Here is a 71,650-nt window from a genome sequence, read left to right as displayed (position 1 = left end):
GCCGAGGCACAGATAGAAATGGGGAAGGAGACATGACTAATCAGTCACACGTCTATCCTTGGTTTTACCATTTAAATAAAAACATTTTTAAAGTGTAGATACAATCAATAATTTCACCTTGGGGATGAATAGAATTTATAGCATTAAATTCACCCATAGACTCCCTGCAAAATTGAAAATATAAAAGATGTTGAGCTTTGGTAGAATTCTGAACCTTAAGATAAATTATAAAGAAAGAAAACCGGTGCAGAAAGAAAACGGAACGGACAAACGGTGCACCTCAAGACCTTACAGGACTATATAGCCACATTTCTTCTCTTTTCCATGTATTGTGTGATACGAGAGCACCACCTGGTGGAGACAGTGCAGACATACAATAAACTGAGGTTCACCCTTGTAAAAAGATAACTGACCTCCTTATCAAGTCAAACCATTACAAAATTGCTAAAAATGAGTTTATGAATTATAAAAACGTCACATTCACAATAAAATATGCTACTACACCTTTCAACATCCCAAAAAATTAAAAGTGTAAAGTCTTGCCGATTCTGATGGTCACGCCACCGTAGGAGTTGACAAGACAGCACAAACAGATCTGGGACTAGGCTACTGCAACATAGCAGTGCAGAGAACACAATCTCAGTCTCACAAAAGGTAGTTGGACATCATACAGCAAAGATCATTTTTAATGGTCCCAAATATTTCTGAACAATGGAAAACAAAACTAAAAAAGAAAGTGAAGATATGATAAAATTGATCACATCTAATTCCACTCAATCTTTAATCAAGACAGGATTACAAATTATTTTGTCCAAAAAATCTGCAGTTTCAAAGGGCAAAAAAAGGGTAAAACTAGCTCAACCTACTGCGGTCTTTAAAAACCTGTTCAAATGAGACAGAAGTTCCTGAACATGTAAAAGGCAGGTCTCTTTGTTGTCATTTACAAAAACAGAGTGATTTAAAAGAAGAAAAAAAATTAACAGCTGGCTTTTCTCTATTGAGAGGAAGAACTTCCGCTGAGCAACGACGACAGCACTAATGACATCATCAAAATGAAAACCAACGACAGCGATTTCGCCGTTGGTCTGCAGTCCCCCGTCTGGTCCTAGAAACTAACATCTTTAAAAAAAATGAGAAGGGGGGAGTAGTGGAGGGAGAAGAGAGAAATTAACAGAAGTGGGTGGAGAAGTCAGCGTAGGGGGTGAGTGGTTCTGCATCTTGATTGGTCGGCCCCATTGGGGGAGGGGAGGGGGTGGGGTCGCTGTGATGTCCTTCCCTGAGTGGGGGGGGGGGTCGGGGGTCATGGTCCGAGCACACAAGCTCTTTGGGGTTTAAGTCTGTGTGTGGATGAGTGTGTGTGTTTATGTGGTCATTTCCTGCTGTATTTCAGCTTTGTTGGATTACAAATCGTCAGCCTGCCCCTCTTATCTGACGCCGTTATCGGTAATAGTCTTCCATCTCCGCTCGTTCGTTCCTAGCTCTGCGGCCTCCCGATTGGCACTTGTATATTGGGATTAGTTGGAGGAGACGCGTTTCCATCCATAGTCCGCTCCTTAACAGAAGCTCCCATTGAAAACCAAGGGGGGGTTGTGTATTTGTTTTAACAGTTTGAGCAGAGTTTGTTCCATCCTGTGTTGGGTCTATCGTGGGATCGGTGGAAAGCAGTCATGAACAATGTATTTTTATTAGGAGCTAAGCTTGGACTTCTTGGACAAGGGCGGAGTCTCTTCTTTACTCTCGCCACCCACCTCCTCTTCGTCTTCTTCGTCGTCATCGGGGTAGTCCACCAGCCCCACCTGAGAAAGAACAAGAGAAAGTGGTGGCGGGGTCATTCATGTATTCAGATCTGATCTTGATTATATTTCTTACAGAAAATAACTACTTAACTCTTTACCATAACAGAGGTCTAAAACTTAAGGCCTGGAAGCTACTATATTGGAGCCCCCAAACTGATGTCTGATTCCCATCAGAATCAGCCCCTTAAGAGGACTTCAAGGACTTTTCAGCATTTGAAATCCTTGAGTGAAAACCTATACACACACGTTCAGAAGTTTGGGTTCACTTAGAAATGTCCTTGTTTGTTAAAGTAAAGCTATTTTTTTGTCCATTAAAATAATGTCAAATTGATCAGAATAGTAATTTATAACATTAACAATGTCTACACTGTATTTATGATCAATGTTGTTTTTATGGACATTTTTTTGTGCTTTTCTTTCAAAAACAAGGACATTTCTAAGTGACCCGAAACTTTGTACGGTAGTGTGTGTGTAAACACACACCCACCCACCTACATACATATAACTCAGCAAAAGAAGAAATGTCCTCTCACTGTCAACTGCATTTATTTTCAGCAAACTTACCATGTGTAAATATTTGTATGAACATAACATGATTCAAAAACAGACAAACTGAATACGTTCCACAGACATGTGACTAACAGAAATGGAATAATGTGTCCCTGAACAAAGGGGGGTGGGTCAGCATCTGGTGTGGCCACCAGCTGCAATAAGTACTGCAGTGCATCTCCTCCTCATGGACTGCATAAGATATGCCAGTTCTTGCTGTGAGATGTTACCACACTCTTCCACCAAGGCACCTGCAAGTTCCCGGACATTTCTGGGGGGGGGGGGTGGCCCTAGCTCTCACCCTCCGATCCAACAGGTTCCAGACGTGCTCAATGGGATTGAGATCCGGGCTCTTCGCTGGCCATGGCAGAACACTGACATTCCATTGCAGAATTGTTTTTTTGAAAAGAAGGTCGACGACATCCGATCCTCGTTTGCTAAGTCAAACGACACCGCTGGTTCTGCTCACACTGCCCTACCCTGTGCTCTGACCTCTTTCTCCCCTCTCTCTCCAGATGAAATCTCGCGTCTTGTGACGGCCGGCCGCCCAACAACCTGCTCGCTTGACCCTATCCCCTCCTCTCTTCTCCAGACCATTTCCGGAGACCTTCTCCCTTACCTCACCTCGCTCATCAACTCATCCCTGACCGCTGGCTACGTCCCTTCCGTCTTCAAGAGAGCGAGAGTTGCACCCCTTCTGAAAAAACCTACACTCGATCCCTCCGATGTCAACAACTACAGACCAGTATCCCTTCTTTCTTTTCTCTCCAAAACTCTTGAACGTGCCGTCCTTGGCCAGCTCTCCCGCTATCTCTCTCAGAATGACCTTCTTGATCCAAATCAGTCAGGTTTCAAGACTAGTCATTCAACTGAGACTGCTCTTCTCTGTATGACGGAGGCGCTCCGCACCGCTAAAGCCAACTCTCTCTCCTCTGCTCTCATCCTTCTAGACCTATCGGCTGCCTTCGATACTGTGAACCATCAGATCCTCCTCTCCACCCTCTCCGAGTTGGGCATCTCCGGCGCGGCCCACGCTTGGATTGCGTCCTACCCGACAGGTCGCTCCTACCAGGTGGCGTGGCGAGAATCTGTCTCCTCACCACGCGCTCTCACCACTGGTGTCCCCCAGGGCTCTGTTCTAGGCCCTCTCCTATTCTCGCTATACACCAAGTCACTTGGCTCTGTCATAACCTCACATGGTCTCTCCTATCATTGCTATGCAGACGACACACAATTAATCTTCTCCTTTCCCCCTTCTGATGACCAGGTGGCGAATCGCATCTCTGCATGTCTGGCAGACATATCAGTGTGGATGACGGATCACCACCTCAAGCTGAACCTCGGCAAGACGGAGCTGCTCTTCCTCCCGGGAAGGACTGCCCGTTCCATGATCTCGCCATCACGGTTGACAACTCCATTGTGTCCTCCTCCCAGAGCGCTAAGAACCTTGGCGTGATCCTGGACAACACCCTGTCGTTCTCAACTAACATCAAGGCGGTGGCCCGTTCCTGTAGGTTCATGCTCTACAACATCCGCAGAGTACGACCCTGCCTCTCACAGGAAGCAGAGCAGGTCCTAATCCAGGCACTTGTCATCTCCCGTCTGGATTACTGCAACTCGCTGTTGGCTGGGCTCCCTGCCTGTGCCATTAAACCCCTACAACTCATCCAGAACGCCGCAGCCCGTCTGGTGTTCAACCTTCCCAAGTTCTCTCATGTCACCCCGCTCCTCCGCTCTCTCCACTGGCTTCCAGTTGAAGCTCGCATCCGCTACAAGACCATGGTGCTTGCCTACGGAGCTGTGAGGGGAACGGCACCTCAGTACCTCCAGGCTCTGATCAGGCCCTACACCCAAACAAGGGCACTGCGTTCATCCACCTCTGGCCTGCTCGCCTCCCTACCACTGAGGAAGTACAGTTCCCGCTCAGCCCAGTCAAAACTGTTCGCTGCTCTGGCCCCCCAATGGTGGAACAAACTCCCTCACGACGCCAGGACAGCGGAGTCAATCACCACCTTCCGGAGACACCTGAAACCCCACCTCTTTAAGGAATACCTAGGATAGGATAAGTAATCCTTCTCACCCCCCCTTTTAAGATTTAGATGCACTATTGTAAAGTGACTGTTCCACTGGATGTCATAAGGTGAATGCACCAATTTGTAAGTCGCTCTGGATAAGAGCGTCTGCTAAATGACTTAAATGTAAATGTAAAATGACGCACAGAACGAGCAGTATGGCTGGTGGCATTGTCGTGCTAGAGGGTCATGTCAGGATGAGCCTACAGGAAGGGTACGACATGAGGGAGGAGGTTTTCTTCCCTGTAACACACAGCGTTGAGATTGCCTGAAATGCCTTACAACAGGCCTACAAGCCCTCAGTCCAGCCTCTCTCAGCCTATTGTGGGCAGTTTGAGCACTGATGGAGGGATTGTGCGTTCCTGGTGTAACTCGGGCAGTTGTTGTTGCCATCCTGTACCTGTCCCGCAGGTGTGATGTTCGGATGTATCGATCCTTTGCAGGTGTTGTTACACGTGGTCTGCCACTGCGAGGGCGATCAGCTGTCCATCCTGTCTCCCTGTAGCACTGTCTTAGGCGTCTCAGTACAGACATTACAATTTATTGCCCTGGCCACATCTGCAGTCCTCATGCCTAAGGCACGTTCACGCAGATTAGCAGGGACCCTGGGCATCTTCTTTTGGTGTTTTTCAGTCAGTAGAAAGGCCTCTTTAGTGTTAATAAATGTGACCTTAATTGCCTACAGTCTGTAAGCATCTTAACAACCGTTCCACAGGTGCATGTTCATTAATTGTTTATCCTTCATTGAACAAGCATGGGAAGCAGTGTTTAAACTCCTTACAATAAAGATCTGTAAAGTTATTAGCAATTTTTTACAAATTATCTTTGATTGACAGGGTCCTGAAAAAGGGACGTTTCTATTTTTGCTGAGTTAAAATATAAACACACACACAGTATATACACACAGAGCCTTCAGAAAGTATTCATACCCAGTTACTTATTCCAAATGTTTTTGTGTTACAGCCTGAATTGAAAATGTTTAAGTCTTAACTCGGCTTGAAAATCTATGCTAAGTCAAAACTGTAACTAGGCCACTAGGAATATTTGATGTCATCTTGGTAAGCAACTCGTGTATATTTGGCCTTGTGTTTTAGGTTATTGTCCTGCTGAAAGGCGAATTTGTCTTCCAGTGTCTGTTGGAAAGCAGACAACCAGGTCTTCTTGAGTACAACGCTACAAGATTGGCACATTTGTATTTGGGGAGTTTCTTCCATTCTTCTCTGCAGATCCTCTCAAGCTCTGTCGGGTTGGATGTTCGATCAGGTTCAAGTCCGGGCCATTCAAGAGCGTTCAGAGACTTGCCCCGAAGCCAGTCCTGAGTTATCTTGGCTGTGTGCTTTGGGTTGTTGTCCTGTTGGAAGGTGAACCTTCGCCCCAGTCGGAGGTCCTGAGTGCTCTGGAGCAGGTTTCCATCAAGGATCTCTATTCTTCACTCTGTATTTTTCTCCGTTCATCTATCCCTCGATCCTAACTACTCTCCCAGTCCCTGCCGCTGAAAAACATCCCCACCGCATGATCCTGCCACCACCATGCTTCACCGTAGAGATGGTGCCAGGTTTCCTCCAGTCGTGACGCTTGGCATTCAGACCAAAGAGTTCAATCTTGGTTTCATCAGACCAGAGAATCTAATTTCTCATTGTCTGAGAGTCTTTAGTTGCCTTTTGGCAAGCTCCAAGCGGGCTGTCATGTGCCTTTTACGGAGTGGCTTCAGTCTGGCCACTCTACCATAAAGGCCTGATTGGTGGAGTGCTGCAGTGCTTTGACATGGACTGTCAACAGGGGGACCTTATATAGACAGGTGTGTGCCTTACCAAATCATGTCCAATCAATTGATCATCTCAAGGATGATCAATGGAAACAGGATTCACCTGAGCTCAATTTTAAGTCTGAATTTTAAGGGTCTGAGTAATTATGTAAATACATTTTTTTTAAAGCAAAACTGTTTTTGCTTCGTCATGATGGGGTAGTGTGTAAATTGATGATACATTTGTTTTAATCCATTTTAGAATAAGGCTGTAACGTAACTAAATGTTTAAAAGTAAAGGGGTCTGAATACTTTCCGAATGCACTGTCCACATACATGTGGACATCCCTTCAAATTAGCCACAACTGTTGCTGGCAGATGTATAAAATCGAGCACACATCCATGCAACTCCATAGACAAACATTGGCAGTAGAATTGTTACATAACACAATGTCACAGATGTCTCAAGTTCAGAGGGAGCGTGCGATTGGGGTAAATTGACTTCTAATGGTTTTTCAATTGCAAATGTTAAGTGAATGGTTGTTAGCAGTGGTTCGGCAAACAAACCCGAAGTGTGGATTGCAGTCTGTCCTTCTCCGGACTGATTTCAAGGTAAGGAAACAAAATGTGTCAATTTTATACTTTGGGTAAACGATCCCTGTGTTTTTGTCAGAACTAAACTCCGACTCCCAAACAATCATTCCATTCTTAGGCACAGAATGAAGAAAACAGACAAACTTGAACTGTCCAATAACTATTTTACATTTGAAATGTTTTCTGTTGTGCCCTAATGAACACAACCCAGGTCCCCGTGGAGATTAGTCTGGTGATTCTACCCACCTTGGTGACTGCGGCTGCTGTCGGGGGTGAGCCCTTGGCCCCTGACCCAGGTGAGCCGGGGCGCAGCGATGCGGGCGGGCTGGACAGGCTGGTCTTGGTGGTGGAGCCGGAGAAGGAGAGTTTGAAGCTGGGGCTCTGGCGGCCTGACAGACTACTGGACTTGCCCAGGACTTCCTTGTCATCGGAGTCTTTCACTGTTCGACAGAAAGACAAAGATCCAGACAGTTGTGGACTGTCAGTTTTACTTTTTTCTAAAGACCCAAGACAACTTATTTTCTTCTCAGTACAGAGTATATCAGCAACCTTCAAATGCACTTTCATTTCATTTCCCCAGAGCACCGAGACAAAAGTACAAATTCCAAACCAAAACAAGTGCATCTAAACTCCCCTTAAAAAACAGCACTTCACATATGCATTTGACTCAGTTCTGTCAGTAATTCATGCATTCTTTCCCTGCGACCTACGTTTCTTCCTTTCCATGAACTTGCTGATGGGGTCCATGAGGTCTTCATTCTCGCCGGCGCCACCGCTCGCTTTGGTGATCTTGTTGTCCGAGGGGGGAACCACCGCCTCGCAGTCCTCAAGCTCTTCCTCGTCCGCGTTGAACCACATCTCCTCATCGTCGTCCAGGGTTCGCGCATCACGCCGGAACCGGTGGTTCCTCAGGATCGACCGCATGCTGTGTAAGGAGAGTTGGCAAACGGTTCAACTTGAGCATGACTGCAGAGTTGAGTTACAGACAAATGAGGGATAGCAAAATTGATAGAAACACGTGGATTCCAAAGGTAAAAAAATGGACAATCATTCATAGTCAATCAGCTTGAGTCGAGCCAAAAGAAGACCGTATCACTAGCCAATTGTAATCGTTTAAAGCCAAAGACAATAACCCACTCATTCTGTAGCTAATGGCAGCCATTTCAAAACTACAGTTAGAACGCCCACTACCAACCCCAAACATCACTAGCAGAATATGTATTTCATCTATCCATCCAGCCATCTCCTGTCCGGGGGTGTCCTCGGATGGGGCCACAGTGTCTCCTGACCCCTCCCGTCACAGCCTCCAGTATTTATGCTGCAGTAGTTTGTGTCGGGGGGCTAGGGTCAGTTTGTTATATCTGGAGTACTTCTCCTGTCTTATCCAGTGTCCTGTGTGAATTTAAGTATGCTCTCTCTAATTCTCTTTCTTTCTCTCTCTCGGAGGACCTGAGCCCTAGGACCATGCCTCAGAACTCCCTGACATGATGACTCCTTGCTGTCCCCAGTCCACCTGGCCTTGCTGCTGCTCCAGTTTCAAGTGTTTTGCCTGTGATTATTATTATTTGACCATGCTGGTCATTTATGAACATTTGAACATCTTGGCCATGTTCTGTTATAATCTCCACCCGGCACAGCCAGAAGAGGACTGGCCAACCCACATAGCCTGGTTCCTCTCTAGGTTTAGTCCTTTCTAGGGAGTTTTTCCTAGGCAAACGTGCTTCTACAACTGCATTGCTTGCTGTTTGGGGTTTTAGGGTGGGATTCTGTACAGCACTTTGAGATATCAGCTGATGTACGAAGGGCTATATAAATAAATGTGATTTGATCCCATCACCCTTCCCCCTCAGCCTTAGAGTGGTCTTTCTTATCCCAGAGGTGCAATTCATTTTGCAGCACATAGTAAAAACAATGGACACATGACAATAAATAAACACAAAAACAATATATGAACCTGTCCAGTTTGGGGTTGTCCTGCCTCTCCTTCTGCTGTTCATAGCGCAGCTTCAGTCCTTTAAAGGTCTGCACGTAGTCCACATCCTCCAGGGACTTCCAGTAGTTCTCCACTATGTGGGCCGTCAGGGACTTCACATCCTCCTGGGGAGAATGGTAGCATATAGAGGAGGAAAGAGAAAAGAGAGAGAAAGACCATACCATTCTTGCTCAGCTTAGGTTTTGTTCTGTCTAAGCAGAGGTGATATTGTCAAACGTAAGGCCGCTAGGAGTAGGTTACCATTTATACTTTCTTTCGTGATATAATTTCTTTTTACAATAAAAGTTAAAACACAAACACAGGAGACATTGGAAGCGAAGAAATGCTCACCACACGGACATATTCAAACATCTCGATGATGGCTGAATTCATGAGATTGTAGCGGGCGCCGTTGTTGAGGAAGGCCTTGACCACCGGCTCAAACAGGAAATTCTTCATGATGTAGCGGTTGTAGAACTCGTCCTTCAGCCCGATGATCCGCCTCATGAAGCGCAGCGCGCCTGGAGGAGTTTGACACACAGTCACCTTTTCACTGTGATCAAGTTGATACAGAAACAATGTTCCAACCAACTCGTAGAGTGTGCAGATGTTACAGTTCTCTCCTGAGTGTCAGCACAGAGAGAGACTCAGCAAGTGTGTGTGAGATATTGGAATAGAAAGAGGAAGGTGTTTTAAAGGTCTAGAGTGTGGTGGTGATGCAGAAAGATACAACACAGGCTTGGTGAGGATATAGTGACGTGTTATTGGCGAGCTGAACGTTATGTGTGTGTGTGTGTGTGTGTGTGTGTGTGTGTGTGTGTGTGTGTGTGTGTGTGTGTATAGAGGACTCACAGAGGGCCAGGAAGGCGTGCTGTGAGGCAGTGAGCACCAGGACCCTACGGAGGATGTCCTTGTTGATGATGTAGTTCTTGATGTGGTAGGTGTGGTGTTCCACGCAGAACGTCAGCAGCTCCAGGATCAGCGCCAGCAGCTGAGACGTCTGGAAGTCATCTGGAGGGGATACAGGGAGGTGGTTAACGGTGTGGGTGTTCATAACAAACATGAAGCACTCACACAGACATACAGTGTGTGTGTGTGTGTGTGTGTGTGTGTGTGTGTGTGTGTGTATACTTGTGTAAGAGGTCATTCATTCACTCAGAGCACTGACATATGGTGGCTCATCTCGGGTGTGCATGCATGCGCGTAAGTGTGACAGAACGCTAAATTGTACCTGCTCGAATCAGATACAGTATATACAACTTTAAGTGAGTGTGCCAGTCATCCTGACAATAACAGGACACTAACACACACATATATCTTATAGTGGGGCGGCAGTGTTGCCTAGTGGTTAGAGCGTTGGACTAGTAACCGGAAGGTTGCAAGTTCAAACCCCCGAGCTGACAAGGTACAAATCTGTCGTTCTGCCCCTGAACAGGCAGTTAACCCACTGTTCCTAGGCCGTCATTGAAAATAAGAATTTGTTCTTAACTGACTTGCCTAGTTAAATAAAGGTAAAATAAAATAAATAGTATTTCTGGTTCATTTGGATGCAGGTAAAACATTGTTTCTTTGCACACACAGGGGACACACCTCTACTGGGTTTGTCATCCGTGGTGTTGGCCAGTAGAGGAGCAGAGAGGACATGCATGCAGTGCTTGTAGAAGAAGCTCAGGAACTCCGTCTTCTCCGTTTTCTGCAGGAGGAGGAGAGTCAAACCATGAGATGCAAACACTCCAAGTGAAAAGGGTTTCACCAAAACACACATGACCTGAAGGAAGTGCCTAGAGAGTAAGTTGGGTTTGGTTTACACTCTACCAAGTGATCTCCTTAGTTTCAAATGATGGAATGCAGCGAAATCTCTGTGCGAAGCCCCAGGTGTGGTGCCAAGTGAAGTCACAAAACGGTAGCGGAGCCTCTAGGAAGTATGCCTGGTGGGATTTAGATCCTGCCCAAGGACTAGGAGCTAAGGGTCGATTCGAATTCAAGCAACTCTCTCGGGGGGAGATGAGAGGGCATTGTAAGACTTACATTGGCCATGACCAGCATGTTATCAGGGTGAAAGGGGTAAGGAAAAAAGGTCAGAAGCGAGCCGATCTACTCACATTGGCGGTGGCCATCATGTTTTCAGGATCGACCAGGGTGCGTAGCAGACCCATCAGCTGTACGGCGCCGCCCAGCTCCGGGTCAGAGTCACAGATCATGTGCTCGATGATCAGGTTGATCAGCAGGATGTCCTGGGAGACACCAAGGGACCATTGGTGGGGGAAATGTAAAACTGGCTGAAGATCAGCGTCTAGAAGCAAATTCGCCACTAGCATTCAAAACACATAGGCAACTCGTAGGAAGACGCCCGGATGCCATGAAATATTGTGGACTACCCTATGTTGCTTGGTAGTTTACCTGGCTGGCTGGTTTGAAGAGCATGCTAGCTTATGTCCAGAATTTCAAACTGAATGAATATGGTACTTTAAACCTCTTAGCAGACTCTAGGTGAAGACTGTTCATGAGGCCTAACATCTGTGTGAGACGTCAAAAGGTAATAATACAAAATTGCAATCAGTTTCATTAAAAACAATGACATCCAACATGAAATCAGATAATTAAATGGAATAATCCCCATAAAACATACATGCGGAACAAACCCCTAGAATGGCATGGCTCCCAAAGTTAATACTTATTTTCAGTAGTACCAATTACCCCACCGAAAACATTCTTTCAAAAAATATACTCTGCCATAAGAGAATTCATAAAACTCAGAATAGGAATGTTTTACATGTCCCTAAATTTAAAGGTGGTTTTAACCTTCCAGATTTGGAATTGTATCTTTTCACCAAGCAAGGCTTTTTTTATTGTTAAATGCACTAAAGAGGAACAATGGGTACATATTGAAGATACGCATGCTCATCCCGAGAATCTTTTCACGTGTCTGGATTCAAAGGATGGAGCTAAGAACATTAACAACTTTACAGTTTAGAAAATTAAATGGATTCTACGAGAACCAATATCACTCCCTAAAAACACCCCCTTTGGAAATATATTTGGATAGCTTTTCAGAATTCACAGACAAATTGGACCACATGGAAAACTAAAGGCATAGAAACCGTAAACGAACCAGTAATAGGCGATACAATTATTTCCATGACAGAATTCAAAAGCAATTTTGGACTGACCAATGTAGACTTTTTCAAATATATGCAACTTAAGTTTTATACTGTTTCACAAAATGTTGATCTGAAAGCTTTTGGACATCAGAGCAATGTCGAGGGAATCCTATTTGAGCCAGTCCAAAAGTGAAGGGCCGAGTTAGAAAGCTGGCTGTCAGTTTTACAATGCAAGTATGCTTTTCATCCATCTGTCTGCATACTTCCAAGGCAAGGCATATGGGGGTGTGGTGAGGTACCCAATGGGTTGGGCAATATTATTTTTATCACTTGTATTGAATAAGTCATTACATAAATACAGGAAGTCAATTGATCCAACTTTAAGAGAATGAAAGAATCAAATGTTTTATCATTTAAATATTTTGTAAAATAAAAATAAAATTGTCTAGACAAACACAACAATTAGATGAATGTATGTAAACATTAAGTCGTTTGTGTTTGTGTTTGTCTATGTGTTCTTTTTGTTAGCAAAAAAAGCTAAATGAAAAATATTTCAAAAACGAAAACAATGACATCTGGTTTCATTGTGGCATGATGAGCTGCCTGCATCATACACAATGGTGGCTTTCATCAGTTTCATCATAGTGCTTGATGGTTTCATCATAGCCAGTTCCATCATAGTGCATGATGGTTTTTGCGAGTGTGCTTGAAATTTTCAGAATTGACTGTCCTTCATGTCTTTTTTTTGAATTTTTACCCCTTTTTCTCCCCAATTTCGTGGTATCCAATTGTTAGTATCTTGTCTCAGCGCTACAACTCCCGTACGGGCTCGGGAGAGACAAATGTTGAAAGTCATGCGTCCTCCGATACACAACCCAACCAAGCCGCACTGCTTCTTGACACAGCGCGCATCCAACCCGGAAGCCAGCCGCACCAATGTGTCAGAAGAAACACCGTGCACCTGGCAAGCTTGGTTAGCGCGCACTCAGATTCCTATCTCTGTTGTCCTACTGCATGAGGGAGGTGTGCAGGTAAAAGAGCTGTACTCACATCGTCGTTCTGCTGGGACTCCTGCATGATAAACTCTCGTACCATAGAGGGGTTGTACTCCACCAGATAGGAGAAGATATCGGTGGCTGCGCCGCGCACCTGCACATCATCCATCCCCTGACGGCACACACAATATTCACAACGGAATCCAATATGAACAATCAGAACAGAGGAGAAGAACATTGGAAAAGACAGCTAAGGAATACAAAGCAGTGAGTTTGAGTACAATATTCCATCCATGTAGACCTTAAATAACTGTGTAGGTAATTGGTATAAGCAATAAGGTCCACCTTGCCCTCAAATAGGCTAGGTGGAATTTACACAGGTTGGGGCTAGGGCTTGTGCTTGTGGGCTAGGGCTTGTGTGTGTGTGTGGGCACTCACCAGTATAACCTCTAGTGCAGGGAGAATTCCCATGTTTGACAGAGTCTTGAAGAAGGTGTCTCTGTTTTGAGGTTGTAACGTTTGTGAGAAGGCGCAGAACTCCTTTAGAAAGTTTACCTGCGGGGAAAACAATGCTTTGTGTTAGTCATTGGCTAACTATCTGGGCTCCAGAGTGGTGCAGCGGTCTATGGCACTGCATCTCAGTGCTAGAGACGTCACTACAGACACCCTGGTTCCAATCCAGGCTGTATCACAACCGGCCGTGATTGAGAGTCCCAAAGGGCGGTGCACAATTGGCCCAGTGTCGTCTGGGTTTGGCCATTGTAAATAAGAATTCCTTAACAGACTTGCCTAGTTAAATAAAATTAAAAATAGGACTATCCTAAGTAAGACTTTTTGGCATCATCCTCAATTATTTAATTTGCATGTCTCATTTGCTATGAGCGTTTCTTTTAATTGTCTAATGCAGCGTCTCCAAGCCCAGTTTTGTTTTCGCCCTAGCACGAACACAGCTGATTGACACCCCTGCTTAAGTTCAAACACATTCCATGGACGTCCGAGTGTCTGCTGGTTTTTGTTATTTCCTTTCAATTCGTGCCCAATTAAGACCTAGACAGCCAGGTGACGGGGAGTTCCTAACAAAGCAATCACCTTAAAATGATTGATCAAGTACAAGGGAAAACCTGCAAACACTCCATGGAATGCGTTTGACACCCCTTCACTAAAGGCTTAATGATGAGCTGATCATTTGAATGAAGTGTGTGCGTGGAAGGGGAAAAAACAAACACGTGCTGCATCTCCTTTGGATTCCCAGGACCAGGAAGCATAAGGATATGCAACTCTCCTTTCATGAACGATTCGATACGCATCTAGATGCAGACGGGGTGTCACACACACGACAAGATTCTTCACTTAGTCGTGGGGATTCTCCACACTGTCTCACAAACACAATGCCATGTGATTAGATTTTTAGCTACGTTAACGAGTGGTGGCTCAAAGCAGCCTCAAAAGTTTGTAGCCAACATTTTGAATTGAATAACACAGCAATTGTCATACTTGGGTAAAGAGTAAAGATACCTTAATAGAAAACGACTGAAATAAAAATCACTTAGTAAAATTCTACTTGATTAAAAGTATTTGGTTTAAAATATACTTAAGTATCAAAAGTAAGTGTAATTGCTAAAATATACTTAAGTATTAAGTATAAATAATAAAAATTCCTTATATTAAGAAAACTAGAAGACACAAGTGTCTTGTTTTTTATTTATTTACAAATAGCCAGGGGCACACTCCAGCATTCAGACAGAATTTACAAACAATGCATGTGTGTTTAGTGAGTCCACCAGATCAGAGGCAGTAGTGATGACCGGGGATGTTCAGTTGATAACTGTGAATTTGACCATTTTCCTGTCCTGCTAAGCATTCAAAATGTAACAAGTACTTTTGGGTGTCAAGGAAAATGTATGTAGCAAAAAGTCAAATACATTTTTTAAAGAATGTAGTGAAGTAAAAGTAGTCCAAAATATAAATAGTAATGTACAGATACCCTAAAAATCTACTTTAAAGTATTTTTTACTTAAGTACTTTACATTACTGACAAAGGCATACTTGGTGTCATGCTTGAGTAAACACATTCTGGGTGAAGCGAAACATCTCCCCACTGGCTTCTTCTCTGGTGAGCTCTAAGTGGCTATTGCTGATCATCATTGCCAAAAATTTGAAGTGCGAGATGCGCAACCCAAGAGTATTGCAGATTGTGCCGATAAAATCAAATCAAATTTATTCATAAAGCCCTTTTTCCATCAGCTGATATCTCAAAGTGCTGTACAGAAACCCAGCCTAAAACCCCAAACAGCAAGCAATGCAGGTGTAGAAGCAAGGTTTGAAAACAAACAGGTTTGAAAACATCGCAACGTCTGGAGCTGCTCAAAGACAGGATTGGTAGCCCTCAGATTGCGTCTCTGACCCGATCACATTAAGTAAGTGTCAGTGACGACCGAGAGTCTCAAGTTGGCAACAACATGGGTAATTTGTCTCCGATCTCAAAAACTTGTCTGGGACAGCTAAATCGGGGACAAAAGTCTATAGTGTACTTTCAGCTTAAGCTGCGTGGACCTCAGTGTCTGTGTGTGTAGGCACCTGAGCGGAGCCATAGGGCAGGCTGAGCATCTACCACCCCTGGGGTGGGGGCAATTTAGGCTTTTGTCCCCCCATAGTTTTTTTTCTGAAATCATCATCACCCACTGATTAACTTATTCTACAGATGAAACACAGAGCTAGTACTGTCCATATTTATCTTCAGAAATGTAACTAATTAATCAAATGCAACTTTGGATTTTACCCTGTCTTTTATCCCACTCTGACCAATGAATGTGACCACGCACAGCTCACAAAAATCACTGATGTCCTTTATGAAATTACCCGGTTCGGGTAAAAAGGACCAAATACACTGTTTAAAGCAAATCAACATCTTATGGCGAACCTGAACAATCTAAATACAATCTTAATTATTGAAAACCCCAATCAGCAGTTGGATGTGAGTTGTATCCACTCCGGTAGGCTACACAACCCTGGTAAAAAAACTATTTTCTACAGCGCATTTGGCAAAGGTAACAATGACTCAGCAAATTACGTTGGTTGTCACTCAAATAATAAAACCCATGATTTGACAATGCAAAAGCCATTTTACAAGTAGCAATTCTGAAGGTGCCCCGCAAATGTACAAATAGCCTAGAACAGGGATAGGCCTCTCGTTGGGGTGAGCAGCTGTCTCGCGCACACTGCTGTTTAATGTTTGAATGGGTTTTCTGACCGATGCATGCTTCACATTTGGATGCGATTGGGCTCCCGCAGACCGATGCATTGGATCTTAAACATTGGAACTGAGGACAGAGGGAATCGTTACATCCCTAGAACCATAGGTCTAATAAACACTTAGGAAACTTTGCAGTATTTTGTATTATTTCTTACCATTGTTAGCCCCGAAAATCAGCCGGGGGAGAAAGACTAGTGTGTAAGGAAGGTGGGGATATTTGTCAGGTGTAAAAAAAAAAAACATTTGTGCCTGTGCTGCTGTCAGTTGGCGTACCAGTTCGTGTCGCTTGTCATCGTCGGTAGCCTCATCTGTGAGCTGTGCAAAGAGGTCTGTCAGGAACTTCTCGTCGTCCTGAGCGAGGGAGGGGAAAGAAAAAAAAAAAAAGAGAACATGAAAGATGTACACTGATATACTGCCAATTCTTTGTTTTGACTTCCAAATGGTTATGGTTTGAAACGGGTAAGCTGTGCCTATGAAGGCAACTTCTAGCTGTCGCTTGCATCACTGCACGATAGTGTTTGATTTCAGACATTTTGGCAGTTGGTCTGCTGTTTAGCTGTCGCACCATGCCCGACTCCCTGGGGTTGTTTCAGTAGGCACAAAACAGGAGAAAACATTTTGAAAAACAGGATGTACCATCTGTCCCTGTCCAATACGAACACATTGTATTTTTTTGTGCCTTCTGAACACAACCCTGACTTGCAGGTGACAGACTGGCCAGGTTAGAGGCATGAGAGGACATTCAAAAAACAGAAGCCTCTAGATAAAGGACCTTTGAGAAGTGTTTATGACAGTTTGACCATTTTTCATTTCAGTCAGACCTTCACATAGTGTGTAGCTGTATCGTGTTAACCAGAGGCTTGTTGTTTAGGGCACACAGACTTGTTTTTGTTTGTTTAATGTTTTGTGACAGCTTTTTTTTATTTATTGGACATGCCCAGCTACGGCCTTCCTGATTCAGTCCGTTTTCTTTCATTTGGTGCCTGATGAGCATGAGCTCCAGACGGATTGGCTGACAACGTCACAAAAATTATGTGAGCACATCCATGGTGTCGGAAGTCGTGCTTTGTTATGAATTTTTATGATAGCCAAAAAGACAATAAGCTGCCATGTGGGGAATCGTAGGTGCCTCATTTCAGCTAGTTTTTAGCTTGTTCTTACTTTGAGTTGTTGACTGATTTTCTGTCAACATTAATATGCCAACAAAAAAAATGCTACCTAGCAGACCAACAACTGAGACAAATACGCATTGTGGAAAATAATACTGAACAAAAATATAAACAATATGCAACAATTTCAACGTTTTTACTTAGTTACAGTTCATATGGAAAATCCGTCAATTTAGATGAATTCATTAGGCTCTAATCTATGGATTTCACATGACTGGGAATACAGATATGCTTCTGTTGGTGACAGATACCCAGCAGTAGATAAAGTACCCACTTGACCTACGTCAGTATTTTTACACCACTGCAGATACCTTCAAAAAACAAAACAAGTCAGTATTTGGTGTGACCACCATTTGCCTCATGCAGCACGATCTCCTTCACATAGAGTTGATCAGGCTGTTGGTTGTGGCCTGTGAAATGTTGTCCCACTCCTCTTCAATTGCTGTGCAAAGTTGCTGACATTGGCAGGAACTGGAATACATGTTGATCCAGAGCATCCCAAACCTGCTCAATACCTGTCTGACTATGCATTCCATGGAAGAACTGGGACAATTTCAGCTTCCAGGAATTGTGTACAGATCCTTGCGACATAGGGCCGTGCATTATCATGCTGAAACATGAAGTGATGGCGGTGTATGAATGGCACAACAACGGGCCTCAGGATCTCGTCACGGTATCTCTGTGCATTCAAATTGCCATTGATAAAATGCAATTGTCCGTAACTTATGCCTGCCCATACAATAACCCCACCACCACCATGGGGCACTCTGTTCACAACGTTGACATCAGCAAACCGCTCACTCACACAACGCCATACATATGGTCTGCGGCTGTGAGGCCGGTTGGACATACTGCCAAATTCTCTGAAACGACATTGGGGGTGGCTTATGGTAGAGAAATTAACATTCAATTCTCTTGCAACAGCTCTGGCTGATATTCCTGCAGTCAGCATGCCAAATGCACGCTCCCTCAGAACTTGAGACATCTGTTGCATTGTGTTACAAATCGGCACATTAAAAGTGGCCTTATTTTCCCAGCACAAGGTGCACCTGTGTAATGATCATGCTGTTTAATCAGCTTGTTGATATGCCACACCTGTCAAGTGGATGTATTATCTAGGCAAAGAAGAAATGCTCACTAACAGGGATGTAAACAAAAGTTGAACAGAAAATGAGAGAAAAGCAATTTGTGCATATGGAACATTTCTGGGATCACTGTTGACATGTAAACCAATCTAAACCAACCCAGTCTGTTTTAACCCATTGTTGCACACACATCAGTTTTGTTGCAAAACATCCAACCTGTCTACATATCCATCAAGCAACGTAACCAAAGATTTTTTTAAATAAGTAACCCAAGATAGACCACGTCTGTTGTTTCCAATGGGAGCAAATTAATCAGTGGGAAGAACAAGCAAGGTGGTGGGCAGAGCCAAGATCCTATTGGTGCATTCTTGCATGTATTTGCATATTTCCGTTAGGGAACATCTACTCTGAAGTGTGCAAGTGCAATAACTCAATTGGCCCTTGCACTCCTACACAATGCAAAACAAATGTAGCTCTAAAAGTCTACAAAAAAAAAAAAAAAAAAAAATAGTCCACGCTGTTAATAACTAACAAATTCTAGGAAGGAACTGGAATTTGGAACTGCATTGAGAAAATTAGCAGAATGTCAAACAAAATAAATCTTCTCCCACTTCCGGCCACTTGGCTTCCTCTCATCACCATATTTGGTGGCGAGTGGAAATGCCAACCTGATGCTTCAGATTTATACATCCGGTGAAACATCTGGCTCCTTGTGCCATCTTACCAAACACTCTTGCGTTTCCACAGAGATGGCTATCTACAAACACTTTTGGAAAGAAATAGCACCCCTTGTGTACACTGACGGTAATCCCGTATATCCCAGTATGGTAACGGAACAGTATGAAAATCTGGATACCTCCCAACCTTACTTGCATGTGTATTCTACTATGCTCCCTACGCCCCGACCTCACCTGCAGCATACCCACAATCTCCACCTTGTTGAAGAAGATGAACGAGTGCAATGTAGAGAGCATGTTCTCCTCGAACACAGATGGCGTGGGCAGCACCATGTCCTGGATGTACTGCACGCGGTACGTCTGGTGGATCTTGGCCCGCAGCTCGGGGTCACCGATAGGGATGACCTCCTTGAAGCGCGCAGTCTTGGTGAGGAAGTCGCGGTGGCGCCGCGGCAACCCATCCAGCGCAGGGTCATGCTCCAGGCAGCCAATCACATCCATGATGCACTCCTCAGAGAACATGACCTCGAAGAGGGCCGTGCGGTTTAGCAGGAAGATGCCCTTGACGATCTCGTATAGGTGGTGGAGGCCATCTGCATTTTCCAGGTCCTCGCACTGGCGGAAGAGCTCCAGGAGCTTGCGGATGTAGCCCTCGTTCTCCACAGCCAGGGCTAGTTTCTCACGGCGTAAGGGGGAGGGGAGGGATGAGGCCACGAGCTCAGCGAGCTCCTCAAGGTGGCCCAGCTCGCAGGGAGGGAGTTCGAGGCCCGGGGAGGACATGTCGTCAAAGCGCTCCTCCTCCGACTCGTCCACCAGCTCTTGTGTGATGTCCACTGACGGGTCCTTGCCCTGGACCTGTTGGAGATCGGAGTTATAACAACACAACATGAGGGACAGAACAGAGAGACGAGTCAAAACACAATGCATGAAGACATTTGTTAAACAAGAACAAGCATGATCCTACTTTTAAGCCATACTTTGATTTTTGAAATCAAAGTATCTGCTGTCACTTTGTCAAGTGAGTGCTAACCCATTTTCCTTCATTATTAGGGGATTTGGGGCATCTGGCCACAAAACAGAGTTGAGCATGCTTACACACAGGAATATAAGGTTACCAACCTGACAGATTTTCTCCCAGATCTCATCGCAGCCGGCCTTCTCCTGGAAGCTGAGGGCCAGGTCATAGTTCTCAGCCTCCGACCACACTATCAATGTGTCCTGAAAGGACAAGAGAAGGGAAAAAAAAAGAGTTAGCAACGTGTTCATTAGGGCATGCGGTGTCTGAAAACACAGATGTTTCTTATGTGACCAGCTCCAGGAATATCCTCCCAGTTTCTTCCATTTGGTGCCTAATGAACACGGACCAGGTCATAGACCACATAATGCTTATATTCAAGTGTCTTCATCAAGCAAGTGACTGACCTGTTGTTTCTGGTAGGCTGTGTTTGGATTGATTTTCGACTCGAGCAGTAGGGAACCTGAGGGATGAGAAAAAACACAGTATGTTATTACACTAACAACGAACGTGCAGTTTCGCAGTTTGCACAAAGACTTCGAAAGGGGAGGCAGGTTACTGCTATAAACAGGACAGTAGAGGTGCTAAATTGGGAGTTGTGTATCTCAAAACCCTCTTTGGGAGGCTGTGAGGACAGTGTGGTTATGTAATGCCACATTCAAAACAACTGGGACCTCGGAAATCTCAGAGTTCTGCGCGTTCAAAACAATTGGGAACTCTGAAAAAATGTAGTTCCCGCTGTGAAAACTTGATTTGAATGGTCATCCAACTTGGAATCCCAACTCGGGAACTCTGGCCTTTTACTAGAGCTCCCACTTTCCGCCCCGAAGATCACTATTTTTTAGACTTCAGTTGTTTCGAACATGGCATATGTCCAAGGCGATGACAGACTTCTTGAACTGAGAAAGTTTACAACAGCGTGATGGCTCAATACAACTGGAGGAAAGAGATGGGGGACCTTCCTACCTTCCACTATGTTTTTTCATCTTTCAGTGCACAATATGGGGATTTAGGGTTAGTGCCTTGTTTATGATGTCAAGGGCTTAATGGACCACCCAATCACTAGATATCAAGGCTCATTTTTTTGACAGTCTAAATAAGAGTACACAAAAACTATAATAGTTCACACAAACGATATAGTTTGTTTACGGCTAACAAGTTAGGTGTTATCAACAACATGATTCATGAAATGATCAGAACAAAGAGTTAAACCAATGGTTGAGGGTATTAAGAGTAGTAACAATACTTATACCTGACTCACCATCGCTCTCCGCTCGCACCAGCAGAGACATGCCTTTCAGCCTCTCCACATAACCGGAGGAGACGTGTCCCGTACCGCGGTCATCCCATTGTCTGTCCTCGTTGAGAGTATACACTTTGACTCGGCGGCGGGTATCCGTCATCTTGGCAGGTGTTCGTGGCCGCTTCCCCCGCCGATGTATTTACCTTGCGCCGCAACTCTACCGACTTCCTTGTATGAGGATAACTAGATCCACTTTCGCTTTCAAACACAGTATCTAGATTACTTGGGTTTGGCTAATTGTAACTTCCTACAGATAACTAACCTTAGTTGGCTTCCGCAAAACATGTCTTTCGCAGACTAGAAATGCACGACGCATGATCAAGTCGCGCAGTTTAACATAACCGACTTGCTAGTGAGGTTCGCATTATCCTCCAGAAACAGCACAGACTAAATAATAAGTATGACGAGTATGTTTGAAAGGTAAACATTCAGGTAAGATCACCTGGCTATATCCTCAGACTTCAGCTACAGTGAGGTGATTTTTGTATGCTAGCTTCTGTAACTACCGTAGTGGGCTAGATCTCTGGCTAGCAAGTTAGCTAGTCAGCCAACTGCCTAACTACAATAAACATCGTATGAAAACAGTAAATTGTTAAATAGCGATAAATACTATGCACCGGTTATATTATTGCCCGTTTACAACCAGTGTTATCCAATGTAGCCCCCGACGTTTCGGAACAGCTAGCTAGGTGTCTCTTGATAATACCGTTAGCTGCTAGCTATTTCTTTCCCAAGTGTTCCGCCATGTTCTGGCTCTGGGCCGCAGAGAGACCAGTCTCTCTCCTTACGAGGTATTCTTGCACTCAAAAATTAGGCAGATCAACCAGCTGTAATCGTATAACTCCATCAATGTTACGTTTCACATACTAACGTTATTAAACATTAATGTCCATCATATTGCACAGATAATTGCCAACTACCCCCCCTGTGTGCGTTCAGCCATCTTGGGTCCCTTCAGAAAGTACGGGGTTTCCAGCTCAGCAACAACAGGGCAGCCTGACACATTTTAAAGCAACAGTACAGTTCTCAAAATATGAGACGAGCCTGAGCATTGTTTTATTTAACTACATTTACATCATTACATTTAAGTCATTTAGCAGACGCTCTTATCCAGAGCGACTTACAAGACAAGTCAGTTAAGAGCAAATTCTTATTTTAACATGACGACCCTGGGCCAATTCTAAGCGGCCCTGCACTTGGTGCAAAAGACAGAATATGAAGAAATATCCAGCTAATGGTACGGACTCATAACTACTACATATACCTTGCAAGTAATAGGGAAATATTAACAATTATTTGTAAGATACTATTTTCAGATTCAGGCTTCCCTGGAGAATGCCATTATTCACCCTCTGGTAGTTTACCAATTCAAATATGTTCCTCCATCTCTTAATTCATTTGTATGTCTTAAATTCACTTCAAATCAAATCTAATTGTGTTTGTCACATGCACCGAACACATCAGGTGTAGACACTTCAGTGAAATCCTTACTTACAAGCCCTTAACCAACCATACAGTTATGAAAATATGTGAGTTGATTGCCCCCATCCATCTTCAGAGTTCGTACTGTTAGGTGACCTAAACTGGGACATGCTTAACACTCAACACTTATGCCCTCAATCTCACACAAATTATCAAGGAACCTACTAGGTACAACCCTAAATCCATAACCATGGGAGCCCTTTTAGATATCATCCTGACCAACTTGCCCTCTAAATACTCCTCTGCTGTCTACACCCAGGATCATTGCATGCGTGCGTAATGGTTCCGTGGTCAAACGACCACCCGTCATCACTGTCAAACACTCCCTAAAACACTTCAGTGAGCAGGCCTTTCTAATTGACCTGGCCCGGGTATCCTGGAAGGATATTGACCTCATCCCTGTCAGTAGAGGATGCCTGGTTGCTCTTTAAAAGTGCTTTCCTCAGTCTTAAATAAGCATGCCCCATTAAAACAAATATAGAACTAAGAACAGATATAGCTCTTGGTTCAACCCAGACTTGACTTCCCTTGACAGCACAAAAACATCCTGTGGCATTGTGCATTAGCATCGAATAACCCCTGTGAAATGCAACTTTTCAGGGAAGTCAGGAACCAATATACTCAGTCAGTCGGAAATCTAAGGCTAGCTTTTTTAAACAGACATTTGCATCCTGTAGCACTAAGTCCAAAAAGTTTGGGATACTAAAGCCCATGGAGAATAAGAGCACCCCAGCTGACCACTGCACTGATAGGAAACACTGTCACCACCGATAAATCTACTATAATCGATAATTTCACTTAGCATTTTTCTACAGCTGGCCATGCTTTCCACCTGGCTACCCCTACTCCGGCCAACATCTTAGCACCTCCTGCAGCAACTTGGCCAAGCCCCCTCGCTTCTCCACCAAAATCCAGACACCTGATGTTCTGAAAGAGCTGCAAAATCTGGAACCCTACAAATCAGCTGGGCTAGGCAATCTGAATCCTCTTTCTAAAATTATCTTCTGAAATTGTTGCAACCCCTATTACTAGCCTATTCCACCTCTCGTATCCCCAAAGATTGGAAGGTTGCCGCGATCATCCCTCTCTTCAAACGGGCAGACACTCGAAACCAAAACTGTTATAGACCTATATCCATCCTGCCCTGCCTTTCTAAAATTTTCGATAGCCAAGTTAACAAACAGATCACCAACCATTTCGAATCCCACCATACCTTCTCCACTATGCAATCTGGTTTCCGAGCTGGTCATGGGTGCACCTCAACCATGCTCAAGGTCCTAAACTATATAACCGCCATCGATAAGACATTACTGTTCAGCCGTCTTCATGGCCAAGGCTTGACTCTGTGAATCACTGCATTCTTATCGGCTTCTCAAATGACTGCCTCGCCTGGTTCACCAACTACTTCTCAGAGTTCAGTGTGTCAAATTGGAGGGCTTGTTGTCTGGACGTCTGGCAGTCTATGGGGGTGCCACAGGATTCAAATCTCGGGCCGACTCTTTTCTATGTATATCAATTATGTCACTCTGGCTGTTGGTGATTCTCTGATCCACCTCCATGCAGTTGACACCATTCTGTACACATCTGGAACTTCTTTCGACACTAACTAACCTCCAAACGAGATTCAATGCCATACAACACTCCTTCCGAGGCCTCCAACTTCTTTTAAATTGGAGTAAAACTAAGTGCATGCTCTTCAATCGATTGCTGCCCGCACCCTCCCGCCCGACTAGCATCACAACTCTGGACGGTTCTGACTTAGAATATGTGGACAACTACAAATACCTAGGTGTCTGGTTAGACAGACACGTGATCACACAGTCATCAGAACAGCTGATGCTCTCACGCATGTTTCAGTGTTACTTGCCTTGAAGCGAGAATAAAAGTTATTTAGCTGGTTTGGTAGGCTCATGTCACTGGACAGCTCTCGGCTGTGCTTCCCTTTGTAGTCTAATAGTTTGCAAGCCCTGCCACAGCCGACGAGCGTCAGAGCCGGTGTAGTAGAACTTGTTCACATTTTCTCAGTAAATAAACAGATGGAGTAGTGTGTTGATATGCTTCCAGTAAAACACACCAAATAAAATCTGAAAAGTTTATTTCCTGTATTCAGAGAAAAAACAATTACCAGAGAAAACGTGAAATTAGATGTCAGAAATTCCAAATATCAAGTTTACAAAAACAGGATTTCACAGGTCTAAAATAAAAATGGTAGTAAGAGGTGCAAATATGGAAAATAAAGCTGACATAATTCACCCTAAATTAATAATCAGCATTTAAGGTAAATCACATTCGTCAATGTTACAAAATGACACCCTTAACGGACACCATCAGTGGCATGTTTCAATTCAACTCTCCCATCATTTTCATTAAAAAACAAAGCAAAGTCACTCTTCATAAATCTCTTCCTTGAACAGAAATGGACATTTAATGAAAGAAACGAAAATAGTTGTCCTGTTTTTAGTTAATGTAACCTTGTCTAGTTTCTTTTGTTCAAAAGACCCATCTTTACCAATACATTTGTCCTTCAATCAACTAGCCACTTCCACAAAGAATAGACCCAAACAAATTTTAGGCTCGTCTCCCGCCCATAGATCGCTGTCGCCATTCAAATACTTTCCTCCCTTCCTTGGCGTAATCAATGATCAGATTCAGTTGAATTGGTGAAAGCAATAGGTTGATAACCTTGTTCTCATCTATCCAATCACTTCTCGATCTGTGATTATCTCAAGGGAGGGTGAATGCACGTTGTGTATTCGAAAAGGGCCACTGTCCCCCTCCCTCTTTACAACCTCTACCAAAAAGCCAAGGATGAAGTTGCCCCTATGTACTGGTCCCAAATCAGTTTGGGCTTTTCATTTCCTAGTTATTTTCATTTCAGGGTGGAGTAAACTGATCCTAGAGCTGTGCAAAGGGGGCAACCTCTCAGCTCCTTCCCTTCCTGTCTTTACTTCCCAGCTTGTTGGGCTTGACGCCGCAGCAGCACGTAGATCTTCTCCTTGATCCAGTCTTTGTTGTATGGCTGGTATGTCTGAGTGTCCGCCCGGTATCTGAATGGAGAGGTGGTGGTTCGAATTCATTAGACAACAAATGCAAGAAAAAAAAAGACATTTGAGAGGAAATACCTGGGGTGTATTCACTAGGAACCAAACATAACAGGGAGGGACCTACCTAAATTTGTCCAATAGAAACTCTCGGTGTCGTTGCAAATTGTAACTGTTTGAAAGGGTTATGACTAATGATTAAACCCATTGAATTGTCCAATAAGAAACACTAGTTTTCTATCACACAACATTTTGAATACGACCCAGGAGAGACATGTCATTAACGTAACTTTGTTCTCATGAGATGAAGCCTTATTGTCAAATAGCCTACTGGACCTCATTATTACTGGGGTGAAAATAGAAGGCAATTCTTAGTCCCAATCTAAAGTTGACCCCTAGTCCCCTAAACCTTGGCCAACTGTTGACAGCTCCTCAAGAGCTGTGAAATGACTGGATACAACAAGGTCGTATTCACTAGGAATGAAATGGGGAGGGATTACCTGATAACGGCTTGTATTCACTTTACTTTGCAAACCGTATTGCTACAGTGTGGACTACCGAGTACAATCCTGCAGTATAGTATTAGCACTCTAGTAAGCAAGGTGAAGTTAAGGCTAAACCATTAGGTGTAGCATGCTAGCTGTTCCTGTAGACTTCGTCATTACACTAATGCTAATTAGCAATGGCCCCAGAAACGACCTTCCTTCAAACTGCAGGCAGACATAAATTGTACTACACTATCCCTTTAACAGTGAGATTGTACAGTACTACTTACACTAAACAGCTGAGGTCCGCCAAATCGTCAATGAAGTCAAACAGCTGGCTGATGTCATAGGTGATGGAGGGACTGTTGGGGTTCATCCTCTTCAGGTGCTCCTCGTACATTTTACACACACCTGGACCAAGAGGGACACAGGGTGAGACATAGAACTACACACGGGAAAATACTTAAGTTACAGACAAAACACCTCGCCAACAAACCATTAAAAGCTTTATTTTTACACTAGGGCCGTGTTCAAAAGGGCACACTGTAGCATAATGGCAACGTTAGCTAGCTAAGCTCATGTGCAGAAACATCATCTGATCTAACGGTTGTGTCGCGCAGGTCGTCAAATCAAAGGCATTCCTTTGCTACAATGTCGTTTTTGATGAAAGTGTCAGTTTGTCATTTTCACGAGGTTGTAGTAATAACATGCTCAGCTACATTAGAAATTGGCTCAAATCTAGGTTGTGCCTTTAGATTTTTTTTTTTTTACAAATAAGGACAAATGTAACTTCTACCATCCACTTCCCAAACCACGGAAGTATTAGCCAGTTGGAACTCTTGATTTAAAAACTGTTGCACTCTGTCTGTAGATTGACTCTCACCCTCCATGCATTCGTTTACTGACTCGTAGTCGGCATATGTCCTCCCCTCTGGTCTCTTTGTTGGCTGGACAAGCAGAATTGTGTGTGACTGCAAAACAGAGAAACAAGAAGAGTTATCACAGACTACGGCTGACCCCAACTGGTCGATAGTTTGGTCGACCGAGATTGTTGACTCGAGCAGTAACACATTTGCGCCCATCTCAGTGAACTAATCCATTGGAGGCCTTGACTAAAAGCCCATTTTAGCTTGATTCGAAAATGTGGTTGGAGGCTTCATATGGAGGATGTGACGCAACTGCAGAGCCTACAGACATGCAGAGGCCAGATCAAGCTCTGTACCACATCGTACAACAATACATTTGTTACAGAATTCACAACACACTTTGTGTATGCCCTCAGGCCCATACTCCACAACCACACATCTACAATGCAAAATCCATGTGTGTGTATGCATGCGTCTGTGCCTATGTTTGTTGCTTCACAGTCCCCGCTGTTCCATAAGGTGTATTTTACCTGCTTTTAAAATTATTCTACTGCTTGCATCAGTTACTTGATATGGAAGAGTTCCATGTAGTCATGGCTCTATGTAGTACCGTGTGCCTCCCATAGTCTGTTCTGGAGTTGGACTGTGAAGAGACTTCTGGTGGCATGTCTTGTGGGGTATGAATGGGTGTCCGCTTGTCAACACCTCTTACAAAAACAAGTAATGAAAAAGTCAATCTCTCTTCCACTTTGAGCCATGCATATCATTAATGTTAGCTCTCCGTGTACTTTTAAGGGCCAGCCGTACGCACCCTGTTCTGAGCCAACTGCAATTTTCCCCAAGTCCCTCTTTGTGGCATCTGACGACACAACTGAACAGTAGTCCAGGTGCGACAAAACCAGGGCCTGTTGGACCTGCCTTGTTGAGTGTTAAGGCAGCGCAGCTCTAAGTGTTTGTAGTTTCAGTCACTGTAGTAGCTGACGTGTATAGTGTTGAGTCATCTGCATACATAGACCAGCTGCCTTTACTCTGGCATGTCGTTAGTAAACATTGACAGTAGCTCTGTCTGACCGCAGCGACCGTGCAAATAGCAGGCCCGGAATGAAGCATGACTTGTAGTGATTTAATGACGCTTTGGACATATTGTGGCCTCTGGGTCACACAGAGACAAGCAGTTTTCGAGGGGCCTAAACAGCTATCCTGGAAAATTCCTTCTACCTGGATTATGTTTGAGAGGGTTCCATTAAAGAACACCCTTTGTGTTCTGTTAGACCGGTAACTCTTTATCCACATAATAGCAGGGGGTGTAAAGCCATAACGCGTACGATTTTCCAGCAGCAGACTGATCGATTATGTCAAAAGCTGTACTGAAGACATGATTGGTTGATGGTAGGTGGGGGCGGTACATCCTGTATAAACAAACTCACTTCCTTGACAACAGCACTGCACTGCACTGCTCTGCGAAATGCAATAATTGTGAATGCCTTGACTTTAGCTGAGGCCACATCACCGTAAATGCTGCATGGCCAATGCAGATGTCGGATTGACCATGTGCCCAGATGCACTTCTCTAGAATGCACTCTCCCGCAAACTTGTGCACATTCATTGTTTCATAAATTCATTGTGTGAATTGTTTGCGTTTGATTGTTAGTGTATATAAATTCCCCATTGCATATCACCATTAGGACATTTACTGTTAACTCCGATCATCTACAATGTTTTACTTTGGTTACGGTCATTTATTTTAATGCATTTATTATTGTTATTCCAGGCTTGCTGTTGTCATTGTCTGAGTGGACATATTGTTTGCACAGTGTACAACCTATATGACACGGCAGGTAGCCTAGTGCATTGGGCCAGTAACTGAAAGGTTGCTAGATCGAATCCCCGAGCTGACAAGTTAAAGAGCTGTCGTTCTGCCCCTGAACAAGGCAGTTAACCCACTGTTCCTAGACAGTCATTGTAACTGACTTGCTTGATAGTGTCGTGGCTTTACTTAACTTTCAGCCATACAAAAATATCTAGACAAGCGAACTCTTCACACCATCCTATTACTCTTCAAATCACAGTATTCTCCTACCATCATCACGGCTGGCTACCTTTCAGAGTGAACAACAGTAGAACCTTTCGGACAATCAGAGCCTTACAAGCGTGCCGCTGAAAGGCCAAACCACATCCTTCCTAAGGCGGCCTGGTTCAGACTGAGACGGAAAACAAAGGTATTCGCACGTAAATTCATTCATGACTTCTTATTCCAAACGGGTGGCTGTTCGTGTGCAAAGTATATGATTACTGTGGGAAAAGTTCTAAAATGTATCCACGATAAGTGTCCCTCTTTCTCTCCCCCCACTATTAATTTTCTGCGTAACAAGCAGTCATATGAAAATAATCCGCTAGGGTCCCGTTTCTCACGTATTAAGGGTGTATGTTTATTCGGTGTTATTTAATTAGCTAGAAAATAAATAAGCCAATTTGCCTAGAACCGAATCATGAGCAAGGCTGGGGTGTTTGCAGATCCAAGAAGGTTACGCCTGTTCAGAATGATAATGATACGAGGTAATGATTAATAAGATGACTGTTCATCAATGTAATAGATATACCTTCTAGAGTTTAATTTGAGAGATGGTAACTCTTTAAATAACCTCTCGTGGTGCCCCAAATCCTAATGAGTTAATTGTTACATGATTAAACTAAACGTTGGGTAACAATGAAACATTTGTTATTTAGAGATAGCAGTCATCAGATTAATTAAAGTATAGTCACAACAATAGTTATCTAAGTAAGTTATTGAATTAATAAGGTGTCGGGGCATCATATTGTGTAAGCTTTCTGTCATGTTTGAGAAGTCAAAGCCCTTGGGATGAGTTATCTTTTGTTCTCCTTGTTTATTCTCCGTTCTCGGCCGCCTGCTCCTCCCCCATCTTCTCCTCTATTAGCCTGATTAATCAGGCTGTAATACACAATTAATTGGTATATACAGCCGGAAACTAATGACTACAAAACCATGCCAATGTTCCTTGTTTGTCTGTGGTGTTGGTCCTTAAGATGGTTGAAATTGAGACAATATCAACATGAATGTATTTGACTTTTTCGAGTGCTGGTCCTGAAGTAGACATTTCTATCACCAGGCACACGCACAATAGAATAGAAATACCTGCTGACTTCAGTTAGTATCCATGCACACAGGTTTGCTCATGACCGAAGGCACGTACACAAGACTTAAGTACATGCACGCATGGATTTTTTTGTATCAAGTTTTGACCATCTGAAGGACCAACACCACAGCAGGTAAAGTACGTTCAAATGTCATTTTATTAAACATTCCTCCTACGAAAGGAACATTTAAGATCTTGCAGTCATTAGTTTCCTGCTGTATATGCCAATTAATTGTGTATTACAGCCTGATTGAGTCAGACTAGGACTGTATCAACCGTGAAAAACAAAAGATCGTTTGAGTGGCTTTTCCTTTAACATGACCTACCTAATAATGCACAGGCTAACATTAGTAGCTACATTTAGCTCATAACATTTAGACAAATTAGCAACTATAGTAGTTGCTAGTAAAGTCGCGAGCTCGGGCTAGTGCTAGCCACAGTAAGCTATCTTAGCAAAAGCCAAATGATTGAAAAAAAGTCTCATGCAATATGAAAACCCCCCCGTAAACAATCACTTTACCATGTTTGTTCTTTGTGTCCAAGCTAGACTTGCAGATTCGGTGTTTAATTTGCTGTTAAACTGCTTTGCTATCCCCGTGCAATGCAGCTGTTAAGGAAAGAAAGGAAGTAGAGGTAGATTCTCTTCCGGTAGAAAAAGGTCAATGTCTACTTCAAAGTAAAAGCACCCATTTGTAAAAAGTTTTGTACGTTTTTATTTAACATAGACTGGGGTCAGTCTCAATGTAAAAACGCAGTGGTGTAAAAATACTTTAAAGTACTACTTAAGTCGTTTTTTGGGATATCTGTATTTGACAACTTTTACTTCACTAGATTCCTAAAGACAATAATGTACTTTTTACTCTACATTTTCACTGACAACCAAAAGTACTACTTACATTTTGAATGCTTAACAGGACAGGACAATGGTCCAATTCACACACTTATCAAGAGAATATACCTGGTCATCCCTACTGCCCCTGATCTGGCAGACTCACTAAACACATGCTTTGTTTGTACATTTTGTTTGGGAGATAAGTGTGCCCCTGGCTATCTGTAAATACATTTAAAAAACAAGAATAGCGTCATCTGGTTTTCTTAAAGGAAATTTAAATTATACATTTAGTTACTTAATTATGTTTTAGTAGTTACATTTACTTTTGATACTTAAGTAGATTTAAAACCAAATACGTCGTCTTTTATTCAAGTAGTATTTTACTGGGTGACTTACTTTAGTCATTTTCTATTAAGGTATCTTTACTTTTACTCAAGTATGAAAATTGGGTACTTTTCCCACCCCTGTAAAAAGGAAATAAAAAGTATGATACAAGAAGGACGCCATGATTCAGATTTGTTCAGTTTATTGATATCAACAATGACAAAGAATAGAGAAATGGTGCAGGTCAAATTTTGGAAGACATTCATTCAGATTAAACAGGTAAATCCTATTGCTTCATATTTTTCCTTTCCCCTGTAAGGATAATGTGTGTCACTGAAACACATTCTTCTTGTGTCTCTTAAGACCGGACACGGTATGCCCTCGCCCTTGTGCTCACCCTCACGGACCGTGCGTGTGGGGATGCCACTCTTAGTGTCACGACGGCACCGCCACACTTCCTTTGGCAATGGTCCTTGGAGACAAAGTTGTTGGCATTGCCCTGGCATCCGCCAAACCAGAACTGGGTGCAACTGCCAGTGGCTGAGTTGTAGTAGAAGCGGGAAGTCCAAATGGCACAGGGTCCAGCGTCATGTGACAGGGAACACATAGGGCCAGACTGAGCAGGAGGAGAGTGGTCCTAGAAAGTGAAAGAGAGAGAGAGTGAGAGCTGTGAACGATCTGAGAGACAAGGCAAGAAGGTCCTTCTATGCCATCAAAATGAACATAAAATTTGACATACCAATTAGGATTTGGCTAAAATACTAGAATCAGTTATAGAACCCATTGCACAACCAACCAAGAATTCCCAAAATGGGACAAACACCAAATTGAGACTGCATACAGAATTCTGCAAAAATATATTTTTTGTACAACGTAAAACCAAATCATGCATGCAGAGCAGAATAAGGCCGATACCCGCTAATTATCAAAATCCAGAGAAGAGACATTAAATTCTACATCCACCAAAGATGCAATTCATGCATCACCTACAGAGAAGTACACCTGGAGAGGAACCCCCTAAGCAAGCTGGTCCTGGAGCTCTGTTCATAAACAGACCACAGAGCCACAGGACAGCAACACAATTAGAACCAACCAAATCATGAGAAAACAAAAAGATAATTACTTGACACATTGGAAAGAATTGACCAAAAACAGAGCAAACTGGAATGCTCTTTGGCCCTAAACAGAGTACACACTGGCAGAATACCTGAAATCTTTGACTATGTACAGGCTCAGTGAGCATAGCCTTGCTATTGAGAAAGGCCGCCGAAGGCAGACCTGGCTCTCAAGAGAAGACAGGCTATGTGCACACTGCCCACAAAATGAGGTGGAAACTGAGCTACACTTCCTAACCTCCTGCCAATTGTATGACCATCTTAGAGAGACAGACACTGCTCAAACAAATAAAGGGAACACTAAAATAACACATCCTATATCTGAATGAATGAAATATTCTTATTAAATACTTTTTTCTTTACATACTTGAATGTGCTGACAACAAAATCACACAAATAATCAATGGAAATCAAATTTATCAACCCACGGAGGTCTGGATTTGGAGTCACACTCAAAATTAAAGTGGCAAACCACACTACAGGCTGATCCAACTTTGATGTAATGTCCTTAAAACAAGTCAAAATGAGGCTCAGTAGTGTGTGTGGCCTCCACGTGCCTGTATGACCTCCCTACAACGCCTGGGCATGCTCCTGATGAGGTGGCGGATGGTCTCCTGAGGGATCTCCTCCCAGACTTGGACTAAAGCATCCGCCAACTCCTGGACAGTCTGTGGTACAACGTGGCGTTGGTGGATGGAGCGAGACATGATGTCCCAGATGTGCTCAATTGGATTCAGGTCTGGGGAACGGACGGGCCAGTCCATAGCATCAATGCCTTCCTCTTGCAGGAACTGCTGACACACTCCAGCCACATGAGGTCTAGCATTGTCTTGCATTAGGAAGAACCCAGGGCCAACCGCACCAGCATATGGTCTCACAAGGGATCTGAGGATCTCATCTCGGTACCTAATGGCAGTCAGGCTACCTCTGGCGAGCACATGGAGGGCTGTGTGGCCCCCCCAAAGAGATGCCACCCCACACCATGACTGACCCACCGCAAAACCAGTCATGCTGGAGGATGTTGCAGGCAGCAGAACATTCTCCACGGTGTCTCCAGACTCTGTCACGTCTGTCACGTGCTCAGTGTGAACCTGCTTTCATCTGTGAAGAGCACAGGGCGCCAGTGGCGAATTTACCAATCTTGGTGTTCTCTGGCAAATGCCAAACATCCTGCAGGGTGTTGGGCTGTAAGCACAACCCCCACCTTTGGACGTCGGGCCCTCATACCACACTCATGGAGTCTGTTTCTGACCGTTTGAACAGACACATGCACATTTGTGGCCTGCTGGATGTCATTTTGCAGGTCTCTGGCAGTGCTCCTCCTTGCACAAAGGCGGAGGTAGCGGTCCTGCTGCTGGATTGTTGCCCTCCTACGGCCTCCTCCACGTCTCCTGATGTACTGGCCTGTCTCCTGGTAGCGCCTCCATGCTCTGGACACTACGCTAACAGACACAGCAAACCTTCTTGCCACGGCCCGCATTGATGTGCCATCCTGGATGAGCTGCACTACCTGAGCCACTTGTGTGGGTTGTAGACTGTCTCATGCTACCACTAGAGTGAAAGAACCACCAGCATTTAGAACTGACCAAAACATCAGCCAGGAAGCATAGGAACTGAGAAGTAGTCTGTGGTCACCACCTGCAGAACCACTCCTTTATTGGGGGTGTCTTGCTAATTGCCTATAATTTCCACCTGTTGTCTATTCCATTTGCACAACAGCATGTGCAATTTATTGTCAATCAGTGTTGCTTCCTAAGTGGACAGTTTGATTTCACAGAAGTGTGATTGACTTGGTGTTACAGTGTGTTGTTTAAGTATTCCCTTTAATTTTTTGAGCAGTGAATTTCCCCTCAGGTTACACAGACTCACAAAGAATTTGAAAACATATCCAATTTTGATAAACTCTCATATCTATTGGGTGAAATACCACAGTGTGCAGTCACAGCAGCAATATATGTGGCCTGTTGCCACAAGAAAAGGGCAACCAGTGAAGAACAAACAATGTTAATACTACCTATATTTATGTTTATTTATTTTCCCTTTCGTACTTTAACTATTTGCATGTCATTACAACACTGTATATATAAATAATAGTTTGACATTTGAAATATCTTTATTCTTTTGGAACTTTTGTAAGTGTAATGTTTACTGTAAAAAATGTTTGTTTATTATCCATTTCACTTGCTTTGGCAATGTAAACATACGTTTCCCATGCCAATAAAGCCCTTACATTGAATTGGAAAAAGACTGGTTGAGAGAGAGGCATATTTGTTTATTCATTGTCCCTTTTGTACTTTAACTATTTGCACATCTTTACAACACTGTATATAGACATAATGACATGTGAAATGTATTTACACTCAGAAGTTCTAAAATAATGTTTACTGTTAATTTGTGTGGTTTGTTTCACTTTTGTTTATTTATTATCTACTTCGAGAGAGAGATTTTCCAATCTAAAGGGATGGATAGACTGCTTTGGATTGTGAAAGAAAAAGAGTGGTCTTGACACAATGGGTAGTGGGCAGCTCTTACCGCAAGTGGGTGGGAATCAGGACATCCTGCCCTTCTATGACCCTGAGCAGGAGTCACCCCATCCAGACAGCAGCCGTACCTGACAACCGGAGACAAACACAGGTAAGGTATAGGGTAGACAAAAAAAAGATAGCTGTTATGGAAAGGCACAAAGGTAGGTGAGACAGAAACATGGACTCAGACAGCATCCATGAATGTGAATGTCACTAGTTGGACTGTCAAAGTAACAAAGTTAATATGCCTCTGCATGCCATGTCTGTTTTACACAATGTTATCTCTATCTTAAAGTTATGTAAAGTTGCACCCAACTGAACAGATGCCACCTAGGTCTTACCGGGTGCGTACGCAGTCATCTGCAGGACATTCCTCTCCTCTAGGCCCACTGGAGGAAGTGTGGCCATCGGGGCAGCAGCCGTAGTATGACTGGGAGCAGTGAGGACCAACCACAGCGGTGGAATAGGGGTCGTACACTGTGTTAGTGGCTAGAGAGAGCAAACGCAGACATATGGCTAAATCTTTAGATAATCTATATAAATAGCCTATATACTTAATGTACCGATAAGTCTTAACGTCAACAGTGAAGAGGCGACTCCAGGATGCTGGCTTTTGCCTTAGCAGAGTTGCAAAGAAAAAGCCATATCTCAGACTGGCCAATAAAAATAAAATGTTAAGATGGGCAAAAGGACACAGACACTGAACAGAGGAACTCTGGCTTAGAAGACCAGCATCCCGGAGTCGCCTCTTCACTGACATTGAGGCTGGTGTTTTGCGGGTACTATTTAATGAAGCTGCCAGTTGAGGACTTGTGAGGCGTCTGTTTCTCAAACTAGACACTAATGTACTTGTCCTCTTGCTCAGTTGTGCACTGGGGCTTCCCACTCCTCTTTCTATTCTGGTTGGAGACAGTTTGCGCTGTTTTTTGAAAGGAGTAGTACACAGCATTGTACCAGATCTTCAGTTTCTTGGTGATTTCTCACATTAAATAGCCTTAATTTCTCAAAACAAGAATAGATTGATGAGTTTCAGGAGAAAATCTTTGTTTCTGGACATTTTGAGCCTGTAATCGAACCCACAAATGCTGATTGTCCATCTTTAGACTAGTTGAGTATCTGGAACGTTTTATTGCTTCTAATCAGGACAGCAGTTTTCAGCTGTGCTAACATAATTGCAAAAGGGTTTTCTAATGATCGATTAGCCTTTTAAAATGACAGACTTGGATTAGCGAACACAACGTGCCATTGGAACACAGGAGTGATGGTTGCTGATAATGGGCCTCTGTATGCCTATGTAGATTTTCCATTTAAAAACAATAGTAGCAACATTAACAATGTCTACGCTGTATTTCTGATCAATTTGATGTTATTTTAATTGCCAAAAAATGTGCTTTTCTTTTAAAAAACAAGGACATTTAAGTGACCCCAAGCTTTTGAACAGTAGCGTAGATGGAATAAAATGTAAATAATACATGTTTTGAAGGTGTTTATTTTTGCTATCGTATATTTAGCAATTCCATAGTTATGTTTAGCCAGAGAGTATATTTTCAGATGTTGATATACCACTTTGACTAGTGGATCCTGTCTTGTCAATATGTAGTTATAATATTTTGATGGATTACAACACTATCTAGACAGAGAATGGAACATACTATAAGAGAGGTGTTTTAGCGTAAGGAGAGATAGAAAAGTTAATTTTCTGTTAAGCTATTTCTGTCTTTACCTTAAAGCCAGGGTATGCATATAATTAGTACCATTGGAAAGAAAACACTTTGAAGTTTGTAGAAATGTTAAAATAATGTTTGAGAATATAACACTATATATGGGGGAGAAAATCCAAAGAAAAACCAACCAGAATTTGTTTTGAGAGAGACCATCCTCAATGGCAAGTGTAAGAGCATACTAAAATTAACTCAAGATGCAATTCCTATGTCTTCCACAGGGTGTCAGTCTATGTTCAATGCTTCAGGCTTGTAACTTCCAAAACGAATAAGAAATATCAGTTTTAGTACAGGGACACATTCTTGGAAATTTGTGTTTGCATGCGCCATGAAGACAGGACACAACTGCTAAAATCGGTTTCCTATTGAACATACTTCTTTCCGTTAGAACTATTATAGTTTGATTACATTTTAGGGTATCTGAGGAGTAAATAGAAATGTATTTTGACTTGTTGACACATATTAGGGGTAGATTTTCAGATTCCTTTCTCTGCAAGATGAACGAGTGGATTACTCAACGAGTGGATTACTCGATGGCGCCAACTAAACAGACTTTTCGGGATATAAAGAAGGATTTTATCCAACAAAATGACACTACATGTTATAGCTGGGACACTTTGGATGCCAAATCATGGGAAGATTTTCAAAAAGTAAGTGAATATTTAATGGCTATTTGTGAATTTATGAAACCTGTGCTGGAGGAAAAATATTTTGACATGAGGCGCCGTCCTCAAACAATCGCATGGCATGTTTTCGCTGTAATAGCTACTGTAAATCGGACAATGCAGTTAGATTAACAAGAATTTAAGCTTTCAACCGAAAGACACTTATATTTACCTAAAATGTTTAATAACAGTAATTTGTATGATTATTTATTTGAAATGCGCTCCCTCCAGTTTCACAGGAAGTTGTCCCACTAGCAGGACGCCTATCCCTAAGAAGTATTTTAATTATCCCAAGTCAATCTACACACATATGATTATAATTACGCACACAAATTGATACACATGCCCATGCATGCATAGAGACAAAAACATCCCTAACGCACACTTGTACCTGAAGAGTCATAAGGTACATATCCTCTCAGAGTGCTGTCATGTCCAGTTGGGTCATGGATACTTGGTACACCTAAACAGAGAGAGAGACAATGATACATGAATAGAACCCCCCCCCCCCCCCCACATACATACACATATACTGAACCAAAAAATATCTAAGCAACGTGCAACAATTTCAAAGGTTTTACTGAGTTACAGTTCAAAGTAGGAAATCAGTCAATTGAAATGTATTATTAATTTGGCCTTATTCTATGGATTTCACATGACAGGACAGGGGCTCAGCCATGGATGGGCCTGGGAGGGCACAGGCCCACCCACTGGGGAGCCAGACACAGCCAATCAGAATGAATTTTTCCTCACAAAAGGGCTTTATTAAATACAGAAATACTCCCACTCTTCTTTCTATTCTTGCAAAGGATAAATTCTCACTAACAGGGATGTAAACAAATTTGTGCACAAAATTTGAGAGAAATAAGCTTTGTGTATATAAAACATTTGATCTTTTATTTCAGCTCATTAAAAACACTTTACGAGTTGTGTTTATTTGTTTTCAGTATGTTTGTATATACAGGACCAGGCAAAAGTTTGAACACACCCACTCATTCAAAGATTTTACTATTTTCTACATTGTAGAATAATAGTGAACACATCAAAGCTATGAAATAGCACATGTGAAATCATGTAGTTTTCTTTTTATTGGCCAGTCTGAGATATGGCCTTTTCTTTGCAACTCTTTCTAGAAGGCCAGCATTCCGGAGTCGCCTTTTCAATGTTGATGTTGAGACTGGTGTTTTGCGGGTAATATTTAATGAAGCTGCCAGTTGAGGACTTGAGGCGTCCGTTTCTCAAACTAGACACTAATGTACTTGTCCTCTTGCTCAGTTGTGCACCCACTCTTCTTTCTATTCTGGTTAGAGACCGTTTGCGCTGTTCTGTGAAGGGAGTTGTACATCGCGTTGTATGAGATCTTCAGTTTCTTGATAAGTTCTCGCATGGCATAGCCTTCATTCTATGAATAGACTGACGAGTTTCAGAAGAAAGGTCTTTGTTTCTGGCCATTTTGAGCCTGTAATCCAACCCACAAATGCTGATGCTCCAGATACTCACTAGTCTAAAGAAGGCCAGTTTTATTGCTTCTTTAAACAGAACAGCAGTTTTCAGCTGTACTAACATAATTGCAAAAGGGTTTTCTAATGATCAATTAGCTTTTTAAAATGATCAACTTTGATTAGCTAACACAACCTGCCACTGGAACACAGGAGTGGCCTGTGTTCCAGGTCTCTACACCTATGTAGATATTCAATAAAAAAAATCAAGTGTTTCCAGCTACAATAGTCATTTATAACATTAATAATGTCTACACAGTATTTCTGGTCAATTTGATGTTATTTTAATTTTGCTTTACATTAAAAAACAGGACATTTGTAAGTGACACCAAACTTTTGAATGGTAGTGTATATAGATGCACACTGGAATTTGACTCACTTTGGGGTTCATGGCAGGCCTGGGTGTTACAGTGCTCCACGGTAGCAGGTTTAGGGTGGGGGGTACACCTGTCTTCCTCATATGGGTTCTGGTCTGTGTCCATACACATTACCCTCCTCTCCCGCACACCTCCACCACAATTCCTAGAGCACTATAGGGAGGAAGAGAGAGAGAGCAGAGAAAGAGAGGATAGATATATTTACACAGAAGTAGAAAGGATAAGAGAAAATTGTAGGACATCGCCGGTCTACTAACCACCGGTCCTGGCAAACCATCATTACACACACCTGTGCCCCATCATGAAGCACACCTGGACTTCATCACTACCCTGATTACTTCCCCTTCATCTAGCACTCCGTTGTGTCACCCATTAGGTAGTATTGTTTATTGTTTTCATGTTTAGATGCTACTGCTGTTTTTGTATTCACTCCATGGTCTTTCCTATTAAAACCTCTTTGGGATAGGGGGCAGTATTTTCAACTTTTGGATAAATAGCGTGCCCAATTTCAACTTCCTGCTACTCATGCCAATAATATAAGATATGCATATTATTAGTGGATTTGTATAGAAAACACTGACGTTTCTAAAACTGTTTGAATCATGTCTGAGTATAACAGAACTTATGTAGCAGGCAAAACCCCGAGGACTAACCATTCAGAATAGATTTTTTTTAGGTCTCTGTCTTTTCAGTGAGGTCTCATGGGGAAACAATATTTCTTAGGGACTTGTTTGCAGTTCCTACCGCTTCCAATGGATGTCACCAGTCTTTGGAATTTGGTTGAGGTTATTCCTTTGTGCAATGAAGAAGTACAGCCATCTTGGAACTGGGTAACGCTGTTGAGAGTTGACCAAGACTTGAAAAGTAGTGTTAGTTTCCTCTCGTCCTCTATTGAAAACTGATAGACCCGTCTTCAATTTGATCGATTATTAACGTTTAAAAATACCTGAAGTTGTATTACAAAAGTAGTTTGAAATATTTTGGCAAAGTTTACAGGCAACGTTTGAGATATTTTGTAACTTTGCGCAAATTGGAAGCAGTTTTTTTCTGGATCAAACACGCCAAATAAATTGACATTTTGGATATATATGGATGGAATTAATCGAACAAAAGGACCATTTGTGATGTTTATGGGACATTGGAGTGCCAACAAAAGAAGCTCGTCAAAGGTAAGGCATGTTTTATATTTTATTTCTGCATTTTGTGTAGCGCCTTCAGGGTTGAAATATGCTACTCTTTGTTTACTGCTGTGGTATCATGAGATAATAGCTTCTTATGCTTTCGCCGAAAAGTATTTTTGAAATCGGACATGTTTGCTGGATTCACAATGAGTGTAGCTTTAATTTGCTATCCTGCATGTGTGATTTAATGAAAGTTTGAATATTATAGTATTTAAAAAGAAAATTGAATCTGGCGCTCTGCATTTTCCCTGGCAATTGGCCAAGTGGGACATTGTGGGACATTTGCGTGGGACATTTGCATCTCCCTATCCCAGAGAGGTTAAAACTTCTTATGGCTACGTTCCGCTAGCGGAACCCCTCGACAACATTCAGCTGAAAAGGCAGTGCGCTAAAATCAAACATTTTTTTTAAAATATGTAACTTTCATACATTCAGAAGTGCAATACATCAAATTAAAGCTTAACTTCTTTAATCTACCCATCGTGTCCGATTTCAAAAAGACTTTACAGCGAAAGCACACCATTTGATTATGTTAGGTCAGAGCCTAGTCACAAAAACACACACAGCCATTTTCCAGCCAAAGAGAGGAGTCACAAAAAAATTAATTCAGCAGGTGTCTTCTTCGTGGCCAATAAGGAGGGGGGTCTTCATCCATGTATTCACTACAGAGGTCTCAATGCCATCACCACCAAGAACCGCTACCCCCTCCCGTTGGTCTCGGCCGCCATTAAACAGCTCCGTGGGCTCTGTTTTTTTGTTTTTTTTGTTTTACCAAGCTGGACCTGTGGAATGCCTACAATTTGATCTGCATCCGGGAGGGGGATGAATGGAAGACGACCTTCAGCATGATATCTGGGCACTATGAGTACTTAGAGATGCCTTATGGATAAGCCAATGCTCTGTCAGTGTTCCAGGCATTAGTGAATGAGGTGTTTCGAGAAATGCTTGGGCGTTAGGTGGTTGTGTATATTAGTGATATCCTGATCTACTTGGCCACCTTGGAGCATATCGCTCACGTCCGGGTAGTCCTGAAACGCCTCCTGGAGAACCAACTGTATGTCAAAGCGGAGAAATGTCAGCTTCCTCAAGCTGCCGTCTCCTTCTTGGGATATAGGATCAGCCTGCAGAGAGTGGTTTTGGAGGAGAGGAAGGTAGCTGCAGTCAGGCCATGGCCAGTCCCAACCACCATAAAGGGACTACAACGGTTTTTGGAGTCCCCTCAAAGGTTGTCCCCGTAAGTTGGTGTGGAATTCTGCAGCCGATGAGGCCTTCCGTCTACAGAAGGGGCGTTTCACCTCTGCACCGTTTCACCGCCCAGATCCTACTCTTTCATTCATGGTGGAGGTAGACACCCCAGAAGTGGGTGTGGGGGCTGTCCTTTCACAACTTCAATGTAATCCACAAAAATTGTATCCATGTGCATACTACTTTAAAAAAGTGTTTCTTGCAGAAAGGAACCATGGTCTTTGATTGGGAGCTCCTTGCGGTGAAGTTGGCATTAGAGGAGTGGAAATACTGGTTGAAGGGTGCCACGGACACATTTCTCATCCTCCCCGACCATAGGAACCTGGAGTACATATGGAAAGCGAGGCGGCTGAACCCGCGCCAAGCAAGAAGGACCCTTTTTTACCAGATTCAACTTCACCCCGCTGCCCACGTGAGGCTCCAATGCGCCGTCCTCCGCTGGAAGGAGCAGGTGGATCATCACCGCAGTGAGGCGCCTGTGTTCCATCCTGGTGATCACATCTGGCTCCACCAGGAACCTCCTGCTCTTCCTGCCCTGCCGGAAGCTGAGCCCTTGGTTTGTGGGGCCATTCAAAGTGCTCCGGAGGGTCAATGAGGTAACATACAGATTACAGATTCCCACTAACTATTGGATCTCACCCTCTTTTCACGTTTTCCTCCTCAGGCCGGTGGTTCCTGGTTCCCTGGCTGATTCAGCCCCCCATGACCCACCTCCCCTGGACATCGAGGGAAGCCCCGCTTATGCTGTCAGATCCCTCCTGGACTCCTGCCATTGTGAGGGTAGGCTCCAGTACCTGGTAGATTGGGAGGGGTACAATCCAGAGGTGTTGGGTTCCGGGGGACAACATTCTAGATCCCAACATCCTCTCAGATTTACACCTTCACTGACCAGACCAGCCCACTTCTTGCACTCGGAGCAGTCCCCATGGCCGGCGTCGTCCTGCGACTAGAGCCGTACGTGTGCGGAGGGGATGTACTGTCACTTCTACTCCCACTTTGGTAATTGACGTCGCCTGTCTACTTACCGACGGTCCTGGCAACCCCATCATTAAGCACGTCTGGCAACCACAATTACGCACACCTGCATCCAATCATGAGGCACACCTGGACTTCATCACTCCCTGATTACTTCCACTTTATTTAGCACTCCATTTTATCACCCATTAGGTGGTATGGTTTCATGTTTAGACTACTCCTTTTTTCTATTCCTGTGTCTCTGTTATAGAGATCCTACATAAGGGTATAGTACAGAGGAGGCTGATGGGAGGAGCTATAGGAGGACAGGCTCATTGTAATGGCCGGAATGGAGTAAGTGGAATGGTATCAAACATATGGAAACCACGTTTGACGCTGTTCCATTGATTCCAGCCATTACAATGAGTCCGTCCTCCTATAGCTCCTCTCACCAGCCTCCTCTGGTATAGTATGAGGTCGAACATCCCTCTCCAATTCAAAATGCTTTGTTGACATGACAAAATGACTTGTATGTATTGCCAAAGCAACAATGTGGAACAATTTAACAAACAACAAAATGTAGCTCTCTTGTTACCAGTCCGAAGTCATGGACGTGCCAGCTGATGTGGATGTGGCAGGCTGGCTTTCGGCAGGCCTGGACTGCAGGTGGGCGTACCAGACCACCGCAGGCTTGGTCCCCAAAGCGCTCCCCTCCTGCCCCCACGCAAACCACCTCCCTGGTCTGCTGGCCGTCCCCACAGGTCACCGAACACTGGGAATGGGAAATATATAATAGGGAAACTTGGCATCAAAACAAGATCAATGGCTCAATCTTACATTTGACATTTTCATAATTTAGCAGACGCTCTTATCTAGAGCAACTTACATTGGAGAAAATAGAGTTAAGTGCCTTGCTTAAGGGCACAGTGGCAGATTTTTTACCTTGTCGGCTCAGGGATTCAAACGAGCAGTGGCGTGTATTCATGGTTGCCATGGAAAGCAAAGCTTCCCCAAATATTTCACCAATGAAAATGTATCTTTCATCTCTGTGTTTTCAAAGTGTCTCAATCTCACTGGAGAAATCATCCGAACAAGGGAAACGGCGCCCCTCTGTTTCAGTATGTGTAGCCCTTGTATCTGATGCTGTCTGGATCAAAAGAGTATGACGTTGTCGCCGTACCTTTTGATTGATACCAGCAAGCATTTAGCCAATCACCGTTGAGCTGAGCTCAACTGTGGGTTGTCCTGATGCAGCAAAACACTCCAAGAGAGGCCAGTTTGGATTTGGCTTCACACCAATCAAATCACATCCAAAGCAAAACGTGTTTCTGATCAGCTTGTGTTGTTGTCCTGCAGAAGCTAGCTTACTAAACCTTTTCTTAAGTCATGGATGGAGATTGGGATTTGGACTTGTGGTTTTGACTTAACACTCTGTACAGGCCAATGATGTTGACGGCGAATCTAATCATGAATTCATATTGTGCCACTGAGACGATTTAAATGTAATATGTAGGCTCATGTTAACTAGCTAACTTAGCTGATTCATTGTTGCCCATGTGAGGAACTTAGGCTAGCAAGCTTAAGTATGACAACAAGTATGACAAAAAAGCGTACCGTATGACAGACCCATGAACATTGGCTTTCATCTAGTCTATGCACACTCTCACACGCACACACAGAGACAGAAATCAGTACCGCTGACAGCCACATTGATTGGACCAATTTTTGTAAGGGGTATATCAGCTTTAATATCAATGTATTTGTCTGCATCATTTCCAATCCCCCATAGAGACAATACCAGTAAAAAGTTTGGACATCTACTCATTAAAAGGTTTTTCTTTCTTTCTTTTACTATTTTCTGCATTGTAGAATAATAGTGAAGACATCAAACCTGTGAAATAACACGTATGAGATCACATAGTAACCAAAAAAGTGTATTTTAGATTCTTCAAGTTAGGCACCTTTTGCCTTTGACAGCTTTGCACACTCGTGACACTCTCTCAACCAGCTTCATGTATTCAATTAACAGGTATGCCTTGTGGAATTTCTTTCCTTCTTAACCACTTTTCTTTGTGAGACGCATAGTGGTGAACTGATGATCTCTGCACGTGTGGTTCCCACTGTGAAGCATGGAGGAGGAGGTGTGAGGTTGCTTTGCTGGTAACACTGTCAGGGATTTATTTAGAATTCAAGGCACACTTAACCAGCATGGCTACCACATCATTCTGCAGCGATATGCCATCCCATCTGGTTCGCGCTTAGTGTGACTATCATTTGTTTTTCAACAGGACAATGACCCAACACACCTCCAGGCTGTGTAAGGGCTAATTAAACAAAAAGGAGAGTGATGGAGTGCTGCATCAGATGACCTGGCCTAAAGAAATCACCCAACTTCAACCCAATTGAGATGGTTTGGGATGAGTTGGATCGCAGAGTGGAGGAAAAGCTCAGCATATGTGGGAACTCCTTCAAGACTGTTGGAAAAGCATTCCAGTTGAAACTGGTTGACAGAATGCCAAGAGTGTGCAATGCTGTCATCAAAGCAAAAGATACAGTAGGTAAACTGGGATATGGCTGAAGAGTTAATCAGGGTGATTTTTCCTATAAAAATGTATTGTAGTGTATGTAGGATATGAATACCGAGTATGTAAGCATCACCGTCAGACTATTTTATTGGTAAACTACATGGGAATGTAAAAGTTACTTTTTTTTGTGATCCAAAACATAATATAGTACACATATCATGATTTAGTTGTAATCCAGAGAGGTTAGGAAAAAATATCAAGATCTTAGATGAGGCTGTGAAAGGATCCATATTGTGGATTTAAAAGAAAACAACATGAATCCTCAGCATACAATGACACCTTTTTAAACTCTGGATTTCTAGCCGCTTGATATTATTGTTGATATTATAGCTAACATTTCGATGGCCATTATAAATAAATATACTGATAGGGGACAGCCTTGTTTTACTCCTCTTGACAGTTTAATACTTTCTGAGAAGTGGCCATTATTTACTATTTTACACCTAAGATTACTACACATGACTTTAACACATTGTATAAGCGATTCTCTAAAATTTAAATATTCCAGGCATGTATGTATAAATTCCAGTCATACTTTATCAAAAGTCTTTTCAAAGTCAGCTTTGAATACCAGGCCAAGTTTCCCTGATTTTTCATAGTGTTTTATTGTTTCCAGTATAGTTTGTTGATTGGACTAAATAGTTTTTGGTATATTTACGTTTGTTTTCACTGTATTAAACTAAGCATAAATTGCATACAACCTTGTTGATTTGATGATGTTTCAATGTTTAAGAGGAAATGGTGCTGGAATAGCGGAGGCAATGCTCCTGTTTCCTTTGTGCTGACTTGCTTAACGCCATGGTTCTAAATTAGTAGTTTAGTAAAATGGCAGAAACATTAACTTGCTTGACCATGCTGTAGGCCATGTAACTGTTTGTTACATGCAATATTTATTTGCTTTGTTGACTTCACAGGACAGATTTTGTCCTTCCAGTTTTGTTATGAAACAAATATAACGTAAATGTAAGTTAGTTTGGAGTATGTAATTTTGGGACTATTCCATTGGTACCGGCTAAACTAAATCCATTGCAACTCAAAGTATTTGACATTACATTATGTATTCGACCCAGGTCTGACTGGTAACCCACCACACTTCCACAGCCACCCTTTAGTCTTATAATCATACTAGTAATAATACTGGTAACAGTCTCACTATACCGACCATACTGGTCCCCCCAGGTACCCACCACACTGAAGCTGGACACGCTGTACTCGGCACATCCTTGCTGGTTGCAGGCCTGCTGGCTTTCCGGCCTGGGCAGTTGCTGGGAGACGCAGTAAGAGTCATCCACCACATGGGGTGCCATCGAGTCCTGTACCATGCACTGCACGCTGCGGTGCTGGGTGCCACTGTTGCAGGGGGCCGAGCACTCGGACCAGGCACTGTATGTGTAGGCATACGTGAGGGGCTCGCGGTAGCGGAGGTTGGCAGCGGGAGTGGCAGGCGCCACATCGCGGTCCATGCCAATGATTTCTCCATTTCTCACAGCCTAGAGAAGGAAAATATAGGAGGATTACATGGTCAAACAACATCCCTGAACAGATGACACAGTTATATTCCCCCCCACAACCTCCCTCCCATGCTAGTTTTGGTTATCCTCCCTACTCCCATCCCCAGGACAGGCCCGGGACACTCCTGCCCCCGATGGCAGCCCCAACCCTGCACCAGGAGCCACGCCAAGTCCTCCTGTACACACCCGGAATGGAGCTTTGGCTGCCACTTCACACACTAACTTTAGCTATTTTATTTTTGCTTAATCACACTAGACCTGAATCAAACGATGAAACCAGCTGCCAAATGTTTTCTCAACGCAATGTTTGTTTTTAGTCAGTATAGTAATGTTATTGATCTGACAGTTTCCCTAGCTAATTCCCTACTTTCACACTGACATAGTATAAACAGCTCTACACTGTCATGGTGAAAAGTCAGTAAACAACACTATGCTCATAATGTCTTAGTAGGATCAGGTTAATGTGTAGGCTACAATCTGGGATCTGGGAATAATGGTCATTTCAATTGTTGAACCATTGATTCTATTATTGGATAATATATAACGTATAAATGTACACAAGTATTTCTTTGTCATGCCTCATCAATTTTTTTTTTTTTTTTTAATTGTTTTTGTTTTTGTTTTGTCATCTGTCATCTGTCATCTGACAGAATCAGATGGTGACAGGGTTCACAGCAGGGTCGGAGAACCAGTGAAGACCAGTCTCTGACGGCGCAGAAGGGAACTTTTGCAGATACAACACTTTTTCTCTCTGTGCAGTAAACACTGGACAAACAAGAAGCTTCAAAGACTGAAACAAATTTAAGGCAGTGTGACAAACCTCTAAAGTTGATTTCAAAACTGTATCAAGGGTTGATAGAGGCTTTTCTTGGTGACACAAAACATGTAAAACAAAAATGTGAGGAAGACCTGAGAGACGCTAATGATGATGAATAGATGCAGAGATGTTAGAATGCCCAGTCATGTTCATATCTCAGACATAAATTACTGCAGTTTAAGACCATCCATAGAAAGTACTATATGCCAGTGAAACTGAATATCATGCCCTCTGAAATGTACTTCCTCTGCTGGAGGTGTTAAACACAGAAGGGAACATGTTTCAATATGCTATTTTATTTATCTGTTATTTTACCAGGTAAGTTGACTGGGAACACGTTCCCATTTGCAGCAACGACCTGGGGAATAGTTACAGGGGAGAGGAGGGGGATGAATGAGCCAATTGTAAACTGGGGATTATTAGGCTATGATCTTGGGAAGGCTGGCTGAATTCTGGCAAAGAGTCTGTTCTTTTATCTCAATATGTCTACAGATTCTCCCTTTAACCTGTTTTTGTTTTGTTGGAAATGTTGATACTGGAGACTTATCAGAAGAAATTGTGTAACCTAGCATTTATTACAAGATTTTGAGTGTTTTTAGGCAATCCCTAGCTGCTGGGCTGCTCAGTCCTGGCCCTGGAGGTCTGCTGTACTGTTGTCACTCTAGCCTTGGCCTAACACACCCGAAACCAATAAAGAAGGTTTCACTAAGATCCTAAAGCTGAGTGGGGTGTGTTGGGGCGCCGCAGGGCCGTGGACCCTTAGGGACAAGACAGGGTAACCCAGCTATATTGTGTGCAAGTCAAAAGAGCTCTACTGTACTATTAGGCCATTGACATGAATTGCAGAGCATTCAGAAAGTATTCAGACCAGTTGTCTTTTTCCACATTTTGTTACATTACAGCCTTATTCTAAAATGTATTACATTGTTTTTCCCCCTCATCAATCTACATACAATACCTCATAATGACAAAGCAGAAACAGGTTTTTAGATTTTTCTTTGCAAATTCATGAAAAAAAAACTTAAATGTCACATTTACATAAGTATTCCGACCCTTTACTCAGTACTTTGTTGAAGCACCTTTGGCAGCAATTACAGCCTCAAGTCTTCTTGGGTATGACACTATGAGCTTGGCACACCTGTATTTAGGGAGTTTCTCCCATTATTCTCTGCAGATCCTGGGCTCCAACACAGGATGGAGCTCGTGGTCCAGTCGATAACAGAATCCCAAAACCACAGGAAAATTAAAAAAATATATATAATATATATTTTTTTAATTATGAGGAGGAACTGTATGGTCTCACTGTGGTTTCCTGATATCCGTATATGAACGGGCACTGTGCTATGGGTGACTCTTCCAATATAGCGGCCGTTCAGTGCCCTTGCATCCATGGGGACAAAGAGAAGTTGAGTGGGAATACCTCATTCCGAAACCATGCTAGCATCCATAAGTCTGTGTTGCCCAGCAACAGCCCCAAAACATCACTGCTCTAGAGGTGATCTGCATGGAGGAATGGGCCAAAATACCAGCAGTGTGTGAAAACATTGTGAAGACTTACAGAAAACGTTTCACCTCTGTCATTGCCAACAAAGGGCAGATAACAAAGTATTGAGATAAACTTTTGTTACTGACCAAATACTTATTTTACACCATAATTTGCAAATAAATTCATTAAAAATCCCACAATGTGATTTTCTGGATTTTTTTCCCCTAATTTTGTCTGTCATAGTTGAAGTGTACCTATGATGAAAATTACTGGCCTCTCATCTTTTTAAGTGGGAGAACTTGCACAATTGGTGGCTGACTAAATACTTTTTTGCCCCACTGTACATCAGCCCCAGAGTCAGTGAGCACCCGGAGAGACAGTTAGAATTCAGCCTATGTGAGCGTTCCCTCACCGATAACCTAGCTCTTCCCAGTTGCATGGGCTCAGGAGTATCCAACTCACTCGTCGCCGATGATTCTCGGGGAACCTTGGGTGTTTGAGCTCTACTCTGAAATACACACGTCGGGGATTTACGGTTTCCTTAGGACGTGTGCCAGCATCAGCAGACAAACCCAACGTCCTTTCACACCGGCATTCTCGTAGGCGCCCATCAATCCTAATCACCAGGACGATGAGGGAATCGAGGGCCCGTGGTATTTCCTGAGCTGCGAGCTCATCCTTTATCCCATCCAACAGTCCATGGAGGAAGGTGTGAGCCTCTGGATTCCAGGAACTCTTGGCGGCCAATGTGCAAAAATCTACTACGTAGTCTGCCACACTACGGGAGTTCTGATGTACCAGCAGTAGTTTGAGCCGCCTCCCACCCGGGCACCAGAGAATCAAAAACCTTCCTCACTTCTGCCATGAATTCCTCCAAGCTATGGCACACAGCGGATTGCTGTTCCCACACAGCCATTGCCCAGGAAAGCGCCCTTCCAGACATTAGCGTGATTAAAACCGCTATCTTCGATCGGTCCGACAGGAACGAAGAGGGCTGGAGTTAAAAATGAAGGAGCATTGGGGATGGAATGCCCAGCAGCTACCAGGATTGCTTACATAGCGCTCCGGAGGAGGTAAGTGGGGTTTTCGGGGAGCCAGGGAGGTTGAACAAAACCACTAGTAGCAGAAAGATTACTGGGTGGTTGGGAGGTCTCAGATGTAGTATGCTGCCTATGAGCTAATTCACAGATTTGCTCCATAATAGCCTTGAACCCTTGGTCGTGGCGTTCCGTCAGGGAACGAAGCCCTTCCAAAAGGTCCAGCAGTAGCTCTTCATGCCTCCCAATGGTGGCTCCCTGCTGGGAGACAACATGACGGAGCTGGTCCAAGTCTGCTGGGTCAGTCATGGCCAGTTCGTACTATCATGACACAAGGCGAAACCCATATGCAGACACAGGAGGCAGATGGTTGAGCTCCAATATTCATTATAACAAAAGGGGTAGGCAAAAGGCAGGTCGGGGACAGGTGGGAGTTCAAAAACCAGATCAGAGTCCAAACAGTACAAGAGGATAGGCAGGCTCGAGGTCAGAACATGCATAGAGGTCAGACAGGCGGGTTCGGCGTCAGGACAAGGAAGGGTCAAAAGCAGGAGAGCTAGGAAAAAACAGAGCCTGGGAAAAACAGGAGCTAGGAAAACGCTGGTTGACTTGGTAAAACAAGACGAACTGGCACAGAGAGACAGGAAACACAGGGATAAATACACCGGGGATAATAAGCGACACCTGGAGGGGGTAGAGACAAGCAGGTTTTTCTTTCTGCTTGCATTTATGTTTTTTTATGTTGATGTGTGTATTTTCTGTAATTTCTGTAATTCATGGCTCATCTGTAAAAGAGACCTAAACATTTAAAATGATACATTTCAGTGAAAGGGGATAGACAGATACAAAGACATGTATTGCATTTGTGTTTAAGGTGCTTGCACTTTACCCACTAAAACAGCCCCGTGCATTTTGGTGTGTTGCCGTCATCAGAAAGATAACATTTCTAATGTATTTTCCAATTCAACAAGCAAGTTGAAGTAAGTACCTACCCGGTGGACACAGATGTCGATTCAACGTCTATTCCACGCCGGTTCAACGTAATTGAATTGAAATGACATGGAAACAACGTTGATTCAACCAAAGTGTGCTCAGTGGGAAAGTACTAACTACTAACCTTGCAGATGCCGTTGATACAGATGTCACTGCGCCCCACATAGCAGGGTGTCCCGTCCACCACGGAAGGCCTGTGTCTGTAGAAGAAGTTCTCTCCGCGGGGGACGCAGTTCAGCTCACATGGGTTGGACGCTTCACAGGTAAACAACAACAGGTAAACAACAACAGGTAAACAACAACAGGTAAACAACAACAGGTAAACAACAAAGTACATGAGTATTTCTTTGTGTATGGGTAATGTGGTTATGGGTAATAATCCATAGTGAAATGTTGAACTATTATTTGCATCAATATTACAGTTTTATTCAATAGCTTTTCACAAGTATGTGGTACATTTTGACAACACAAAAGTCAAAACAGATCATCAAAAAGGCAGTCGTTTCAAAATTCTAAGAGCAATTTCAATTGACTACGTACAACACACAAAATCATAGTCACTTTTACACCTAGAAATACAGGTTTCGCATTGGAATATGTGTTCATATAGAGTAACTGCTTATCACAATGCAATGCTCACATTACTTTTGATATGATTGTCTATATAATTTTACTGTGAAATACCACAACATCATTGATTTAATCACCGAAACACAACATAATAATTTTTTCACATTTTAGTTGTTTTAACAACCAGTTAATCCAATAGCAGAAAATACAAGATACACGTTTCAAAATTGCCCTTTGAATATAATATGCTACAGTACTGTAAATTACAGTACATTACACCGTATTAACATTAGGCAATACACTTGCAACACCTACATAAATTGACCCTTCAAAAATCTAAGGTGTGATCAACGGTGTACTGTTAGCTAGCTAGCTAATATTAGCTGGCTGGCTTCCTAGTTTACGTTATTATTCATATTCATATCCCAGAGCCGTTTGCTTTTCTAGTTAGAGCCTATTGTTAGCTAGCTAACATTGAACCTGGTTGGTTAGCTCCAAGCATTTTCATGCAGGGTAGTAATGAATTCAATTGTCACTGTGCTCATTGTTGTTTAACTAGCTAACGTTGGCTGGCTGGCTCATTAGCTAAAGTTACGTGACACGTGTGATCTTACACGTTGTTTACTAGGTTCATTGTTTACCTAGCTAGCTGCATGTCTTAAGCTATAGTGTACAACACCCATTAAATATGGCCGGTGTCGGTAAACATTGGCAATTTACAGTACTGTAGCACAATCCATTCAACGGGCAATTTTTAAACACGTATCTTGCATGTTTTGCTATTTGATTGACTGGTTGTTAAAACAACAAAATGGAGAATATATCATTATGTCATTATGTTGTCTTTTGGTGGTTAAATCAACGTGCTCATATTTCACAGTAAACATATTTTGGATCAAAGGTTGCGTGGTAAAAGCAGTGGTGTAAAGTACTTAAGTAAAAAATACTTTAAAGTACTACTTAAGTCGTTTTTCTGGGTATCTGTACTTTACTATTTATATTTTTTACTACTTTTACTCCACTACATAACTTAAGAAAATATTGTACTTTTTACTCCATACATTTTCCTTGACATCCAAAAGTACTCATTACATTTTGAATGCTTAGCAGGACAGGAAATTAACCAATCACGCACTTATCAACCGAACATCCCTGGTCATCCATGCTGCCTCTAATCTGGCAGACTCACTAAACACATGCTTTGTTTGTAAATTATGTCTGAATTTTGGCCTGTGCCTGTGGCTTTCCGTAAATAAAGAAAAACAAGAAAATGGTGCCTTCTGGATTGCTTAATAAAAGGAATTTGAAATTATTTATACTTTAACTTTTAATACTTTTAGACTTTTACTCAAGTAGAATTTTACTGGGTGACTTAAACTTTTACTTGAGTCATTTTCTATTAAGGTATCTTTACTTTTACTCAAGTATGACAGTTGGGTACTTTTTCCCTATGTTAAAGTTGTATCCAAACAAAATAAATGCAAAATAAAAGGTTTTGAATATGAGACTTGCTTCGTTACAAGTGTTACCAGTTTGGAGTTTTGTACTAAGAGTGTAGAAAATCCCCCCACATACTTGTGAAAATAGCATCAAAGTACTAAAAAATAATATGGCAATACAGTATATAATCCGTATTGTACCTCCATGGTAAGGCAGCCAGGTGTAACGTTTGCCCTGGAAGTCCATCCTACTAAACTGGGCACACTGCTCCTCACGGAAATCCCTGGATCCCGCTGGACATGCCTGCATGGAGCAATTACAGACAATGTCCGTCTGTTAGTGTTTACATCGGAAACAGAGAGAGAGATTGTGTGTGTGTGTGTGTGTGTGTGTGTGTGTGTGTGTGTGTGTGTGTGTGTGTGTGTGTGTGTGTGTGTGTGTGTGTGTGTGTGTGTGTGTGTGTGTGTGTGTGTGTGTGTGTGTGTGTGTGTGTGTGTGTGTGTGTGTGTGTGTGCCTGTGTGTGTGCACCTGCATATTACAGATGCGGTAAGATTTTGAAGATCCCACGCAGTTGTTTCCTCCATCTGTCCTGCAAGTCAAAGAGAAGTAGAGTCAGAAAGACACACAATCATCATATACACTCTCTCTCTCACTTGCATGCTGTCTCTCTCTCTCTTTCTTTTACCTTGCAGTGATACATTGCCTGATCCTCATGGCTACTCCAGTGCCACAGGGGCGACTGCACGCCCCATAAGCCCCATACTCCCCCCAGTAGTCATTGCTGGGTGATGTTAGCTGGAACACAACAGCAGCCAGCACATCAAGCACTGAGACACCACTGTGCACTAGTACACACAGTACTCTACACCAGAATAGCAACTGGAAAACATCCTATCACCACAAACCATTCCATATCATTACACAAACCCTTATTATACACCAGTACGGTAAAGATAGAAAATCCCCACATTCCAGCTGTTTTTGTAAACAGAATCATACTATTTGTGTGTGTGTACATTCACAGTGTAAACTTGAACTGTATTGTATGCTATTGAGTTGTGTTGTATTTTTTTTTAAATATTTTATGTGTATGTGGTATTATTAGATTATCATATGTACTGTATTTCCAGTTTGTACTTTGTACTTTGTACAGAATAATACAATCAAATAAGTATCACTTACAGAGAATGATGGTACAGCCAGTAACTGCAGGAGAACCAGGACCAGTAGGATGCCCATGTTTACTAGGGAGTAAGTGCAATGATAGTACTGCATTGAAGAAAGCCACAGATTGTAAAGACCTTACCAGCAATGTCCTTTTAAAGGGACATTTCTAAAATGTTCAACTTCATGTTCATCATCTCCATCATCTCCCCAACATCAGCATGTGAACATGACGCATTTTTTATGTTTTGTAGTAAAAAAAAAATATAAAGGAAGAGAATGTGTTTCCAATGATAGCATCAACTAATTAGAATAACGTTTGTAGACAATTAGTATGCAATTCCTAGTCATAATTGGTTAAAATCACATCGTGTACACCGGTGTTGTCAATAGAAACACTTAGCTTCTTCTGTCTATTTTACTGGAAAACATAGAAACAGTCAACAAATGTTTATGTCGGGGTGGCACTTGAGATGATGAATATGAAGGAAAACATTTGTGAAATGTCGCTTTAACGCGTTTCATTTAACATCTGATGAACTTTCGGATTAATACGATTACATACAGTACCAATCAAACGTTTTGGACACCCCTACTCATTCCAGGTTTCATTATTTATGATTATTTTCTACATTGTAGAATAATAGTGTGGACATCAAAATGATGAAATAACACCAAAAATTGTTAAACAAATTAAAATACACCTTATGTTTGAGATTCTTCAAAGTAGCCACTCTTTTCCTTGATGATAGCTATGCACACTCTTGGTGTTCTCTAAACCAACTTGTTAAAAGTACATTTGTGGAATTTCTTTAATTCTTAATGTGTTTGAGCCAATCAGTTGTGTTGTGACAAAGTAGGGTTGGTATACAGAAGATACCCCTTTTTGGTAAAATGCCAAGTCTGAGTGGCGCAACGTTCGAAGGCACTGCATCTCAGTGCTAGAGGCGTCACTACAGACCCTGGTTCGATTCCAAGCTGTATCACATCCGGCTGTGATTGGGAGTCCCATAGGCGGCCTAGTGTCGTCTGGGTTAGGCCGTCATTGTAAATAAGAATTTGTTCTTAATTGATTTGCCTAGTTAAATAAAGGGTAAATAAATGTATGGATTTAAGAACAGCTCAAATAAGCAAAGAGAAATGACAGTCCATCATTATTTTAAGACATTGAGGTCAGTCAATCTTTGAAAGTTTCTTCAAGTGCAGTCGCAAAAACCATCAAGCGCTATGAGGAAACTGGCTCTCATGAGGACCGCCACAGGAAAGGAAGACCCAGAGTTACCTCTGCTGCAGAGAATAAGTTCTTTAGCATCAGAAATTGCAGCCCAAATAAATGCTTCACAGAGTTCATCTAACAGACACATCTCAACATCAACTGTTCAGAGGGGACTACGTGAATCAGGCTTTCATGGTCGAATTGCTGCAAAGAAACCACTACTAAAGGACACCAATAATAAGAAGAGACTTGCTTGGGCCAAGAAACACGAACAATGGACATTAGACCGGTGGAAATCTGTCTTTTGGTCTGATGAGTCCAAATTTGTGATTTTTGGTTCCATCCGCCTTGTCTTTGTGAGACGCAGAGTAGTTGAATGGATGATCTCCACATGTGTAGATCCCACAGTGAAGCATGGAGGTGTGATGGTGTGGGGTTGCTTTGCTGGTGACACTGTCTGTGATTTATTTTCGAATTCAAGGCACACTTAACCAGCATGGCTACCACAGCATTCTGTAGCAATACACCATCTCATCTGGTTTGTGCTTAGTGGAACTATCCTTTGTTTTTCAACAGGACAATCAATCAAATTCAATCAAATGTATTTATAAAGCCCTTCTTACATCAGATGATGTCACAAAGTGCTGTACAGAAACCCAGTCTAAAACCCCAAACAGCAAGCAAGGAAGGTGTAGAAGCACAATGACCCAAAACACACCTCCAGGCTGTGTAGGGGTTATTTGACTAAGAAGGAGAGTGAAGGAGTGCTGCATCAGATGACCTGGCCTCCACAATCCCCCAGACCTCAACCCAATTGGACCGCAGAGTGAAGGAAAAGCAGCCAACAAGTTCTCAGCATAAGTGGGAACTCCTTCAAGACTGTTGGAAAATCATTCCAGGTGAAGCTGGTTGAGAGAATGCCAAGAGTGTGCAAAGCTGTCATCAAGGAAAAGGGTGGCTACTTTGAAGAATCTGAAATATTAAATATATTTTAATTCAAAATTCACCAAGAAATCGCTCTAAGCTGAAATTGTAATTTGCCTTATTTAATTGTTCCTACGACTACATACTATTGGTGCGTATCTTTTACATACAGGCCACACAGACAGCTTTAACATACACAGAGAAGACAAAATAACCACTTGTCACCACAAAAGACACATTCCCTAAAATGTTTCCAAAAATGTAACGAGTATGAGAACATGATAATAGAATATATGATCATCATTCAATAGTACCTTATCAATATCTCTGTAGTTTAAATCCAAGCCTCTTGCCCAGCATCCTAGAAGGAAGTGCACTCACCCAGAAGACAGGACAGCGACTGACACTCAGTTATCTGTCCACTCCACCTCTCAGCTCTCAAAGCTGTTAGCTACAGGTGTCAGGTTACAATGAACTCCTTGCATGAAATTAACACCTTTTATATCCTATTCACTGGATCCTTTCCACTTGGATTTTCCCCTTCGCTCACTTTGCCTTTCATATTTATTTTTATCAGGAGATGACGATGCATGTATACACTACCAGTCAAAAGTTTTAGAACACCTACTCATTCAAGGGTTTTCCTTTTTTAATTTTTAATTTTTACTATTTTCTACATTGTAGAATAGTGAAGACATCAAAATGATGAAATAACACATAGTAACGTAGTAACCCAATTTTTTTTAAACAAATCAAAATATATTTTAGATTTGTGATTCTTACAATGTTGCCACCCTTTGTCCTGAAGACATCTATGCACACTCTTGGCATTCTCTCAACCAGCTTCACGAGGTAGTCACCTGGAATGCATTTCAATTAACAGGCGTGCCTTCTTAAAAGTTAATTTGTGGAATTTCTTTCCTTCTTAATGCATAGGCGTGTCCAAACATTTGACTGGTACTCTGCACACACATCAATAAAAGCATAGAGTGTCACATTTGAAAAATACATGTTTAACACGTACAGAGAAAACAGCTTACAAGTGATGTCCTTTAATGGTTTGTATGTGGTTCATTCTGACCACTGAAAGTCCCTTTCGCACACCCCACAACCACAATCCCACTAAACACACACTGATAAATCACATGAGAAGAGCAGTTAGAGTCGCCGAGTCTTAAGAGTTTACTTATGAGTTATTTCAGTGTGAAAGCCCAGAGCACAGAGAAATCCTGTTTCTATATGTTAGAGAACCATTAGTAGCGGTTCCCATGCCACGTTTTCACCAGACGTTTTCACCAGATGAAAGAGGAGACATTGCTGCTTCTCTGCTGTTGAACAAACAGCCAAACGGAATACTGGACCATATACTTTAATTTAATCAGTAGGCTATCTATTCTGGGGAGAGAATGTGGAGGGAGAGAGAAAGAAGGACAGAGGGAAAGGGGGCGGGTAGACAGAAAGGACAAGAGAAAGGGACTGGGGCAAGACAGAGAGTAAAAGGTAATGATAGGGAACAGATGCTACTGTAAATCAGGCCATACTGTATATGGACAGGATGGGACCTCTCAACTGAGACACAATTTATGACGTGGGTCCAGTTAAGAAAAATATTTTCCATTGGATGACGTGAAGTGTCCTCCGTTAACCCGAGAGAGCCCAAATCACACTAGGTACTGTATTTATTTTTGTAGAAGTGCCCTGAAGAACATTGGTGACTGCCTTTCAGGTGCTTGTGTGACCGACTGGGTTCAATCCCAGGGTCTCATGCATGTCACAAGACTGTTGGCCTGCAGAACTAAAGCCTAGGAATTAGTTCAGGGAACTAACACAAGTCTTTAGGTTTCAAACAAGACTCTGTTAAACTTGCATAGGCTCAGATATGACTGATTTCTCATTGATTGATTAATCTCTCAAAATCACAAACTGCAAAATAAAATACCAATAAGTCAATTATGTGAGTTTAAACCTAATTGGAGGTTCTTCAGATCAATCGACATTTTTCTCTCTACCTACTCGCTTATCATCAGCAAAAAAACAAAAGACTCCATTCTTTATGCATTATCAAAAATAATCATTGACATCAATGTCAATGTTATCAACATTTTTGTTGGGCAAAAATAATTTAAAAAGTACAGAAAAAAGGCTGGTCCGACGCTAGCCTGTTCGGCATGACGATTCCACGAAGAGAATAAGAGAGCAGAAACAGATGGCCACTTGGCGAATCCAACACTTCTTACACAGGGTTTTGGGGGCCTGTGCTGCCGTAACTGCATGAACAAAGAAATTGAGAAAACTAAAACATTCATGATATAGCAAGCGTCTACTTCAATAATTACCTCAGCTTCTTCAGCATCAAAATGGAAAATGTTTATTATTTTGGGAGGATTTTGGAGGTGGGAACAGCTAACTTCCTGCAGATCTACACATATTGCCATTGGGCAGAGAGGAACATTTGCAGTTTTATAGCAAATCTCATGCTATTCTACACATGATTGAGATCATTCAGCATTTTTAAAGCTAATTTACTGCCAATTTCCACATATTGTCATGAGCCTGAGAGAAAATGTAAAAGTTTTACCGGTAAATTCCTGTAATTCTCTATATTTTTTGCCATGGCTTATAAGTTTTTTCTTCAAACCACTCTACACAAGATCAAGTCCGCTAACATGAAGAATATAGTTATTTGAGTTGAATTGTTTGAAGAATATTTTTTTCTTCTGGTAACTGTGTATCAGATTCATGTTAATTTCTATCTTCAAGTACCAGAAAATACCCAGCAATGTTGTGGTTGGGAGGTGAGAGTAACCCCATTGTTCTTCCCTCCAAAGGCAACAGACAGCACAGCAGGTACAGACTGATGAGAGCTCAAACAATGTTTTATATTCTCTTGGAAATGAAAAATAACATACACTGCAGTGAATGATCCTCTCACTCCTCTCATTCTCTGCAACAGCATTAAACAGTCTGAGGAGCAAATGGTCAATTACAAAAGTATAAACAAAGGTGTAATACAGCTAATAACCCACAAGATGTCAGTCTTTACTCATTCATTTATTAAATGTCAATAAGAGTGAACATTTGTGACCCATTTCAGGAAACTACCTCACACAAGAACCATTTGAACGTGATCTTTTTTTAAAATCAAAATGCATTTTTGGGGCAGAAATGCCTTCTGGAACATGTGAACGTTCATGTGCCTTAATAACAAACTTTTACGCCATCTGTAAATACATATAAACATTTTAAATTATGAGCCTAGTTTGTTTAGCCACAGAAAAAGTCAGCAGCCTTCCCGTTAGCCATGATTGGCTGAGATAAATTCAGATTATCTGCCATATAGCACACTCCTGTCTATTTGAGCTGGTTAGTATACAGTGTACAGTATTATAACAGCCCATTATTCTTTCTGATAGTCTTTAATAAATACATGTTCTGGTTGTCCTGACCTGGAAACCATGTACAGTACTATAACAGCCCATTATTCTTTCTGATAGTCTTTAATAAATACATGTTCTGGTTGTCCTGACCTGGACACCATGTACAGTATTATAACAGCCCATTATTCTTTCTGATAGTCTTTAATAAAGAAATGTTTTGAGTGTTTTGACCAAGTTAACCTGGATTATTCTAAATGAGTTCCGAGAGCCGATCGGTTACCCAACAACATAATATCATTTTATTTAGCAAAATGTTTTTAAAACTACAGACAGCAGGCTATTATTCCACTTTTCCTCCGTGCAATAATTAATGTCTGCATGTCTGTTCAACATTTGGCGAAAAAGAAGCAATGCCATAAATGAATATCAGACATTCTCTGTAAGGTTTTACATTTCTAACTCAATACCACAGCTCAGATTTGCCCTAACGAAAAATAAATCAAGCCCTACAAATATATTAAATTATTATTAACCCTGCATTATATTTGTATAAAAGCACTTAGGTATTAATTTAGAAATCTCCGGTCCTCTATATTTAATTAGATCTACAGGGAAATGTTATTGATCTGCCAGTATTTTCATTTAGAAGCAGCCTCTTAATGAGTTCCAAGAGCCGTGTCATAATAATAATTATTGGATTATTCACCCTGGCAACCACTTGTTAGTGTAAAATTGAAAATGATGTGCGTTTATTTTTTTGATTGAAATCAGTAATATATTTGTACCACTGTAGATGCTGTATTTTAATTTAGAAAACATGTTTTCAAACACTTGTGTAGCACAGTGTGAACTCTACAAACAACGTTTCCATGATGGGTTATTCGCGGGACAATAGACTCTTCATACCTCCATTTATTTACAAAATGATAGTCTAATAGCTCGGCCACGTGTGAAAAATCCTCCTCAACTTGCAATGTATTCGATGCTTAAGTACTCTAAAGTTTTACAATTCTAACTCCAAACCTCATGCAACCGCAAAATGTTGGGTGAAGCATATACTGTACATTATTTATGCTTTCGTTAATAAAATAATGATAAAAATACTCTTTCAAAATGCAGATGTTTATTTCAAATACTGTACAGCAATGGTGATGTTGTGGGGTGATGCCAGCAGATTCCAGATTGCCTTTGCCGATTGCTTATCATCCTCAACCATCGGTGTGTCGATGGCTTGAACAGTCTCGCTGGAAATGGAATACAATGTAAAAATGTGCAGCATACTATTTATTTAAGCATTATTTATAGCATTATTATGCCTACTGTACCTGTTCCTTTTCCTGGGCTTTCGGGTAACACAGGCACCTGATGATAGTGTTTTCGAATTGCACTGACCGTGACCATAATCCCCAGATCTAACAGTATTTTACCGACATGGTTAATTATTCAAGTCTCCTTTCTCTTCTCTGTGCGGGAGTTCTGTTAAGAATACAAAAGAAGCCATCCACCCTTGATGGGCTCTCAGCAGGACAATAGACTCTTACCGAGTTTAGGGACTTCAAATGTATTAATGGATGTTTGCAAGGCATGTCACTTCTCCCATCTCTTTTGCATAGCCTACCAAATGCATTGTTTTCTAACCACATCTGGTGGATTCATAACAAATTACTATGGGAATAAATATCACCGAATGACAGAAATATTGGATTAAATTAGGCTAATGAAGGCAACAAATTGTTGCTTACTGGAACATCCAAAGTAATCCAATTGTTATAACAGGATTTGGAGCAACTATTTCAGCACCGTTTCGCACTGCTCTGAGACAAGCGTGGGGACTGGACTTGATAAACAATGAGATTTTTATTTTCACTGAATATCTGTTTGGGTATTGGTTAGCCAACAATTAGGGTGTGGAAATTTTAGGATTATTTTGCTCTTCACTCACTGTCACTTAGTAGCCTACTCCCGACCGGTCACTTGTACAGTGCCAAAAAACACAACGGAAATATCACATTTACGTAAGTAGTCAGACCCTTCACTGAGAACTTTGTTAAAGCACCTTTGGCAGCGATTACAGCCTTGAGTCTTCTTGGGTATGACGCAACCATTCTTCTCTGCAGATCCTCTCAACCAGGTTGGTTTCATCAGACCAGAGAATCATGTTTATCATGGTCTAAGAGTCATTAGGTTAGTAGCTTAGGCCTACTCCCGACCGGACGTGTTGTACAGCACCATATTTTCTTAATAGAAAGACTGAGGCCTACTGTACATAGGCTACTGTAAAATGCAGTTTTGTTTTTCTTGGAATAAAAACACCATAATATTAATCAAATTAATTAACCTACATGTCTAAAAATCAATCCCATACACAATGTTCTTACAAAAAAGGTTTAAAGTGTCTAGTACTGCCAATATTAAAAACAGTCAAATGCTTCTCCAAGATGCCCTCTGGTGGTCAAACTAGCACTAATTAGCATTAATGGAAACAATGACTGACAATTAAATACCGTGCCATAGACTTTTGCGGCAGCCTGCAAGCTGTGCTGCAGTACGACACCAATTTTAAAGAAATAACCACTGTATGTCGGTAATCCTGTCTAACACTGAGCCAAAGGCATCGACTTGGCCAATGCCTTTGGCTCAGTTCCCCATGAACTCCTCTGGGAATCCTTCAACATTTTCCACGTACCAGAACCCATCACTACACTGGTAAAGGCCTATTTCCAAGACCTGCAATTGTGTTTCACAACACCTGACTTCACAACAACATGGCAGCGCTTGGAAGTAGGCATAATGGCAGGCTGTACAATTTCTCCTCTGGCCTTCACTATGGCCATGGAAGTCATCATCAGGGCATCAAGATGGGTGGTCGGCGGTGAGAGAACTAAGGAAGGGCTCCGTCTCCCACCTATCCGAGCATACATGGATGACATGACTACACTGACCACCACTGCAGCATGCACCAGGCGGCTACTTGCAAAACTGCAGGATAACATCAAGTGGGCACGGATGAAAATCAAGCCAAGCAAATCTCGAAGCATCTCCATAGTCAAGGGACAGCTTAAAGATGTGAGGTTCTGCATTGGAGATGACCCGATACCAACGGTGTCTGAGCAACCCATCAAGAGCATGGGTAGATGGTACAACGAAAGCCTCCGGGATAAAGATCAAGTGCAGCAAGTAAGGCAGGACATCGCCGACGGTCTTGAGAACATCAACAAGACCCTACTGCCTGGGAGGCTCAAGCTCTGGTGCCTACAGTTTGGACTTCTCCCCGGGTAATGTGGCCACTCACCGTCTATGAGGTCCCAATAACAACAGTGGAGAAGATGGAGCGAACCATTACCTCATACGTGAAGAAATGGCTGGGTGTCCCACGATGCCTGAGTAACATCGGCCTCTATGGCAAAGGGGTCCTTGAACTACCTCTTACAAGTCTAACGGAGGAGTACAAGTGCTCTAAAGTAAGACTTCAGATGACATTGAAGGACTCCAAAGACCAGACCATTAGCAAGGCTGCACCTCCCCTACAAACTGGACGGAAATGGACATCATCCAAGGCTGTGCAGCAAGCAACATCAGCCCTGAGACACCAAGACATTGTGGGGAATATCCAGCATGGAAGAGGAGGCTTTGGCCTGGCAGCAAGCAAACCAACGTTCCATAAGGCAACAACATCTGAACGCAGGAAGCTGGTGGTCGAGGAGGTGCGCAGACAGGAGGAGACTGCAAGAAGTGCAAAGGCTGTCTCTCTTGCTAAACAAGGGCAATGGACGCGGTGGGAAGGCCTGGAGAGGAGAAAGATCAACTGGAGTGAGCTTTGGCAAATGGAGGCAAGCTACATCAGCTTCATCATAAGAGCTGTTTATGATGTGCTTCCATCACCAAAAAATCTACATCAATGGTATGGCGAGGACTCGACCTGCCCCCTCTGCCCAGCTCCAGAGACTCTCAGGCATATAATGACAGGTTGCAAGACCAGCCTCTCACAAGGCCGCTACACCTGGAGGCACAATCAGGTCCTCAAGAGCCTGGCTGCAGCACTTGAGACCAAGAGGAGTGCAAACAATTCATTACCTCCAAAAACAAGCAATCCCGTCAAAACAACAACATTCATCTGGGAGGGACAGAAAAGGCCCAAGTATCCTCCTACAAAGCCAGAAACTGGACACCTAGCCATGGCTCAGGACTGGAAGATGCTTGTCGATATTGGCCAGCAACTCATTTTTCCACCTGAGATTGCTTCTACCAACCTTAGGCCAGACATGGTATGCTGGTCCCCTTCACGAAAGGCTGTGTACATCATAGAGCTCACAGTCCCGTGGGAAAACTCTGTTGAAGAGGCCTACGAGCGTAAGAAACTGCGTTACACAGAGTTGGCAGCAGACGCAACTCAGCGTGGCTGGAATGCAAAAGTCTGGCCAGTTGAAATGGGATGCAGAGGATTCGTGGCTTCTTCCATCATCAGGTTGCTGAAAGAACTTGGAATCCATGGACAGGCTCTGCGGCAGACCGTCAGAGCAGTTTCTCAAGCAGCTGAAAGAGGCAGCCAGTGGATCTGGATCAAACGGAAGGACCCTTGCTGGGCTATAACTTCATGACCCCTCACCCCCACCTGAGAACTCAATTCAGATCCCTCCAACGTGAGGAGGGCATATGAGGTATGCGGTCAGCTGTATGGCTGGCTCAGGGAAGAGGACGCCCCTGTCTTGCACAGTCCTGTGGGACATCTTAATTGGGCATGGGACACAAGCTAAGGCTTGATCACCCTTTAGCTGGCCACCTTTGATGAGGGTGTTTAGTGATTAAAGGCCGAAACACCCACTGATTCGAAGGCACACTACTGAGGATGTGTCCCAAAAATTGACATCTTACCCCAGTCTAAGAAATAAACCTCCCATGCCACTCTGTCAACATCAGGGCAAATCTCATGCGAGTGCATTCCATCTATTGGCACAATGGACAGTTTTTAACATCTCGTCCCGTGTTTTATGATTCTATATTTCTTAGTAGAACTGCATAAGTGTTGCTCTCCACTTTTTGGATGACCAAGGTTTGAAATCAGTGGAATTCAAGTATGATAGCTAAGGATTCAAACTAAGGGCAACCATGGCATCCGTTACAGGGAGAAACAGCAAGCTACATTTTCAGATATTACACGTTTTTAATTTTGACAAACTAGTTTTAATTTAAAGTGTACTATTAGCTAGCTAGCTTAAAGTTAGGTGTGTGATCTTGTTATTCGTACCTCAGAGCCATTTGCTTAGGTAGTTATAGTCTAATGTTAGAAAGCTAACATTGAACCTAGTTGGTTACCTGCAGACTCATGCAGGGAAGTAATGCCATGAGTTGTGATTATGGTTTACTGTTTAGCTAGCTAGCTACATGTCTTAACAAAAGACTCCACTATGCTAGTATCCATTTCAACATAGCTGTTAAATTCGCTCTGGCTATCTACTCCGATTTCTAACCACGGGTAAGATAGTCTAGCTAGCTACATTTTCAGATATTACACGTTACTAATTTTGACATAAACTCTTTTCATTTCAAGTTAAAGTGTACTGCTAGCTAGCTAGCTACTGTTAGCTGGCTCGCTAGCTAACATTACATGTATGATCTTATTATTTGTATCTCAGAGCCATTAGCTCTGTTTGTTATAGCCTAATGTTAGCTAGCTAACATTGAACCTGGTTGGTTTGCTACCTGCAGATTCATGCAGGGTAGTAACGTCATGAGTTGTGATTATGGTTAATTGTTTAGCTCACTAGCTACATGTCTTAACAAAAGACTCCACTATGCAAGTGTCCATTTCAATAGAATGTCACTGCGACAAATGTTAGTCAGTTAGCTTGGGTGCTTGACTGCTGTTGTTGGGACAGAATGCTCGGATCAACCCTTAAAGTGATTGGTTGATCTAAAGCTTAAGAGGGTGTGAACGATGCAGAACGGGTGTAGACAAAAAAACATTCAAAGGCCATTTTTTCATAAGTAAGGTTACAAGTTTATCAACTTTCAAAGCAGAATTACTTTCCCATTGTTCCTCAAATGCAGTGTATAATATACCATTTTGTAGCTCTTTGTCTCTGATTTTATCCAATGTAAAAAACTACTTCAAATTTTGCTCTCATAAGACAGAATCAAGGATGTCGGTCACATTTAGTCAAAGACAAATTCAATAAGTATGCAACCTAAATTCACTTTTGCTATTGCTTTACAGGCACCTGTTCTTTAATTGAAGCTTCTATAACATCAGATATGTACAGCGCGATATCCCTCAGGCTGTTACTTTTCTCTATTTTAACATTTGATTTGCCACTGGTCTTACATGCAGCTATTATGACTACGTATGAAATATAGAGGAGTTACAGTCACTATCAGATCAGATTATTAATAAACTGGTCTTAAATACATCTAAACGAAAACCATAGTATTCAGTTCAAAACATTCTCTAAGAACTAAACCTCAACTGGAGCTGTTCATAAAGGGTATGACCATTGAGCAAGTTGAGGAAAAACTCCTAGGTAGAACATTCAATGATCAGTTATCATGGGCAAAGTTGTTGTGAAGAAGGGGAGGGGTATATCTGTCATAAAAAAAATATGTTCTGCGTTCTTGACACAAAACTCAACTGCACTAGTTGTTCAGACTCTGGTCTTGTCCCATGTTGATTACTGTCCAGTAATATGGTCAAGTGCAGCAAAGAAAGACCTAGCAAAGCTGCAGCTGGCTCAGAACAGAGCAGGACACCTTGCCCTTAACTGCACATACAGAACTATCAACATGCATAGTCTTTCCTGGTTGAGGGTTGACGAGAGATGAACTGCTTCTCTTTGAGTTTTTATGAGAAATATTACTGTGATGAAAATGACAGATTGTCTGCATACTCAAATAACATGCAGCTCAGACACCCTTTCATACCCAAGCGTCTCTTCACAGTTTCAAAATCCAAAGCGAATTTCATGGCAGTGCACGGTATTATACAGAGTTTTGATCGCATGGAACTCGCTTCCATCTTCAATTACTCAAGCAAACAGCAAAGTTACAGACTAAACTTCATATCATGGAACGGCAGGGACTGTGATGGGACACACACACAAAAACACACTCACACACAATTTGTGTCGTTGTATTGCTTGCATATCGATATTTGAAAAATGTCTGTGACTGTCCTTGTCTATCAGTGTATCAGTGTGTTGTTACTTGTTGTTACTTGTGTTGTTAATGTTTTGTGTTTCTTGTCGACTCCAAGAGCAGTAGCTGCTGCTTCTGCAAAAGCTAATGGGGATCCAAATAATCCAATAGGCCAAGTACATGCAGGGGTCCTAGTACACCTGGTTGGGAACCACTGGTCTACATGCCTGGGTGTCACACAGGATATTTTAGTAATCCATCTCTCTTTTGTTTAGAGAGAAAACAATTTCTTGTTCGACTTGGATGTCATATTATGAAAATCTGCTTCCATTCCATCTCTCCAGTTACTGTATGAACAGAAGAAAAATAATCACAATTAAAGGCTGTTTTTATTTAGAGAATCCAGGGGATATACTACAACTTAAGAATTATAACAGCACATTATCCAGCACAAAACCATATACACATGAAGTTCTTTGCACATTATTCTTGTTCATCTGCAGGCACAGTGGTGCAGTTAGTTTTCAAGTAATTATACCTAATGACAAGTGTATTTCTGTCAAATCCAGTCAAAGTGTCACACCTTGGTCATTGTATTTTGTGTTTCCCGTTATATATTTTGGTCAGGCCAGGGTGTGACATGGGTTTATGTGTTGGGTTCGTATTGGGGTTTTATTAGCATTGGGATTGTGTATGATTAGGGGTGTGTCTAGTTAGGCTTGGCTGCCTGAGGCGGTTCTCAATTGGAGTCAGGTGATTCTCGTTGTCTCGGATTGGGAACCGTATTTAGGTAGCCTGAGTTCACGTTGTAATTCGTGGGTGTTTGTTCCTGTCTCTGTGTTGTAGTCACCAGATAGGCTGTAATTAGTTTCTCGTTCCATTCTGTTGTTTTTGTATTTAGTTTCTGTTATTTCATGTACCGCGATTCTTTCATTAAAGTCATGAGTAACCTACACGCTGCATTTCGGTCCGACTCTCTTCTTTCAACAGATGAACGACGTTACACAAAGTAACACACTCTTGTCCACACGACGCTATACATGTGGTCTGCGGTTGAGCCTGGTTGGACGTACTGCCAACTTCTCTAAAACTACGTTGGCGGTAGCTTATTGTAGAGAAATGAACATTCAATTATCTGGCAACAGCTCTGGTGGACATTCCTGCAGTCAGCATGGCAAGTGCACCCTACCTCAAAACATCTGTGGCATTTTGTTGTGGGATAAAACTACATATTTTAGATTGGAATTTTATTGTACCCAGCACAAGGTGCACCTGTTTCATGATCATGCAGTTTAATCAGCTTCTTGATATGCCACACCTGTCAGGTGAAAGGACTGTCTTGGCAAAGGAGTAATGCTCACGAACAGGGAAGTAAACATTTATACACACCATTTTTTTAACCTTTATTTAACTAGGCAAGTCAGTTAAGAACAAATTCTTATTTACAATGACGGCCTAGGAATTGCCTGTTCAGGGGCAGAACGACAGATTTGCACCTTGTCAGCTCGGAGGTTTGAACTTGCAACCTTCCGGTCACTAGTCCAACACTCTAACCACTAGGCTACCCTGCCGCTCAACATTGTTGAGAAATAAGATTTTTGTGTGTATGGAACTTTTCTGGGATCTTTTATTTCAGCTCTTGAAACATAAGACCAACACTTTACATGTTGCATTTATATTGTTGTTCTGTGTATGTATTGGGTTGTGACGTATCAAACTAAAACTTAGCCATGGTCACCTACAGTGGGTCTTCATTTAAAAGTTGCAAGGCCAAAATCCCTGTCATTCGCACGAAGAAGAGATGGACATTGGGGACATAGGTTGGGGTGCCCTGTAAGGATCCGATGGCTATTGGGTAATCTGCCTTTACCATCAGTCCTATTAGCCAACGTGCAATCATTGGATAACAAAATGGATGAGCTCCGATCAAGACTATACCTCCAACAGGACATTAAAAACTGTAATATCGTATGTTTCAATGAGTCGTGGCTGAATGACAACATAGATAACATACAGCTGGCTGGAAAAAAACTCTAGACCACCTTCACTCTAGACCATCGATGACATCATCCCCACAGTGACCGTACATACATACCCCATGAATTACAGGCAGCATCTGCACTGACTAAAGTGTAGAGCTACCGCTGTCAAGGAGTGGGACTCTAACTCAGATGCTTATAAGAAATCCTGCTATGCCCTCCGACGAACCATCAAACAGGCAAAGTATCAATACAGGACTAAGATTGAATCGTACTACACCGGCTCCGATGCTCATCAGAGGTGGCAGGGCTTGCAAACTATTACGGACTACAAAAGGGAAGTACAGCTGCGAGTTGCCCAGTGACACGAGCCGAGCAGACGAGCTAAATAACGTCTATGCTCAATTCGAGGCAAGCAGCACTGAAACATGCATGAGAGCATCAGCTGTTCCGGACGACTGTGTGATCAAGCTTTCCGTAGCCGATGTGAGTAAGACCTTTAAACAGGTTAACATTCACAAGGCCGCAGGGCCAGACGGATTACCAGCACGTGAACTCCGAGCATTCGCTGACCATCTGGCAAGTGTCTTCACTGACATTTTCAACCTGTCACTGACCGTGTCTGTAATACCAACATGTTTCAAGCAGACCACCATAGTCCCTGTGCCCATGAACACTAGGGTAACCTGCCTAAATTATTACCAACACATTACACTCATGTCTGTAGCCATGAATTGCTTTGAAAGGCTGGTCTTGGCTCACATCAACACCATTATCCCAGAAACCCTCGACCCACTCCAATTTGCATACTGCCCAAACAGATCCACAGATCTGTTGCACCATAATGCCCTTTCCCACCTGAACAAAAGGAACAACTATGTGAGAATGCTATTAATTTACTACAGCTCAGCGTTCAACACCATCGTGCCCTCAAAGCTCATCACTAAGCTAAGGACCCTGGGACTAAACACCTTCTGCAACTGGACCCTGGACTTCCTGATGGGCCGCACTCAGGTGGTAAGGGTAGTTTACAACCCATCTGCCATGCTGATCCTCAACACAGGGGCCCCTCAGGGGTGCGTGCTCAGTACTCCCTGTTCACCCCTGCATGGCCAAGCACAACTCCAACACCATTAATAAGTTTGCCGACAACACATCACCGACAACGATGAGACAACCTATAGCGAGGAGGTCAGAGACCTGGGACTGTTGTGCCAGATAACATCTCCCTCAACGTGATCAAGACATAGGACATGATTGTGGACTACAGGAAAAGGAGGACAGAGTACGCCCCCCATTCTCATCGACGGGCTGTAGTGGAGCAGGTTGAGAGCTTCTTGGTGTCCACATCACCAACAAACTATCATGGTCCAAACACACCAAGACAGTCGTGAAGAGGGCATGACAATGCATATTCCCCCTCAGGAGATTGAAAAGTTACGGCAAGGGTCCTCAGATTCTCAAAAGGTTCTACAGCTGCACCATCGAAAGCATCCTGAGAGAGCATCACCGCCTGGTATGGCAACTGCTCCGCCTCTGACCGCAAGCCACTACAGAGGGAAGTGCGTATGGCCCAGTACATCAATGGGGCCAAGCTTCCTGCCATCCAAGAAATCTATACTGTACCAGGCAGTGTCAGAGGAAGGCCCTAAAAATTGTCAAAGACTCCAGCCCCCCTAGTCATAGACTGTTTTCTTTGCTACCGCATGGCAAGCGGTACCGGAGCGCTAAGTTAAGGTCCAAAAAGGCTTCTTAACAGCTTCTACACCCAAGCCTTAAGACTCCTGAACATCAAATCAAATGGCCACCCGGACTGTTTCCATTGTCCCACCCCAGCCATGACATGATTGACACCAATGGTTTGTGGTCGGTTTCTACTTCGAAGTCTCGTCAGTAGACGTATTGGTGAAACCTTTCGCAAGCATATGTGCTTGCCAGTAGTTCTTTCTCTATTTGTGCATACCTTGTCTCTGTGCCTGTCAAGGCTCTGGACGCATTAGTGACGGGTTGCCATGTGTCGTCATGCTGTTGCAGAAGAACTGCTCCCAGGCCAAACTGTGAAGCGTCTTCAGAAATCCTTGTGCTTTTCTCTGGATTATAGAACCTGAGCACTGGCTCTTCTGTGATTGTCTTCTTTAGGTTTTTGAAGCAGTTTTCCTGTTCATGGCACCATTCCCATTAATTTTTCTGTTCCAGAAGACATCTGAGTGGAGCAGACTGTGCTGACAGTTGAGGTATGAACTTTGCAAGGTAGGTGATCAAGCCCATGACACGTCTCACATCGTCCTTGTTCTTCGGGCGCTCCATGTCGTTGATGGCTGATGTTTTCCTCGGGTCTGGTTTGACTCCGTCCTCTGGAAGTACATCTCCCACGAAGGTAAGTGTTTTCACACCAACCTCGCATTTGTCCTTGTTTAGTTTTAGGTTGACTTTCCGTGTCAGGTCCAGCACTCGTCTCACTCTCGCATCGTGTTCTTCTTTTGTGGACCCCCAGACGATGATGTCATCCACCATAGTCTCCACTCCTGGAATGTGCTCAATGATTGTGTGGATTGTCTTGTGGTAGACCTCTGGCGCTGAGAGAATCCCATATGGTAGACGAAGAAATCTGTACCTGCCCTCAGGTGTGT

General features: G+C 42.7%; 3 protein-coding genes across 7 annotated transcripts; all 3 read right to left on the bottom strand.

Annotated features, from left to right (window-relative positions):
- Positions 1–668: 668 nt before the first annotated feature.
- On the bottom strand, positions 669–22,301 carry LOC123994940 (serine/threonine-protein phosphatase 4 regulatory subunit 3-like). 3 transcript variants are annotated; one of them, XM_046298071.1, is made up of 15 exons: positions 21,275–22,301; positions 20,430–20,485; positions 20,127–20,225; positions 19,242–19,862; positions 16,350–16,427; positions 13,262–13,378; positions 12,879–12,995; positions 10,830–10,961; positions 10,318–10,420; positions 9,580–9,738; positions 9,079–9,248; positions 8,710–8,852; positions 7,466–7,680; positions 7,002–7,195; positions 669–1,796 (listed from the first exon to the last, which is right to left on the bottom strand). In XM_046298071.1, exons 1-15 carry the CDS (start codon positions 21,423–21,425, stop codon positions 1,686–1,688), a joined length of 2,466 nt encoding a protein of 821 aa, XP_046154027.1. In that variant the 5' UTR covers positions 21,426–22,301; the 3' UTR covers positions 669–1,685. The 3 variants fall into 3 exon arrangements, with proteins under 3 accessions (XP_046154027.1, XP_046154028.1, XP_046154029.1); XM_046298072.1 differs by having other exon boundaries at positions 8,710–8,849; XM_046298073.1 differs by having other exon boundaries at positions 21,284–22,301.
- Positions 22,302–24,885: 2,584 nt separating this feature from the next.
- Positions 24,886–31,009, bottom strand: LOC123994938 (enhancer of rudimentary homolog). The gene is made up of 4 exons (XM_046298070.1): positions 30,875–31,009; positions 27,217–27,304; positions 26,624–26,744; positions 24,886–25,854 (listed from the first exon to the last, which is right to left on the bottom strand). The coding sequence occupies exons 1-4, from the start codon at positions 30,875–30,877 to the stop codon at positions 25,752–25,754; spliced, it is 315 nt and encodes a 104-aa protein (XP_046154026.1). The 5' UTR covers positions 30,878–31,009; the 3' UTR covers positions 24,886–25,751.
- A 688-nt stretch (positions 31,010–31,697) lies between these two features.
- Positions 31,698–56,985, bottom strand: LOC123994937 (papilin-like). 3 transcript variants are annotated; one of them, XM_046298069.1, is made up of 13 exons: positions 56,918–56,985; positions 54,415–54,476; positions 53,918–54,027; positions 53,761–53,821; positions 53,432–53,534; positions 51,346–51,476; positions 46,565–46,867; positions 43,388–43,564; positions 39,415–39,565; positions 37,928–37,999; positions 35,492–35,639; positions 35,158–35,236; positions 31,698–32,147 (listed from the first exon to the last, which is right to left on the bottom strand). In XM_046298069.1, exons 2-13 carry the CDS (start codon positions 54,469–54,471, stop codon positions 31,869–31,871), a joined length of 1,671 nt encoding a protein of 556 aa, XP_046154025.1. In that variant the 5' UTR covers positions 54,472–54,476; positions 56,918–56,985; the 3' UTR covers positions 31,698–31,868. The 3 variants fall into 3 exon arrangements, with proteins under 3 accessions (XP_046154025.1, XP_046154023.1, XP_046154024.1); XM_046298067.1 differs by having other exon boundaries at positions 56,851–56,983; XM_046298068.1 differs by lacking the exon at positions 56,918–56,985 and adding an exon at positions 56,851–56,914 and having other exon boundaries at positions 54,415–54,501.
- Between the last annotated feature and the right edge of the window lie 14,665 nt (positions 56,986–71,650).

Source organism: Oncorhynchus gorbuscha, linkage group LG14 (assembly GCF_021184085.1).
Source record: "Oncorhynchus gorbuscha isolate QuinsamMale2020 ecotype Even-year linkage group LG14, OgorEven_v1.0, whole genome shotgun sequence".
NCBI classification, from domain to species: domain Eukaryota; kingdom Metazoa; phylum Chordata; class Actinopteri; order Salmoniformes; family Salmonidae; genus Oncorhynchus; species Oncorhynchus gorbuscha.
This window is presented reverse-complemented; position numbering and strand designations above follow the sequence as displayed.

Excerpts from the sequence above, each read along its gene's own strand:
- LOC123994937 (XM_046298069.1), bottom strand. The coding sequence starts at position 54,471 with ATGGGCATCCTACTGGTCCTGGTTCTCCTGCAGTTACTGGCTGTACCA. Across the intron at positions 54,028-54,414 it reads TGGCTGTACCATCATTCTCT|CTAACATCACCCAGCAATGA; the intron begins GTAAGTGATACT and ends GTTGTGTTCCAG. Across the intron at positions 39,566-43,387 it reads ACGTCCATGACTTCGGACTG|TGCTCTAGGAATTGTGGTGG; the intron begins GTAACAAGAGAG and ends TCCTCCCTATAG.
- LOC123994938 (XM_046298070.1), bottom strand. Across the intron at positions 26,745-27,216 it reads AGTAAACGAATGCATGGAGG|GTGTGTGTAAAATGTACGAG; the intron begins GTGAGAGTCAAT and ends CTCTTGGTCCAG. Across the intron at positions 25,855-26,623 it reads GCGGACCTCAGCTGTTTAGT|ATACCGGGCGGACACTCAGA; the intron begins GTAAGTAGTACT and ends CTCTCCATTCAG.
- LOC123994940 (XM_046298071.1), bottom strand. The coding sequence starts at position 21,425 with ATGACGGATACCCGCCGCCGAGTCAAAGTGTATACTCTCAACGAGGAC. Across the intron at positions 20,226-20,429 it reads CAGCCTACCAGAAACAACAG|GACACATTGATAGTGTGGTC; the intron begins GTCAGTCACTTG and ends TTGTCCTTTCAG. Across the intron at positions 9,249-9,579 it reads GCACGCCTTCCTGGCCCTCT|GCGCGCTGCGCTTCATGAGG; the intron begins GTGAGTCCTCTA and ends AAACTCCTCCAG.